Source organism: Myodes glareolus, chromosome 4 (assembly GCF_982192425.1).
Source record: "Myodes glareolus chromosome 4, mMyoGla1.1, whole genome shotgun sequence".
NCBI classification, from domain to species: Eukaryota; Metazoa; Chordata; class Mammalia; order Rodentia; family Cricetidae; genus Myodes; species Myodes glareolus.
In genome coordinates, this window is record NC_142029.1 from 101,025,558 (window position 1) to 101,081,136 (window position 55,579).

A 55,579-nucleotide genomic window follows, 5' to 3' on the forward strand; every position below is an offset into this window, starting at 1 on the left:
GAAGATCAAGCTCTTATGTTAAATCCCATATTAAATAAATGTTAAATTAAAATAAATTTGCTTTTAGCCTTCTACTTCTCTCATTGAACCTTGAGTGGCTCCTTATACCTTTAAAATGGGAAGACTTTTCTGTAACTTTAAGGGGGTCATTTTTCCAAATCATTAGCTTCCCATCTACTTTTTACTAGAACCTACCTGTGAGCCTGCGTTGGCCTTCACAATACCAGCTCTGTTCTCTGGGAGAAAGACACTGAGAGCTAGCAATGCAAACATTGTACTGGGGAGCGATAAGCACGGAATGAGAGACAGTGGGAATCAGATCACAGTGCAGACCCTACGAGTGTTCCTCAGCCCGTGAAGAAGCTCCAGAGTCAGGGCTCCCCTTAGAAGTTCCCACGTTGGGTGGAAATGACCCAGCGGAGTCAGCCTAACCACACAGAGAAAGCAAAGGAATGCACAAACTGAGGGCGGGGACTTAGTTCACCAGTGTCATGAGAGAGACTTCTGTTCTTTCATTCTTCCACTGTTTACTCCCCACTGTTTATTTATGCATGTGTGTGTGTGGGGAGGGAGTCATTTTCAGACATTTTCCTCCAACCATTCCCCTCTTGTGAAAACACTATGGGACTCCTGCACAGATGTTTACACACTATATGTATATCTGTGCTGTACACAAGCAGGAATAATTGCTTTCATTCTCCAAGAATCAGTTTCTGTTCCCTTGGGGACAACATAACTTCCATTAAAAATGCATGTTCGAGCCAGGTGGTGGTGGCGGCACACGCCTTTAATCCCAGCACTTGGGAGGCAGAGGATGGAGGATCTCTGGGAGTTTGAGGCCAGCCTGGTCTACAAAACAAGTTCCAGGATAGCCAGGGCTGGAAACCCTGTCTTGAAAAACAAACAAACAAACAAACAAACAAACAAAAAGAATTCCTGTTCTAGATGAAAAGAAATTAACAGCTAGGTACAGTGTATAACCTTGAGTTGGCACCTGGATTATTAAAACTGGTCATAAAGGGCATTTGCAGCCTTGTGAGACATTTTAATGTGGACTGAATATTTTGATAGGTGTGGCTGTGTTATTTCAACTAAATTTTAACAGAAATTCAAGGAATTTCTTGCAGTTTTGTAAGTGCATATAGATGTAAAGAACAAAGAAACACTGGGTTGATGTCTCTGTTACTTTCTGTTGCTGTGAAGAGACACCATGATGAAGTCAACTTATGAAAAAAAGTGTTTATTAGGGGCTCATGGCTCCAGAGGCTAGTAGAGGCCACGACCATCATGTCAGGGGACGTGGCAGCAGGCAGGCAGGCATGGCTCTGGAGCAAAAAGTTGAAAGCTTACATCTGACCCACAAGCAACAGGCAGAGAGAGAGAGAGAGAGAGAGAGACAGAGACAGAGACAGAGACAGAGACAGAGACAGACTGGGCCCCGGCATGGGCTTTTGAAACCTCCAAGTCCACGCCCAGTGATACACATCCTTCAATCCCTCCCTAACCCTCCCAAATAGTTCCACCAGCTAGGGACCAAGCATTTAAATATGTGAATCTATGGAGGTCATTCTCATTAAAACCACTATAGTTAGTGAAGACATATCTCTTAATTAACGATGATTGGGTCACACCCATTTGGAGGGGGTGAGTGGTGGCCTTTGTGGGAGGAGGGCTGGATTTGGCTCACCTGGAAAGCAGACACAAGGCTGATTCTCTTCAGATGAATGGGAATGTTCTTGAGAACAAATACAGATGTTGAGAGACTTTGAGCAGAGAAGGCTCAGGAAGCGTTTCTCTGAAGCCTTTCAGATTTGGGGTGCTTCATTACCTGAGGAGCGAAGACCTGTTTGTCACCTAGCATCATGAAATACTTATTCTAGTTAAGATCAATTATCTTATTTTACCTTACGACAGAAATTTTCATATGGTAACTGAAAATATGCGGGGTTACATAACTGAGAATTTCCTTTGGGGAATTATATAAGCAAAATATTTCAAGATCTCTGGACTAGGATGATGCATTTCAAGCGAAATAAACCAACCCTTTGCGAGCTGCTCTAGACGCGCTCCTCCCGAGGAGCCTGGAGCTAACTATAGGCACATAGCACACCTGGAAGATCTCAGGCTAAATGACAACCATTAACTTTAGTCAGGAAGAACCAAGTTTATTTCAGCAATTTTTTTCCCCCTTTCTTAGCGGTAGATTCCCACTGTCAAACAGCACGACAGCAGGATGAGATTCTTACGTAAAGATGCAGCTGCTTCCGGGCCTCCTCTCCTGCGATGTATAAACCCCACTCCTTGCTTCGGCAGCCCTCCCACACCTCTCTTCCTGCTTGCTGAAGGTTGAAGGAGAAATCATTCCAAATGTAAAGCATTAGGCTTCGTTTTGTTTCTTTTCTTTTTTTAAAATTTTTAAAAATGTTTCCAGTCTGTGTTAGATTGAGAAGTCAAATGTGAGAGGGTTATGTTATGGGTTTTTTTTTTTTAGATATGACTAATTATAGGCCTGCAGTTTTATGAAAAATGTCTAGATAATTTCACCTAGCACACTTTTAACCCAAATCCCTTCACATCTGGTATGATATAGTTCTTGCAGATTCCTGGTAAAGTTGAGCTTTCGAAGGTCCTTTGTTCTCTCCTCTTCGTGGTCCTAACTAGCTGGCATGTCGACTTGTCAGGTCCTGCAGACCATTCTTACTACTGATGACTCTGATTATCTAGTGTTGGCCTAAGCGTAGGACATTCCAGAGAGAGATGCGCTTGAGTCAGAAGTGAGACCGTAACAAGGTCTACTTGCTGTGACCTTGGGAGGTCATTGGAACCTACTGTCAGGGTTTGCTTGGGCTGTACCCCAAATCCTAGGCTTTTCTCTCTTAACCTCAGGACTATGTTTCCTGCTGTTTGCCAAGCAGACTCTTCTTGGGTGTCCATTGTGATGCGAGGCTTTTAAATGAAACCACTGTCCTTTTTAGCACACCCAGGAAAGGCTGTTTTATCAGGTCGCTTCCAGCAACACCCCCTTGCTTAAAAGCCTTCAGTGATTCAGTATTGTACCTAAAGGTAAAATGTAAATTCTTGTCCTATATTCTAAGGGCTGACACTCTATTAGATGGTCCATTTGCTATTGTCTACCCAAGCACTCTGCTTAATTTGCTCTGGGTCAAATGTTCCCACCTTCTGGAATATTCTAGCTACTTGCTTTCATTTTCCCCTATAAATATTTAAATTTCTCTTTAAATGTTCCTAAATTACCAGAGTTTCATTATTTCTTTGTATTTCTCCTCAACTATCACTACATTTAAATTAATATTGCAACAAATCACCCCTACCCATCCCCGATGTATCCTACCCCATTTGTTTTACTATTTTATTTATTATTATTATTTAATTAATTCATTATTCCATAGCCCTTACCACTGTACATACTTACCTGTGTCTTGTCCACCTGCCTACCTTCCCACCATATAAACAAGGATTTATTTTTCTTACAGTGCTGAGGATCAAATCTAGGGCCTTGTACGTGCTAGGCAGTTTCTTTGCCAGTGAGCTGTATCCTCAGCCCAGGTGTAGCGAGTTTTTCAAGTTCTGTTAATAAGAATCATGGCACACCCTGTGGTTAGAATGGACTGTAGTATATAGCAGGCACACAGTAGGTATCTATGCATGAAATAATGAATGATTAACTCTGAGAAATATCTCAGGACACTGAAAAATGTGTTAAGCACTCTCTTGAGTTTTGGAGAACTGGTTATAAATCAAATTCACAATATCTTAGGGAACAAGGTAAACTAAACTGAAGTGTTATCAAGCTGAAGTGGAGTAGGGTGAAGGGAAGAGAAACATTGCCCAGCCTCTGCAGCGAGCTGGGTTCCTTCCCTATAGCTGGTATCCATTTAAGACGCACAGTTACATCTAAAGGTTCTATTAGTCCTAATTTTGCAAAACAAAGATTGAGACTAAGAAAACTTATTCCCTCCCAAAAGTTTTATGCGGCAGATGGTTAAAATCAGAAAGGATATAAATCTAGTTCAGCTGATGTAGAAACCAGTATGCTTTGCAATATGGTGGGGACCAGATGCATTTGGCTTGACCCAAAGAAGGCTTTGTGGGGTAGATGGTTTGAGTGATTTATGAGACATTATAAACATAGAAAGAGGGCAAGATAGCCACCCTCTGTATAAAGCTCCCAACCCACACAGCCCACAGGGTTCTCTCTCTGTCTCTGTCTCTCTCTTTCTCTCTCTGACCTCTCATTCAACGAACACATTTATTCAATAAATATTTGTTAAATATCTACTCTTGGCCAAGAAATACTTTATACTCTGGTGCTTTAGAAGTGAATAAGACCAAGTCCTTGTTTCCATGGAGCTTTTACTCTATAAATATTTTGTGTGATATTGTGGGAAAACAATATTCTTGGAATAGGGTGATGACCCCATCATATTCCAGCGGAGGACATGGGGGAGATCTGTTGAGCATGCCACATCTCAGAAACTGCCCAACTCACCAAAACGTGATGTCGTTGAGTTCAAATAAGAAAACGCTGCATCATGAAGCACCAGATACTGTAATTTAGTAACTCTAAGACCAGAATGACTTTAGGAAACAACTATTTCCATGCCATTAACATTTTAATTATTACATGCCATTCATTGTAAGAACTATCTCATCTCAGAGAAGCGAAAATGTGCAAAAAATCATTATGCATCTTAGAATTGTGAAAATATGGTATAAAAAAGCTATTCTTATCTTTCCCTATGGTGTCTAACATATGGTACATGCTCGGAGAGAAACAACTTTAGCAAGATACATTGAGGTAGATGACGTAAGTGAGAATCTATTTCTTAGAGAACTTTTAATGTTCTTTCTAGCTCTGGATTCCATCTTTCTGTTTTTCCTGGCTAAGTTATTGAGCAGCCATTTTGTCTGCTGTAGAATCTGGGAACTACAGCTCCATTTTGCCAGGCTGTATGGTGAATGGAACCAACATGCTATCTCGGAGCACTATCTCCGGTCTATCCTGTGTGAGGGATGCGAACTCACCTCCTGTTTAACAACGCAGTGTGTTCAAAGAGCCTGGGTCTCCTCTTTAAGAAGCCCCTTCCTGTTGGTGATTTACTAAAACCTAGACACTAAAACCTAGGGCTGCAGTTCACCCTTACCAGCTACTTAGGAAACGGAGTCAAGAGGCTTGTATTTGAGGTCAGCCTGGGCAACCCAGACAGACCTCTCTCAGGAGACAAGCTGATATTTAACACCGCTGCACATTTTGGTGAGCTGGGCAGTTACTGACCTTTGGCATGGCCATCAGATCTCCCCGTGTCCTCAACTAGAATACAACGAGGCCATCGCTCTAAAAATAATGTTTTCTCACAATAACATACAAAATATTTATAAAAACTCCATGGAAACAAGAACTTAAAGTCACATGAATATTGCCCACCATGAACCAGATCTCCCGCCTTCCCTTTCCTTCTCTCTTTTTGTTCCCCTCCCCAACTCAGATCTGTATCTGTGGTTTTCTTACATCAGCTTCCTTCTTTTTGTCTGCTCTTCGTCATTCCTTTCTCCCAAATAGTAGATTGCTCCCCATCCCCTCAGCATTTTATCCCAAGGATTTGTAGATATCCAGAGAAGACGGAAACTTCAACAGACTTCTACTTGCGGTCTTCCCTCCTTTTACTTTCTGTCCATTTAGCCTACATCTATGCACATAGCCACACCTAGATTCAGTCAGCACTTCGTATTTTTTGCATATATTTCAAAGGAAATGCTGACCATTTATCCTTAATATCCATAGAGATTTTAGTAAGTATATTGTCAACTAGAGTTTGGTATTCGGTTAGACACATTTTACCTTCCTGAGTTAAATTTAAACTTGCACATGCAACTTTAGTATAGTCATTGGCTCTGGACAAATGGAAACTTCTATATAACACAAATGCTCAGCAAAATAAAGCTTATTACTATATATTATATATATAATAGTACATATTCCAGGAAGTTTTCTTGTATCCATTCTCTTGTCCCAACAACTTCAATGGCAACTACTATCCATTCTTTTCCATCACAGGTTAGTCTTTTTAGTATTTCATACTGATGCAGTCAGACACTATTCTTTATCCTGCAATTCTTTCCTCCAACATCATGCTTAAAAGATTGGTCCATGCTACTATGTCTATCAGCTTTTGCTTTTTCATGATGCTGAGTAGGGGTCCACTCGACTGTGTGTGTGACTACTGCTGAGTTTATTTGCCAATCAAAGTTGCTGTGAACACTTCTGCACAAGTCTCTAGAAATACTTTCACAGCTCTTGGCTATGTATTTAGGAATAGAATTGTTGGGTCATATAGTAAGTATTTCCTTGGTTTCAAACAAACTTTCAGACATGTGCTCAAAAGTTGTTGCACCACCAATAGCATGGAGAAGTCGGAATAACACATGTTCTCTCCACTTTGGTTGTTGTCAAGACTGGTTTGTGTTTTCCTTTTCTTTTTAAAAGGCCTTCTATTTTAGCCATTTGTAAAATATTATGGCTTTAATTTGGTTTTTCCTGATGACTAATGACAGTAAGTATCTTAATTTTTAATTGGTGTGTGTATTTTAAGTTCTAGTTTGGTTTCTATTGCTGTGATAAAACATTGACCAAAACCAACTTGGTGATGAACAGGTTTGTTAGGCTTATAGATAGAGTCCATCATCAAGAGAAGTCAAATGTAAGACCTCAAGGAAGTAACTTGGAGGCAAGGACAGAAACAGAGACCATGGAGGAGTGCTGCTTACTGGCTTGCTCAGACAGCTTTGCTATACATTTCAGGACTGTAGTATGGCATGGCCAGCAGTGAACTGGGCTCTCCCATATCAACATTTAATCCAAACTATGCCTCACAGACATACCTACAGGCCAGTTTGATGGAGGCAATTACTCAGTTAAGATTCCCTCTTCCCATGTGAATGTAGTTTGTGTTGAGTGGACAAAACTGGCAGAGTTACATGTGGGCTTTGTGTGTAGGCTGGAGGCTGATGTCAGCTGTTCTGTTATCACTTCCCTTATCATCTAAGACAGGGTTTCCCAATGAACCTGAGGCTGTCACTTGATTAAACTGACCAGTGAGCTGTGGGAATTCGTATGTCTCTGCCTTTCCCAGTGCTAGCTCCACATCCCATGAGTGTCTGATGAGCCTAACTTCGTCATAAATTGTGGGTCATGACCCCACATGAAGTTACACATTTGAAGATGGGAGCAAAAATAAATTGGCGACAGTAAAAAACTCTCTGAATACTTAACAATCAAAAATTAATTCAAAATCAAACATGTACTAAATTGTAGGGTTTTCTGGCAGTGCCTACCTGTGTTGTATTACAGGCATTTGTTCAGCCATGCTTTGGAATTCATAACCTCAGCACTTTACATCATGCCTCCTGTCACATAACACAACGCCAGTGAACATCCCCTAACACACCTCCACTCACATCCAAACTGTTTGTTAGGAATTGCAGTGTTTTACTGTATATATGAACTTTTCTTCTCTTTGAGTAACAGAAGTGTATTTGCTAAAGACAAAATTTTTAATATTTTCTTAACCTCATTTCTCAGCATGTAAATATCAAATTCTTGTTTCACTGGGTCATACTGTATTAGAATGTTAGAATTTTAAAAATTTATTTTTATTTCATGTTTGAGTATTTACCTGCATGTAAGTATGTGTACTATATGCATGCTTGGTGCCCTCAGAGGCTAGAAGAGGGCGTCTGATGCCTGAAACTGGAGTTACAGGCAGGTGTGAGCCTCCATGTAGGTGCTGGGAGTGGAATCAGAATCTTCTGCAAGAGCAACAGGTGCTCTTAACTGCTGAACGATCTCTCCAGCCCCAGGATGATTAATCTTTTAAATTGTAGTTTGTGGGCTGAGGAAAGGTCTCAGCTGGTAGAGAACCTTCCAGGCAAGTATGAAGATGAGAGTTCAGATCCCCAGCAAGAGGTGGGCATGGGGTCATACCCATAATTCTAGTACCAGGAGTCCAGGAACAGGCGGTCCGATAGCAAGATGGCTGCTTGTTCTAGCCATGTGGTTGAACTCTGGGTTCAATTGAGAGACCTTGCCTCAATGAGTAAAGAAGAAAGTATTTGAAGAGGACTCCCAATGTCAGTTTCAGCGTCCACAAGCATATATGCCCACAAACTTATGAACATATAGACACATTCACACACCATGCACACACATTGCTATTAAAGTATTTGTCCAATAATAAATCTAAAATTAATGTAAGTTCATTCAATGATGCCAATAAACAGCATGGAAAGCGAACGGGTGTTGAGGGGCAGGCGCTAAAGAATCTCAGTGAAGCTGGGCTGTGGTGGTGCGCACAGCCTGCTCTACAGAGTGAGCTGCACAAAGAGGAACCCTGTCTCAACCCCCGCCCCCCCCCCCCCCACACACAAAGGAGCCTCAGTCGTCACTTTGTACACAGTTTAAACAGTTTGTAAACAGCTTTGTTGTTTCTTTCATCAGCACCTTGCCAAATTTTGGTGGTGGTGCCGGGGATTGAACTCAGGGACTTGCCCATGCTAGCACTCTCTACCAATGAGCTGCACCCTGCTCCCTAAGCAAACCTAGAGGAACAGAAAGCAAATCAGGGTTAAGGGTACGCATGACGTGTGGTTCCAAAGAAATAGGAGGAAATGCTGAGATAATTAAATGCTTCTATATTATAGCTAAGATGGTAACAACATAGCTACGTGTCCTGATCACAACTCAGACAGCTGTGTACCACCAGGGTAAGTTTGATTATAAGTAAATTATATATCAATAAGCCTCACTTAAAAAAAAATACCCCTTTCAAAGTCCCGAATTTCCTCATTGACTTAGAATCAGTCCGTTCAGCTCCTCTCAGTTTCCTCGCTCCATCTGATCTCTTTCAGATTCTTGGGGCATTTCACCTTTTTGATGCTATTTTGAGTGTTTCTTTAGTTCTCCTGTAAATTGTTAGACTGGGCGCTTTGTTCCCAGTTTCTCTACTTTGCTGCATATTTTATTTCCCGTTGAATTGACACTCTGTTGAGCCAGCCTCAGCTGTGCCTCACAAACAAAATCTCGGGCTGTTTGGCTGGCTCTTCTGCTGCCAGCAGAGGTCTGCTCAAGGCAGCTAATTATAGCGAGTGAGATAAGAGACAAGCCAATCCAGGGGCCGTGTCTGGGTTAGACAGAAGCGCAGTAAGATCTAGGTTCTTTCATCTCTGTCAGCAAGGAACTTGGAACAATTCTTATGCTCAAAAATAAACATAACACATGCCCACAGTGGAACTTGTTATAGCTGCTTTCGGTAGTTCTTTTTAAAGTCGGTTCAGCTATTTGAGAACGTATGCTGTTCATACATCCCGAAATTTCTGGGGCAGTCTGGATTTCAAATATTCCATTCTCTGATAGCCTCCCAAAATATAGTTAAAATAGCCAGGCGGTGGTGGCACACACCTTTAATTCCAGCACTGGGGAGGCAGAAGCAGGTAGAACTCTTTGAGTTTGAGGCCAGCCTGGTCTACAGAGCGAGTTCTTGGACAGTCAAGACTACACAGAGAAACTATGTCTTGATAAACCAAATGTCTGTATGTAAGTATATGTCTATATATGAGCACACACATATAAGCTAAATGTATTCATACATTGTTTACTTATTTTTCCATTCTGCAGTTATTTACTGACCACCCACTAGGGTGTATCAGACTCCCTAGTGGGCTGTGAAAAAAAATGTTGAGAAAATTACACCTGAGAAGTTAATGTCATTTAGGCTGGAGGATGGACAGGCTAACAGATGCATTCAGCTGCTTCAGGGAATAATCGTGCATGAATAAAGTCCCAAACATGAGCAATTTGTATGTAGAACAACAGACTGAGAGAAAGTTTAAAATGTTATTGTCTGTGTGTTCTTATTTTAATACCGTAGGCAATCCAATTTTTTTCTAGCTCTAGTGTTCGGTAGATGTCAACGGACAGCTCTCTATAAGATGCAGAGTACTGACACGCACCCATTATGCGTTAGAAATAGTCTCATGAGTGGCATGGCAATACTGCAGTGGTTGCTGATAACAGCTGGCGTATCAGCTCTGCCAAACGCCAGGTGGTTTGCTAACTCCCTTGCTAGTGCTCTGGTGACTCACCAGAGTGGGCATTGTCCTTCCCACTTCGTAGACTGGAAGGGAAGAGGATTCTAGAAGAGATAAGTGAAGAGACGTCGGCACAGAGCAGGTCAGCCCCAGATGGTACCCTCTTCTTCAGGCCACACAGTCCTGCATTGTTGACCCGCTTTCAGCTGTATCAGGTGTGCATTTATTTAACTCTCTGAAGCCACAGGAAAGCAAAGTGAGAAAGGCAGAAGCGATTAGGATGCAGAGCAACCATTGTAAGCCAACATCTCGGCTGCAGCCAGAGCAATCAGTTTCGGTTTCCGTGGGGCCCTGTCTCTCAATGCTTACGGCCATTCCGGGGTCCCCGTCTATTTTAGACACAGTAGCCCCTTCCTAACTCTTTGTGAATGTCCTGACTCTGCAGTTACTCGGCCATACAGGAGTCTTTTTATCCTCTTCTCTTTCCTATTGCACACTCTCACATTGGAATTTTTGTCAGGGCAGTTAGTTTTGCTTGCAAGTCTCTAAACAGACTTCCTGCTTTCTCCTCTATTCCATTAACTTTATCTCTGACTCTCCATACACAGTGGCCTCTTCAGAATGTCTGTCCTTGCTGGCGAACCCTGTTTAGACATGTGTACACCTATACCTACATTGTCTCTTCAAGGAAGTCATCCCTAGGTTACACTCTATAGATAGCTAGGTACGCACTGATTCTGCCACAGCATCTGCTCCAGCAATCAGTTCTAGGAGGGCCGGGCTTCTGCAGCTTTGCTCACTATTTTCCTAGTCTTTAGCTATCCAGGCAAAGAATAGGCACTGAAAAATAATTATTGAGGGCTGGCAAAGCTGGGAACACAGCCATGATGTGGAACCATTTACTCATTGCAAACAGTGATGATAATGACACATATATTCTCCAGCAGCTGAGCAGCCTTTCTAAGGCCCCGCAAAAAGTAGCTATAACAAGTTCAGCCATGGCTCGGTGACAGAACACCTGCTTAGCAGGCCCAAGTCCAGAGGGTCCATCCCTAGCAGTCAAATGCAAAAGTCGTGTGAAAAACAAACCTCTTTGATTTGTCATTTCTAACTTCCTCACAAGCTCAGGGCACCCCATTCTACGTTCTCCAGGACTCTGAGCCTCTTCTCCCCTCTACTTCTGTGCTTGCAGGCTTGGCCGTCTGATGTTGAGTCTTTTCCTGGGGATTCTGGGAAGGCAGGGTTTGCATTTATTTTCTTCACTGTGCGAGCTGAGCACAGTGTCCACAAAGCATATGCCTTCAATACCGTGTGTGCCTTCAATACCGTGTGTGCCTTCAATACCGTGTGTGCCTTCAATGCCTTCAAAAACAAGTGCGGAATCTGCTGATTTAACATAGAGCGATTCAAAAGTCACGGGGTAAAAACAATCAAAAGGCTCATCACCTACAAAGTCAATTTTATATAATTTAACAAACCATCCAATACTGTATTGACAAGTCTATGCTGAGCAAGTCATTACTGCTGTGAACAACACCTAGAGAAGCCCTCTTGTTTGCCTAGATCCCCTTCCTGTAACACAGTCCTCTGGCCACCCGGGTATATTCAGTTCTAGCAAGGGCTGATTTTTTTGCAGGGTTAAGTTACCAGAGGCCTCTCTGACAGAATCTTTCAATGTCATTACAGGAGTCTTTTGAATGAGTCCAAATATTTTCATAAGATAGTCACAAGGAAGAGATTTTAGAGGTTTGTCCTAACTTAAGGCTACTATCTGGCTCTGCTTGGATTTCTCTCTGTCTCTTGGTTGGGACTATTAAAGTAGCCCTGAACTTCTTGGGGCTCTGATGAAGGGGAAGATACACTGGGGGACACATTCAGTTTGGCTCAGTGTTTTGAACACATGTCTATGTGTCAGGTCATTGTAGTTCTGATATCAGAACAGCTCCCTGGGACTACCTCTGTGGTTTACATGAGAGATCATTTGAACTGTGACTCCAGATGGTGACCGATATAAAGGATGCTTCTGTATCATATGCTTTGAAGCTATCAGTATGGGATTGTGGATCCTGGCTTCTCTATATCCTGTGTTTTTCATGGAAATGACTTTTGGCTAACCCCTCACCCCTACTACTCCCAGGAGACATCAGGTTCTAGTTACCTGTGCCTTCCAGGTACCCTAAGCAATACTGTCTTGTACTGTATGAAATCATTCCAGTCAACACTGGGCCACATATACAACTATAATCCAACAGGCTTGCAACATAACTGAAAACTCCCAACTGCTCAGTGATATTTAGCTGCTGTTACTTTTATGTGATACAATGTATTACTGGGGGATCTGCGGCAGTACTGGTGCAGACAAACCCACTGTGTTTCCAGTTGTATAAAAGCAAACAGATACAATTACATATAACACATAGTTGTGTGTGTTTGTGTGTGTGTGTGCATGTGCATGTATGTGTGTGTATCTGCACATTCACATATATGTAGAGGCCACAGAATAATTTCAGGTGTCATTTCTCTGATGATGTCTGTCTACCTTTTATTTGAGACAGTCCTGGAGATCAGTGTTGGCCTGGAGACCATCAGTGAAGCTAGGCCAGCTAGCTAGTGAGCTGTAACACCCGATTCTGTGTTACCCTCTTGGTACAGTTCGCGTGCCACTGTACCATACGCGAGTTGGGCAAGGGCCTGGAAATTGAAAGAACACACAAGAGACCTGGGTCATTCGAAAGGGCATCAGCCAAATGGTGTTTATTTAAACTTGGGGAAATCCGTACATCCCCCCAGGCAGGTGGGAAATTACCACACCAAAGATGGAGTAAACAATGCCCTATAACTAATCACCAGATGGGGCAGAGGGAGCACAGGAACAGACAGAATGTTTTAGTTGGCTGACCAGAAACTGTCCTCAAGATGAACCCCAGGAGCAGGGGCAGACCCGGGCCCTACAGTGAGCTAAATGGACATGCCCATTCTGTCTCCTCAGTGTTAGGATTAGTAGCACACTCCATTGCCCTGTCTATTTTACATAGATTTGGGAGGCGGGGTTAACTCAGGTGCTTGTGCTCTAAAAGCAAGCACTTTATCAACTGAACGGTGTCTCCAAATCCAGCTAACAGTCTTTGATAACAAAAATAAACAACCACCCTGTCGGTTTATGGGTTTGTGACACTTTTTCATTTTTCTAGAGTAGATCGTTTCTAGTTGTAAATAAGGAGCTGGAGAGATGACTTGTTGCAGAGGATCTGGATTTGATTCCCGGCACCCACATGGTGGCTAAGAGGCATCTGTAACTCCAGTTCCAAGAGATCCAATGTGCTTTGCTAGCCTCTGCAAGCACTGCATGCACACGCATGCAGATACACGTGAAGACAAAGCACACACACATAAAATTAAAAGAAATAAATAAAATTAATGTGAAACATCCTTGGGTGTGTCTTTCAGAAGGAACTGCAAAGGAAGCCACTATTGCCATAGGAGATGTCATTGTCCCCAGAGACCTTCCAGTGGGGGCAAGATGCAGAGACAACTATTTACCTGATGCCGAGGGAATGATGCTATATGGTATTTGTTTGTTTGGGGGTTTGTTTTTGTTTGTTTGTTTATTGATATAGGGTCTCACTAAGTGGCCCAGGTTGGCTAGACGTTAGTGATCCTTTCGTCTCTGCCTCCTGAATAGATTTCCCAATTGTGCAGAAGTTGGTTTTAACAAAAGTAGCTTAAAAAATAAAAACACGAAAGCTTAAAAAAGAACATGTACACTATATCTTTTAGGTGTGCAGTGGACCATCCTCCATCCTATCCAGTTTTGTGCGTGGTTTGATGTTGGTATGGTGAAGAAAATGTCCTCAGGGTTGCTCTTGCTAACTGATAATGCATTGGTTTCTCCAGTGCTGCTTGACCTCTGATGGAGCCCACAGGCTCCACCTGTGATGTCAATACAATTCCCATGGCAGAGCCGTCAGATGTGTTATTTTTGTGTTATTTATGTGTTGTGGATCACGGCAACATTTCCTAGTCCCACGTCTAGCCTTGTCCTCTACTGTGCCGCAGTTTCCTCCAAACTGAAACTTTCCTACGTTCAGGAAAGGAGGCGGCTTGTCAGTCTCAGGCAGTCGGCGCGGAGGAGCTGGTTCAGCTGGTAAAATAATTGAAGACCAGAGTTCAACCCCCAGAACCCTTGTAAAAGGGATGAATGTGCTGGCTGTGCTTATAATATCAGCTTTGGGAACACAGTTATGGTGGGTGCCCAGGGCTCACTAGTCAGCAAGCCTAGTCTAATTGGTGAGTTTCAAGCCAGTGGGAATCCTTGTCCCTAAAGTAGAGTGGATAGTTCCTGGTGAATGGCACTCAAGGTGGTATTTTGGCCTTCACATGCATGTGCACACACATGCACCTGTCCTGCCCCCACACCTGCACACACAAAGTCTCAGGAAACAAAACTCACAGGGTTTGGTGAGCTTCTGAGCATGACAGGACTTGCAAACTCCCTGCACTGGTGGTATAAGCAGTAACAATTGCTATGGACAGGAGACTCTGACCTGCTGGCCTGGTGGAGTCCATCAGGGAGAAGCCAGTAGGTGGCTTTTACGAGTTCTCACACATTCTGGGGTGGGTATTTTGGTGATGAAGCTGCCTTGAAGTCACCTATGCTTCTCTAAGTAGCCCAGTAAATTTACTAAGCTAGAGTTGGATGGGATCATCCTTACTCTGTCATCTCCGAGTCTAGCTTAGTAAATTCATGGGCACCAGGCATGCATGGCTCACACATGTATACATACAGTCAAACTACTTATACACATAAAATAAATACATGTAAAAATAAACAATATACCTAAAAACCAATGAAGTAGACACTTGTATTTTGCTTGTCGTTGCTGTGCCTAAATACTCAACAGAAGAAACTTATGGAATTAGGTCTTTATTCTGGTGCAAAGATTAAGAATACAGCCCAGCAGGGAAGCTAAGTCATAGCAACACGGTCTTGAGGCATCTGGTGGCATTGTGCCCACAGTCAGGAAACAGGCGGAGAGGAAGCTGGTGCTTGGTTTACTTTCTCTTTTTATTCAGTCTGGGATCCCAGACCACAGGCAGTGCCACCCACATTCAGGGGAGGTCTTCCTTCCTCAGTTCAACCTTTCTGGAAACATCTTCACAGACACACATGGAGGTGGACTTCTGTGGTGATCCACAGTTCAGTCCAGTTGAGAGTGAGGATTGACATCACATAGCTGTCAATTAAATGGTGATGCTCTAACTTACAGGTGTAAAATCCCCTTCCCAACTGCATGGCTAAGGTAGAGGGCATTGTTGAGTGGAACTCATCTGTTACACAGGATTGGACTCATGAGAGCCTCTTTGTAACACGGGCTTTCTGTTGCCACGAGCTTCTGGGCTCAGTGTAAGGAGATCAGTCATTCCCCAACACCTGCTTTTCTTCATGGTTAACCAGACCACTAGACCTTCAAATGGCCTTCCTGAGTTCCTGAGCTCTTGTTGGCTAACAGGGGTAGAGAAGACACTCACGATGCATGTGCCCTATAGGGAAGCAAAAAGAGCCTCAAGGCCATTGGGTGAAATGTAAGAACGTGAACTTGTTGAAGCTAGCCCAGGGCATCTGCTGTAGAGAGAGGCTGCCTGCTCAGCCCACAGTTGCCATCAGTGGGTCAAGCCTGAATGTGAGTCCCAGCAAGGCAGAGCTCCGAAAAATACTGAGAATCTAATTCTAAGGGTAAGAGTAGGCTGTCTGATACTCTCACGGTAGACGTCACGGTAGAATGAGTCAGAAGTTTTAGGACTGATGACATTGTTTAATACTAAATTATATATGGACACACCATTGGTTTTCAAGGCTGAGTCTCTGAAGGCCTTAAACTAGACCTGATAATATTAATCGATAGACTGTGGATTATTTTTCTCCAACAAAAGTTGTGTGTATGTCTCTGTGTGCATGTACCTGTGTATAGGTGTGTCTGTCTGTGTGTATGGGCATGTGTGCCTGTATGAGTTCGTGTGTATACTTGTGTGTGTATGTACATGTCAGTGTCTCTGTGTGTGCCTGTATGTTTGTGTGCACACCTCTCTGTGTATGTCTCTGTGTCTTCCATTAGGTGATGAGAAGTAAATGGGGGAAGAAAGGCTCTGTGTAAACCCTTAAGGAAGGGTAGTGGTGTTTTAAGCAAGGTTGGTCTGGCCTTGAACATTTAACTCTGGAGCTGAAAGCTGAAGGAACAGTTAATCCTGTCTTAATGTCCACTATGATATCACCTTTGAAACTATATCTGTCCTTCCCCTTGTGCTCGGCTGTCATCCTTTAGGAATTATTGATCACCTTTCCTGAGCTACAGATATTCTGTTTATCACATTGCATCAGAATCAATTTGTTCACTATGTTGTGGTACTAGGGATTAAACTGAGGGCCTAGAATGTACTCGGCAAGTGATCTACCACCAAGCATATTCCCAGCCCAAGGCACTCACTCATGATTGCCTTTGAAGTCTAGAGCACCTAGAGGTACCTGGCTTATTCATTACTGTGTCCTGTTTTTCTTTGTGTGCATCAAAGTACTTGAGATCCACTGCAGCCTCCACTACTGCACCAAAGGCATTTTAAATCAGATTCTGAAAGTCACTTGTGTTTTTAAGGAAAAGATGTTCGGTGGCGACTTCTTCATGAAAATGACAAGTGCCTAACCCTGTCCGTAAACCAGGGCATCGAAAGCACTTCCTGTTAGAACTTCTTCATTGTCGCACTGTCTGGGTAAAGCTACTTAGTACTTACAGTGGCAGGAAGAGGAGGCATTGATGCTGAACTTAATTCACTTCCTTCCCCAAGTCCCCAAGAGGCAAAAGAGACAATAACTTACCTTGAGACTGTGTGGGCTACCCAGCCCATCACCTCACTGTGTTTCAGTTCCTAGTTTTGTAGAAGTCATGAGTGATTATGCAAGACCTAATTTTCTTGCAGCTCTTAACTGAGTGTTTGGTCCTCTCAGCCGATACTTCTGCCTTCTCATTCTCTGCAGAGCAGGCATGCCTGATTCCTGAAACAGACCTACACACACCCAGCCCCACGAGCTGCTGTTCTCCAGCATGTCTGCCCTTTTGCTATGACTGCAACTTTTCCACCTACTGCTGCCTTATGGCGTCTGCCTCTGTGTTCTCCTGCTGTGTCCTTTATCCTGTGGCTCCAGCCTGCTCGCATGAGTGTTTTGAAACGGGTTTGTATCTCTATAAAAGTGGTAGGCGCTGAGTTTAGAGCATTGCATATGCCAAGGTGCTATTTATATGTTTTATTTTAAACTGACGATGCTGACCTCTTGTCGGCTTGTTCTCAAATCTATTTCACTCCACCTTCTGTTCTTAGGAACTTTGTTTTCAGAGACCAAAGGGATACAGGGGACACAGTAGATGGGAACATGGAGGAATCAAGATAGGTGGCTTTGTGCTTGTGTGTACATGTGCATGCGTGTGTGTGTCTGTGCATGTATGCACAAGCATGCACATGCGTAACACAGCATATTTGTGGAGGTCAGAGGAAAACAGCTTGCAGGAATTGGTCTTCTCTTGTACAGTATGTGTTCATGGCTTGAGCTCAGGTCATTGGGCTTGGTAGCAGTGCTTTTACCAACTGAGCCATCTTGCTGACCATGAGCTGGGTTTTGTCTTCCTTTCTCCCTGCTTCCTATGGTATCCACAGCATTGTGACCACATCTCCGCCCCCGGCCAGATAGCCTTTCCTCTATGTTCCAGCTGTATGCTGTCAGCGCTGCCGTCACTCTAGATCAGTGGTTCTCAGCATCCCTAAAACTGCGACCTTATGTTGTGGTGACCCCAACCATAAATTATTTTTGTTGCTACTTTATAGCTGTCATTTTCTATCATTTTGAATCATAACGTAAATATCTGATATGTTACCTATGACAGGATTGCTCAGTCCTCAAAGGGGCCGTGGCTACGGGTTGGGAGCTAGCTTAGATGGTTCTAGGCCCCGAGTTTATAGATCCTAGCAGCCTGTTTCTCCCCTCTAGCCCTCCAGTTACAGCAGTTTCTGCCAGTTCGGTTAGCACTTTTATTTTCCATTACCTGTTTTCAATTCCCCCTACAGCAACTAGAATTGTTTCTGTGGCCTCTTAATCTTGGATTAAATTAGTCTGGACTTTATATAATCACACATATGCATGGAAAAACAAATACGTGACTATGTGAGCATATGTCTTTGCAGATACACACATATACACACATATATATGACAATACAAAAAAAGAACCTTCAACATACGTGTACTGGAAACAGTTAAGAGCAGCTAAAATAGCTTCCAGGCTGGGGAGATGGCTCAGTGGTTAAGTGCACGGCCTACTTTTTCATAGGACCCAGGTTTGATTACCAGTACTTACAAGGCAGTTCACAACTATGTGTACCTCCAGTCCTAGGGGATGTGATGCTCTTTTCTGGCCTCCAAGAGCATAGCACACATATGGTGAACTTAGGGTTACAACTGTTGTGATGAAACACCATGATCAAAACCTCTTGGAATGGAAAGGGTTTATTCGACTTACACTTCCACATCACAGTTTATCATTAAAGGAAGTTGGGAACTCAAGCAGGGCAAGAACCTGGAGTGAGGAGCTGAGGGAGAGGCCATGGAAGAATGCTACTTACTGGCTTGCTCCTCATGGCTTGCTCAGTCTGCTTTCTTATAAAATTTAGTATCCCCAGCCCAGGGATGGTACCACCCACAATGGGCTGGGCCCTCTCTCATATATCACTAAGAAAATGCCCTACAGGTCTGCCTACAGTTAGATCTTAGGGAGGCATTTTCTCAATGAGACCGTCTCTGATGACTCTAGCTTGTGTCAAGCTGACCTAAAACTAACCAGTACAACTGACCCCTTGGCAACTTGACACTCCAACACATGGTTTTCCAGTCAGAGCCTCCCCTTTCTCACTTATCTCCAAGATGGCATGTTAATATTAATATCACAATATAAAACACAAATAATTGTAAAAGTCCCACAGTCCTTACAAATTCAAACATACTAAAACCCCAGCCTCTTTAAAAATATCTAATCTCTTTAAACATTATAAAATCTATTTTCAAAGTTCAAAGTCTTTCAGCTGCAAGCTCCTATAAAAATCAAAATTAAATTCAATGCCTTCTAACTTCAAGAACCAGGGTATGGTAACAATCTGAACAAAGCAGAACCAAATTCCTACAGTGTAAATAACTCAATGTCTAGTGTCTGGGATTCGCTCATGATTGTCTGTGCTCCTCAGAGGGCTTGGGCCACTCTTCTGGTTCCCCTCTCTGAAGCACACACAGCTTGCCTTCTAAGGTGTGGCAGGCTCCACTCCACGCTGCTGCTGTTCTTGGTGGTCCCCCCATGGTGCTGGCATCTCCCAAATGCTGAGGTCTTCTGCTGCAATGGGGCTGCACTTTCCCCAATGCCTTTCCTAGGCTCTCTTCATGGTGCCAGGCCTCAGCTGCTATGCATGATTCTCTCAATCCCAGGCCTTCAACTGCTGCTGAGGCTGCACCTTCACCGATGGCCTCTCACAGTACAGGCTCAGCTGCTCTCCATGACCTTCGTGGCCCTCAAGACCATACCCCATGGGGGACTCTTAAATTATCAAGTTCAGCGGCCAGCACAAGGTACAATCTAGGCTGTGTCTGGAGCACAGCTTCCGTGTGCTGACTCTCAGGAAACACTTTCCAGGAGAGTTCACCTCGACGATGTTGGTCTCCTCTTAATCACTTCTAATGTCTCAGTTCCAGCCGACCGGCATCGAGTGTCTCAGCAAAGCCAAGGTTTCACTGCAGTGGTTGTGGTATCTTGTGACTCACACCTGATTCTTCAGCCCCGGCAAACCAGAACCACAGACTCTTAATTCAAAATAACAAATGGCCCCAATAGTGTCTTTAAATGTCCCTCCCTCTTCCGCATTGCCCTCAACATTCTCATCTTCCAAGCGCACCAAACACTGATCATTTGATGGCATTTATAGCCTGAAGTTTTAAAGTCCTTCAACAGTCTCCCTACAAACAGCACGGCCAGGTCTGTCACAGCAACACCTCACTCTTCTGGTTCCATCTTATCTTAGTTGGGGTTTCTATTGCTGTGTTGAAACACCAGGATCAAATAAACTTGGGAAGGAAAGGGCTTATTTAACTTGTGCTTCTGAATCACATCACACCACCAAAGGAAGTCAGAACAGGAGTTCAAATAGGACAAGAACCTGGATTGGGGAGCTGATGCAGAGGCCACGGAGGGGTGCTACTTACTGGTTTGCTCCTCATGGCATGCTCAGCCTGCTTTCTTATAGAACTCAGAACCATCAGATCAGGGTTGGCACCACCCATAATGGGCTGGCTCTTCATCAATCACAAATTAAGAAATTGTCCCTCAGGCTTGCCTACAGTTGGAACTTAGGAAGGCATTTTCTCAACCTGAAAGTCCCTTCTCTCTGATGATGCTAGCTTGTGTAAAGTTGACATAAAAGTAGCCAGTGTATATACATGCAGGCCACATACAACACACACACTTAAATAAAAAATTAACATAGCTTTATTGAACATGCTTAACATTTCTACAATCATAACTTTTATGTGTGCATGTGTGTGACTTGAATTTTTACAGTGAGCGTTTATTCACATATTGCTTATATTATTCATATACTGCTTTATTAAAAATAAAGTTAATGATATTAAGAGCAGAAGCGGAGAATACATTAAGTGTATTAGCCTAAACTGTAAGCCTTGTAGGGAAAGATAATAACATTCATTCAGTCATTCAGCAAATTTTACTATTTATTGTGTACCAGAAACTGTGGCAGTACTCACCCTGACTGTCCATTAGTGACCACCACAGGCATGATCTGTGCCATATTACTTGCAATGATTAAACATCTGCGGATGCTGATGTTTGTAAGTGAATAGTCCCTATTGCCCATAGTATTGAGAAATTTGGGCAATGAGAGAGCTAGCCTAGTAAAGTAAGGCTTCCCTGATGGACTAATTTATTAACTGAATCCTGTTTCCCTTTCTTATTACCTCATGGAAATGGAGAGACAGAAGGGGATTGTCCAGATCAGGGATTGCTTTCCTGGTTCTTCCTCTCACCTCTTCTTTAGCTACTCGAAAGGAAATAGGTTGCTACAATCTTTCAGTGGAAGCCTATGATAGGATGCAGCTTACTAGAAACATATAAAGATTCTGCAAGAATCTTCTAGTGCCTTGTGTGTTCTAACCACACAATCTACCACTGGGCTGCATCTCTAGCCCCAGTGTTGTGGATCTTACAGTAGCTGACAAAACTGGTTATGGGAAGACCCAGAAGTAAGGCTCTCAATGGGTCAACAGAGACTATGGACTTCAGGCCTAACTCAGTGGTAGAACATTTCCCTAGCAAGCTTGAGGCCCTGGGTTTAATCCTTAGGACAACAATATAGGGTCAACATTTAAGCCAGAACCAAACAAAAGCAAGACCCGTTGGTACAAGGGTGCCAATGTCAATCAATCCCTCATCCTTTGATAAAGACGACTGATACCCCTATGTATATCCCACTGCAGAGCCATCTGCACTCTAGGCAAGTATTCTAACCCTGAGATACACCCCAAGCTTTGTTTCCCATTCTGAAGCAGAAAACATAAAAATGTGAGAATATCCTCCATCATCTGTCCATCTGCTCGGATGCATTCCTTGGGGAAAAAAGTTGGAATTTGTTCTACAAAAGCTACCCATGGGCAAGTTCCTGTCTTCCTAAGCTTTGTAGTTTTCTTCTTTTGTATAACCTGATTTGTTCATTTTCCTCTCAAAATTTCTAATTCATAGGCATTTTGGTGATGTAACTTACCAATCTCTTTTATTGTCAGCCACAATTTCCCATACAATTAGGTTACTTGCAAAGCAGCTCATTAATTGCAATTATAGTTTAGATACAGCATGTCTGACCAGTCTCTCCAGACTATATGAAAGAAGGTTGCATTTGCCTTTGATGTCCAAGTTGCGACAGGTTTTTTGCTTGACCTCGGCGGCCTCTAGCTTTTTCTGTGCATTGTCAATAAGGTGTGTCATCCACACTTAAAACCAGCTGCTGTGAGTGTACCAACGTACCCAGTCCTTCCTCTGCAGCTCTGGCTCCTCCGTGTCTGCATCCCGCAGGGACACTGAAAATCCCTCAGTGTTGCTGCTGCCCTCTGTGAAAGGAGCATAGCTAGAGCCAAGGGCTCAGCCTTTGTAGGGCCAAGCCTGCCAAGCAGGCCAGCCCTGGGGTTGGAAGAACAGAATAGGGTTTTATGTGTGGTCAGTGGAAATAGATCCGAAGCAGTGATGCTTGGGACTGGGTATCTACAAGGTTTCTTGCCAGTCGGTCCCCCACCTTCTAGTCTTACTCAGGAAATAGTCGGAAGGATACAGAACTCAGTGGGAGGATTATCCACGCCCTCCGTCAAGCCTTCTTCTTTTTGGCTCCTAGCCATCTAGCAACTATGCTTGGCTCTGCTCTTTAACTCGCAAGATTTCCCAGCCACGTCAACAGATTCACAGAGATAGGCTTGCATCTGTAGCAGTGGTAAGGTCGTGGTACAGGTGTCTATGTGAAGGGGCTAAGATTATGTTCAGTTGGCCAAAATAGATCTTTGTGTAGTACTTAATCACTCAAATTCACGGGGGATGCTTAGTTTTACAGGGATTGTAAGGAGAAATGTCCCACCTCACAGTGCCTTCCTCTGAGGCTACAGACATTATAGTTCACAGGAAGCGTGCGGTGAGAATCTGTTGCTGTTGGAACCCATCACGAGTTCTTCCTAGCTCCGGTAGCCAGCAGGGGTGTGTGTAACTGAGGTTTAAGGGCACAGCTTTGTGGTCTAGCAGTCTTGTTGCTGGTGTGAGGTTTTGCCTCAGAACAGCTTCTGCTGTTTCCCCGGGGCCAGGTGTGATGTGGGGCTCACGACATCGCCATTTCATCTTCTCACACTTGCTGCTTCCTTCCTGCCCGAGATTTGGACGACTTTCTTTTTTAAAAATTTAACAAAACATTCTCTTCAGAAGTTGGAATAAAATTGATTTTTAGTGAGCGCTTAGGTGGGTACCATTTAACCCACACTTACTGTGGACTCACTCAGTGTCACACAGAGCAGAAACTCCTACTGATGAGGAAACAGAGTCAGGCTGGATGTTTGCTCAGAGACACGGCAGGCAGCCCACAGTCTCTCCAGACTCCAGGGTCTTTGCTCTGACCCACAATGCACTGCTACTCTCACCTCCATGCATTAAAAACCCCGGGCTGCTTCCACTTGACCAATCAGATTGTCCTCGGTGCACATTTGCTTCCATTATAGCAAAGCTGGTAAGTTGATACAGAAGTGGCTTCATTAACTAGCAAGAATTCTAAAGGCAGCCTTACTGAGTTAGAACGTTCAAGTTCTCTGAATGGAAAACTGGGTTAAAAATGCTCTAAATCCTTCAAAAAGCAATACAATCTTTTTCTTTTTTTTAATTACCACTGACTACATTTATAACCACTAAGGTTAAAAATAGAAATACGTTTTGTAGGAAACTGCCAAACTGTCTTTCAAAGCGTCTACGCCGGTTTCCTCTCCCAGCAGCCACCAGCCGCGAATGAGCTGAGCGGTCCTGCTATTTGGTCCTGCTACTCGGTAGCTCTTGCTGTCACTAGGGTTCTGAGTTTCGGCCCTCCTAATAGACACACAGTGGCATCTCATTGTTTTTCATTTGCATTTCCCAGATGAGTATGATGTGGAACATCTTTTGTGTACTTATTTGCATCTGAATGTCTCTTCTCTGGTGAGTTCCTCCAGTCTTAGGCCTATTTTTCGAGCAGTTCTTTGCTTTCAGACTTCCTATTTATTTCTCTCTTTTTTTCTTTCCCTTGTGGGTGTGAGATTGACCTCAGGGCCTCCTGCATATCAAGTAAGTACTCTACCACTGAGCTATGTCCCCGACCCTTGCTTTTTTTCTTGTTTTATTTTAAGAATTTAAGTACAGAAACTTAGAAATAGAGGAGGAAGTTTTTAACTACATTAAGATAGACAAGCACTTTTAAGAGCTATATTGTAGAAATTAAAATTTAGTTTTCCAATTTGTCATTGACTAATAATAGTAAGGAATTGTTCATTGTAGGGAAAAAATAGGACATGACAAATTTTTGATAATTCTACAGCAGGTTTAAGATCTGACTAGGGCTGGGGTGTCGGCCTGATGCTGCTTATGTGTCTGAAACTCACCCTAGGTGATGGGGAGCCAGCAGGGCAGGGTGGTTGAGAATCCAGGTGTTGGGGTTCAGCCCCAGTGCTGTGGTTTATCAGCTGAATGACCTTGGGCAGATTGTTCAGCCTTTGTGGCTTTCAATGTTCCAAATGGAAGGAGTGGAAGGATTCCTTACTGTGATGAACTGAATGTGGACTCCCCACTCCCCTCCACATGCACACGTTTATCTCCTGGAGCCCTAACCCCCAGAGTGGCTGTATTTGGATGTAGAACTTAGAAGTAATGGCCTGATCCCTAGGATTGCTCAGAGAAGGGGACAGTGACCTCTCCCTGAGGAGCACAAAGCATGGACCCCATGAGCCCACAGTGAAAATGTGGGCATCTGATGCCCAACCCTTTGACTACCTTAGTTTTGAACTTCCTGTATCCAGAATTGTGAGAAAGCAGACTGTTGTTGAAGTCACCCATTGTGTGGCATTTTGGTACCAACCTAGTAGGACTGCTCAATCTATACTGCTGTGGGTATGTTTTAAATGTCCCCTAAAGGGCTCATGTGTGGGAAAGTTCCCATTATGGGGTGAAACTCTGGGAGGAGCACTTCAGTGGTGGGAGATCACTGATGTCATGACCATGGAGAGAACACTGAGCCCCTCCCTCCCTCCCTCCCCTCTTCCTCTTCTTTCTCTTCTTCCTCCTCTTTCTTTTTCTCCCTCACTCTCCCCCCTTCCCCTTCTCTCCCCCTTCTCCTGGACACCATGAGTGAATGAGCAGCTTTGCTGTACTAGGCTCTTGCCACAGTGACATTCTGCTTTAGTCCAAGACAAGGGTTCTCAACCTGTGGGTCGTGACCCCTCTGAAGGTTGCATGTCAGATATCCTGCACATCAGATATTTACATTACAACTCATAACAGTAGCAAAATTGCAGTTATGAAGAAGCAATGGAATAATTTTATGGTTGGGGGTCACCACAACATGAGGAACTGTATTAAAGGGTCATAGCATTAGGAAGGTTGAGAAACACTATTCTTAGACCAAAAGCAATAGAGCCAGCCAACCACAGACTAGTATACCTTGGAAAACTGGGCCAAAATAAATCCTCTCATTTTAAATAGATTTTTCTCTGATATTTTGTCACAGTGACTGAACTCTCTCTCTCTCTCTTGTTTTCTCTCTCTCTCTCTCTCTCTCTTTCACACACACACACACGCACATATGCACACACGCACACATGAATAGTTCTAGTCATGTGGTACCAGCACTGAGAAGCTCTATTGAGGTTTTATCTGGCATTTTCAACATCAGACCTATGGACCCATGATTACACAGTATACACACATTAACTGAACACAAGAGAACTGGGTTTTGACAAATTTTTGAGAAACTAATTTTAAATTAGTTAAGTGGGGAGACATTTTTGTAGCACGAATAATAAAAATCCAGAGACAGATATTGGTGTTCAACCTGAAGATCGGAAAAGCAAAGTAGCCAAGCCATTAGAGAGGTCATACCTCTATGGAATCTTCAGACTAAAAGACAGCGAACTCCTGTCTTATCCCACCCTACATTCCTCTCCGGTGCTGAGATTAAAGGCGTGCACCACTGCCTGGCCTGTATGGCTGACTGGTGTGGCTGTTTTGCGTTCTGATCTTCAGGCAAGCTTTATTTATTAAAATACAAATGAAACATCACTCCACATTTTCATTTAAAGTCAAGTCAGTCAGACAGATAAGCACAAACTTGCCAGTCTAATTTAGGGCCAATAGCGCATGACTTACTTCTTTCTTCCATCACTTGTCAAATGTTTGGATTTATGTAAGTTTTTTTTTTAAAAAAGGCATTCTTCTTTCTCACTAATAAAACCCCAAACCAATAACACATACGTTGTAATTTGTCTTGAGGGAAGGAGAAAACAGAACAGGAAATGTCTATACAGATAAAGGAAGCCCATAAAACAGATGGTTCTTGTAACTGTAGGAATTCCCAGCAAAGATGGCATCAAGTTAAATGCCGTTTTCAAAAGAGTAGATGCCAGATAGCATGAATGTTAGTCTTAAACAACTTTAATATGGTCAACATTCAATTTCTCTTAACACATTCAACTTACAGGTATCTGGATCCTCTAATCTTCGGATAATTATTATGAAAATTAATTCAAGGTGAGAAAATAATTTTCTGTAAAGGCCAGGGAACTATGAAAAAACCAAATTCTTTCAATAAAAGTTGAAATCTGTTTTTCATTTCAAAGAATTGCCATACCAGGGGATGCGAAAGAGATTAAGTGCTTGGAGAGAGAGCAGAGGAAACCTAAAGACATAGAGCAAAAGGCAAGGGAAAAAAGCAGGAAAGGAGGAAAAGAGGGATGGAAACAAGGGATCATAAGAAAATTCTAAAAATAAAACAATTCTATAGGTCTTTTCACATTCATGAATAAAATTCCTCTGAGGAGAGAGGTGTGAAGATGTAATTTTATCGCAGGATTTTCACTGCTGAATAATAGTCCAGCTTCCTCCTTCCCTTAGTCTGTAGGTGAGGAAGGCCATGCCAGAACTGGGGGATTCAAGCCCATATGCCATTTGTTGGTCTGAAAGTGACTTATGTGGTGGACATTACCTGTGGCATTCAGAACACACATGTGGGGCATATGGCAGTCTCCTCTTTTCTTCTTCAGGGTCTCCTGAAGAAGAATTCTGTGCTGCAGTATTAAACAAGCAATGTTTAAACTCAGTCAGGGACTGAGGAGATAGTTCAGTCCGAAAGTTCTTGCCCCAGAGCACAAGGACCCGAGTCTGGTCCTCAAACACAAGCAAAAGTCAGGCGCCACACATTCCCCTTCACATGTGGGTCCCAGCTGGGAATCGCTAATTTTGTGTGTTCAATTTGTAATACCTGTAGAAGCAGGAATACAGAAAGAGGTCATGATAGCGATAACTTAGTGGAGGGGGCTAGGAGAATGTAGATAATATGAAAACAGAGAGAGGAGGCTGGGGTGAATTTAAGCAGGGAGGGAATTAGAGGATGGGGGAGTTAAGGGAGCAAGAGGGGATAATAAATAGAGCAGAAAGATGTATGTAGTCATTTGGAAGTATACTTTCTTATAACCCAGTTAAAATATGTAATATAAAAAGAACTTGTAGGAAGATAACTTGCAAGGGTATATATATATATATATATATATATATATATATATATATATATATATATATATATATATATGGGTGTGTGTGTGTGTGTGTGTACTGCATCTAGAAGCTATGGATTATTAAACAAAAATCTTTATTACAGGTTTGGGCATCTCCTTATAAGTTGTTGGTCAGGAAGGCCCCTAAGGCCCTCAAATAATATAGGCCCCTGCGAATCCTCTTGGTTGCCCCAAGAGCTAGATGATAAAACCTTATTACTGAAAATAACACATGCCTTAGCCCTAAGACACAAAGAAGTCAAATTGTAACTGAGCTGGAAGTTCCCTTCTTGCTGGCTAGCTTTCATAGTATTGGTGGTGTTATGTGAGCTCACTGAGGAGGAAAGGTAGCTATGGTCTTACTGAGCTGTGGATCCTTTGAACTACAATACCGACCCGCCAAGGGAGAGATGTGCACCCTTGTGTAATAGCAGCAGGGTTGTTACGGGAGTAACCAATCACTCTCTCTGTTCAGTCCACTCCACATGGAAATTCATGCCTCATACTGCAAACTCAGTTAAGTACCCATTATTGGGAATGTCATAGGCCCTAAGTAAAAACTTACTACCATTATTTACCTAAGCTGTCATAGCATCAAATTACTTGGTAAACAGTTACATTTGTACCCACAGAAAAATGCTACCCTCAGCCTATTAGTCTGGCTCCTATTGCTGTGATAAAGACCATGAACAAAAGCAAGTTGGGAAGGACACAGTTTACTTCATCAACTCCAAGGTTACAGTTCATTATTAAAGAAAGTCAGGGCAGGAACTCAATCAGAAACCTGGAAGCAGGAACTGAAGCAGAGACTATGGAAGAATGGACTTTACTAGCTTGTTCTCCATGGCTCACTTAGCTTGGTTTTCTATACAACTCAGAACCACCTGCCCAGGGCTGGCACTATCCACAATGGTCCCTCTCACATCAATAATTAATCAAGAAAATGCCCTACAGGCCAATCTAATGGAGATATTTCCTAAACTCAGGTTCCTTCTTCCAGATGACTCTATCAGAGATGCCTCCTTTTCTATTGCTCAGAGGTAAATTCAGAAGTTCATGGCGGCTCTGGGTGCTGAGAATAAGTTATGGTTGAATGCTTAGCTACAAAGAAGACATTTACACCATTCCCTCTAAGGCTCGAGGATGATTGCAGAAGAGGGGATGGGAAGAAGTTAAGAGCCTGAAAACAGGAGAAAGGCTGTAAGATGCCACCTTTTAGGCAGGATACAGGCACGGCAATCATGTTCCCACAACACCTACAGTTACCCACACTGTACAAGAATGGGTCTGTCAACACTCAAGCTTGGATGGGGAAAGGGCTCCGGCGTGGGGGGGGGGATGCTGATAGATTCTGGAAGAGGAGAAATCATTGCCGTTACTTATAGACCCATTGTTATCCAATCAAGCTTAAGTGGATAGTTCCAAGCTCTGGTTAAACATGGTGGGTCACAAAACAAAACAAAAAGACATTAATCAGGGGAAGGGATTGATCGGGAAGAGGGGATGCTGATAGGGATGGAAGGGAGGTAAGAGCAGCTGGGGGTGAGAGTGGTCCGAATATCTTAGATGCACATTGTCAAAGAACAGACTTAAATATGTGTGTGTGTGTGTGTGTGTGTGTGTGTGTGTGGTGTGTATACATACATATACATACATACATATACACACAACACACATACACACACACACACACACACACACACGTGTGTGTGAAGTTGTATGTGATAATAATCCCAGCACTGGGTGCCAGAGACAGGAGATTCCATGACTCACTGGCCAGGCAGCCTACCTTATTTTCTGAGCCCCAGGTTCTTGTGAAAATTCTGTCTGCCCAAATCAAGATGGATGACACTTGAGGAAGAGCAACCAAGGTTGGTCTCTGGGTTCCTCATATGCATGTATACATGTGTAAACACACTTACACACACATCTACAAGCCCAGCAACACATATATGTGAAAAGTAATTCAATTAGTACTTATTTGTCACGTACTGTATGATAGGCAAGGAGGCAGCAGAGAAAGTGCCAGCCAGTCTGCCTCAGTTAGCACACAGCAACACCCCTTACGTTACTACTTACGGATTACTGTGTACTTCCGAATGTTGTCATATCTTCTGATACATCTTGTTCCCCCAGATCTTTCCACTGGGCGTTATGCTTATGCCAGAAAAGTGGAGTAAATTAAAACAAACAAACAAACAAACAAGATTCTTAGATAATTAGGGAAAAAATAATTTGAAAGGCAGACAATACATGTGCTTATTTAAAAGAGATTTTTCGTCTTACTGACGGTGTCCTTTGCTTTACAGAAGCTTCTCAGTTTCAGGAGGTCCCATTTATTCATTGATTCTCTTATTGTCTGTGCTACTGGGGTTCTACCTAGGAAGTGGTCTCCTGTGCCTGTGTTTTGTAGACTACTTCCCACTTTCTCTTCTATCTGGTTCAAAGTGGTCAGATTAATGTTGAGGTCTTTAATCCATTTGGACTTGATTTTTGTGCATGGTGATAGATATGGATCTACTTTCATTCTTCTACAGGTTGACATCCAGTTATGCCAGCACCATTTGCTAAAGATGCTTTCCTTCGGGGCTGGAGAGATGGCTCAGTGGTTAAGAGCATTGCCGGCTCTTCCAAAGGTCCTGAGTTCAATTCCCAGCAACCACATGGTGGCTCACAACCATCTGTAATAAGGTCTGGTGCCCTCTTCTGCAGGCATACATGCAGACAGAATATTGTATACATAATAAATAAATAAATAAATATTAAAAAAGATGTTTTCCTTCTTCCATTGCATACCTTTAGCCCCCTTGTCGAAAATCAAGTGTTCATAGGTTTGTGGGTTAATATCCGGGTCTTCTATTCGATTCCAGAGGTCGACTTCTCTGTTCTTATGCCAGTACCAAGCTGTTTTCAATACTGTAGCTGTGTAATAGAGTTTGAAGTCAGGGATGGTTATACTTCCAGAAGTTCCTTTATTATATAAGATTATTTTAGCTATCCTGGGTTTTTTGTTTTTCCATATAAAATTAATTATTATTCTCTCAAGGTCTGTGAAGAAGTTTAATGGGATTTTGATGGGGATTACATTGAATCTATAGATTGCTCCTGGTAGAATTGCCATTTTTACTATGTTGATCCTCCCAATCCAAGAGCAAGGGAGATCTTTCCATTTTCTGGTATCCTCTTCAATTTCTTTCTTCAAAGACTTAAAGTTCTTGTCAAATAGGTCTTTCACTTCCTTGGTCAGAGTTATCCCAAGATATTTTATGCTATTTGTGGCTATCGTGAAAGGTGATGTTTCTCTGATTTCCCTCCCTGCTTCTTTATCCTTTGTGTATAGGAGGGCAACTGATTTTTTGGAGTTGATCTTGTATCCTGCCACATTACTAAAGGTGTTTATCAGCTGTAGGAGTTCTTTGGTAGAGTTTTTGGGGTCTTCTGACTGGGAGAAGATCTTCACCAACCCCTCATCAGATAAAGGCCTAATCTCCAAAATATACAAAGAACTCAAGAAACTAGACACTAAAACTCTAATTAACCCAATTAAAAAATGGGGTTCTGATCTGAACAGAGAATTCTCAACAGAAGAACTTCGAATGGCCACAAGACACTTAAGGTCATGCTCAATATCCTTAGCGATCAGGGAACTGCAAATCAAAACAACTATGAGATACCATTTTACACCGGTCAGATTAGCTAAAGTCAAAAACACCAATGATAGCCTATGCTGGAGAGGATGTGGAGAGTGGGGAACTCTCATCCATTGTTGGTGGGAATGCAAACTTGTACAGCCACTGTGGAAATCAGTGTGGCAGTTTCTCAGGAAACTGGGAGTCAACCTCCCTCAAGACCCAGCAATTCCACTCTTGGGAATATACCCAAGAGAGGCCCTATCATACCACAAAAGCATTTGTTCAACTATGTTCATAGCAGCACTATTTGTAATAGCCAGAACCTGGAAACAACCTAGATGCCCCTCAATAGAAGAATGGTTAAAGAAGGCGTGGAACATATACACATTAGAGTTTTACTCAGCGGTAAAAACAATGACATCTTGAATTTTGCATGCAAATGGATGGAAATAGAAAATGCTTTACTGAATGAGGTAAGCCAGACCCAAAAAGAGGAATATGGTATGTATTCACTCATAAGTGGATTCTAGCCATAATTAAAGGTCTTTGAGTCTATTATTCGTGATCCTAGAGAAGCCAAATAAGAAGGTGAACCTGAAGAAAATCATGTAGTTATCCTCCTGGAGATTGGAAATAGACAAGAGTGCCAGAACCTTCATCTGGCGATGGATGGAGATAGAGACAGAGACCCACATTGGAACACTGGACTTAACTCCCTAGGTCCAAACGAGAAGCAGAAGGAAAGAGAACGTGAGCAAAGAAGGCAAGACCAGAGGGAACCTTCATCCGACGATGGATGGCGATACAGACGGAGACCCACATTGGAGCACTGGACTGAGCCCCCCAAGGTCCAAATGAGGAGCAGAAGGAGGAAGAACATGAAAAAGGAAATCAGGACCGCGAGGGGTGCGATCATCCACTGATACAAGGGTACTGATCTAATGAGAGTTCACCATTAGAACCAGGCCAGTTGGACTGGGACTGAACGAGCACGTGATCCAACCAGATTCTCTGAATGTGGCCGGATTCTCTGAATGTGGCTGGCCCGGAGTCTTTCTGAAAAGCCATTGACAATGACACTGGGACTTGTTTCCTCTGCATATACTGGATTTTTGGGATCCAGTCTGTTTGGATACTCACCTTCCTGGACCTGGAGGGAGCGGGGAGGAACTTGAACTTCCCACAGGGCAGGAAACCCTGACTGCTCTTAGGGATGGAGAGGGAGTGGGGGGAGTGGGAGGGTGTTGGGAGGAGGGGTGGAAATGGAAACTTTTATAATTTAATAAACTTTGAAAAAAAAGAAAAAAAAGAGATTTTTCTTAGCCTAACATGGTGAGTGGCTGTGTCAGTTATTGATTTTTGTTTTTATTTATGTATTTATGCACTGGACGGTGGTGGCACATTCCTTTAATCCCAGCACTCGGGAGGCAGAGGCAGGCAGATCTCTGTGAGTTCAAGGCCAACCTGGTCTACAAGAGCTAGTTTCAAGACAGGATTCAAAGCTACCAAGAAACCCTGTCTCGACAAAACCAAAACAAAATAACAAAAAAATGTATTTATGCATGTGACTCATGCGAATGTTTTGCCTGCCTGAATGTAAGTGTACCACATGCACACAGTGCCCATGGTAGCCAGAAGAGGGCATTGTCCTTCCTGGAAATGGAGTTAGAGATGGTTGTGTGTCCCCATGTGGGTACTGGGATCTGAACCTGGGTCTTCTGCAAGAGCAGCAAGCAAGTGCTCTTAGCCATTGAGCCATCTCTCCAGCCCTGTATTAGGTATTTTGGTGTGATAAAAGACCTTGACCGAAAACAACTTACAGAAGGAAAAAGGCTTTTTGGCTTACAGATGCCATAATGGTGGAGGAGACCAGGCAGCAGGAGCTGGAACAGGAAACCGAGACAATGGCACACAGGAAGAGGAGAGGGCGAGCAGGAAGTGGGCAAGGCTATAAACTCTCAAAGCCTGCTCCAGGGCTGCACTCCTGCCAGCAAAGTTCCACCATGTCCCCTAACAGTGCCACCACCTGGGGACCTTTTGCTTAAATACCTGAGCCTGTGGGGATATTTCTCCTGCAAACCACCACAGTAACTTATGCCCGCCACCTTGGGGCTTGATAGGCTGAGGCAAGATGCTCAGGAATTCAAGGTCATCCTTGGATATATATTTGCTTTGAGCTAGCCTAGGTTATATGATAAGACCCTATCTTAAAAGTCTTTTTCTACATATCATTGTCTTACTTACTTTCCTATTGCTGTGGCAAGACGCTGTAACCAAGGCAATATCCCAAAGAAAGCATTCAATTCAGGACTTGCTTTCAGCTTCAGGGTGTGAATCCATAACCATCAAGGCAGTAAATCTGGCAGCAGGCAGGCAGACATGGTCCAGAGCAGTAGCTGAGAGCTTACAAGGTTGAAAGGAGCGGGCGGGGCAGAGACAGAGTGACAGAGACAGAGACTGGGCCTGACATGGACTTTTTAAACCTCAAAGCCCACCCCCAGTGACATACCTCCTCCCACAAGGCCATGCCTCCTAATTCCCCCAAAACAGTTCCACCAAGGACCAAGCATTTAAACAAATGAGTCTATGGTGACATTCTCATTTAAACTACCACAAACAATAAACATTATTTCATTTTACCATAGCCTCGTGTAAGTCAAAATGAAACAACTTTCCAGAACAGAATAGCTTATAACACATATAACCTCTGCGGCTTTTGAGCTAGGCCTGTACTACTGCTGGGTGTGCTAATTCTCTGGGTTTCAGCAATGACAGCCTCTCACTCTTGCACTTCAGAGGGGAATATACCCAGGCCTAATTGACAGGCTGGACCATCATGTTCCATCCTGTAGGTTCAGGAGCAGGCTACAAATGTGTGTGCTTGCCAGATATCTGGTTACCCAAGTGTCTGCTCCATTCCTGAACCTTTACCATGATTCCTGGGTAATGGCTCACACACCTAAGTCCGGTTGCTGCTCTTACCAGCAGGGCGCTACCTATTTGTCCCCAAACCAGTTATAATCATTTCCTCCTCACTACACCCCCATTTGGGACTCCATTTACAATCGGTGGCAATCCTTGGCTAGAGATTTATGAGGAGATTCTTGTGACTTGATCTTGGTCAATAAAAAACAATTTCCTTAGGTGGGGGGTTGGGAAGCTAGTTCCATTGGTGGAGTGCTTTCTGCAGGAGTGTGGAAACCTGAGTTGGACCCCTGGCCCCTGTAACAAGGCTGAGTCACACCAGACCGACTGACCAAATCAGTCAACTCCATGTTTAGTGAGAGAATGTCTCAAAAACTCAGCAGGATCTCTGTAAGTTTCAGGCCAGCGAGGGCTGCACAGTGTGACCCCGTCTCAAAAAACGAACAGCAAGCAAAACATCGCAGCATGGGAAGGAGAGTGACGGGAAGACTTGCAAGTGTTTCCTGCTGCTAAAATGAGACTCATGATACTGCTCACCACTACACAGGGAACACGATGCGAGAGCTGCTGCATTGCTGAGCTCTCTTGCTGAAAAATTGGTGTTCTGAGGAAGGCAAGGAGTCTGTCCTCAGTCATGAGTGCTGAGCCATGAGCCTGTCTATCATCCTCACACCTTCTTTTATCTATATAGCATGTTTTCCTACTGCTTACCCTTAAACCAGCAAAATTGTCATACTGGAAGGCCCGATAGACCTGCCTCTGTCTGTGTAATGGAAGCCAAAGAATCTGAGTTGGTGGTCCTGTGTGGGCTTTGACCGACTGCTCTAATTACAGAAGGAAGAAAGCGGCATAGTAATAAAAGCACAGGATGGACACATTTGCCTGCTTTTATTTAGGATTTTTATTTTGAGATAATCACGGCTTTACATGCAGGTGTAGAAGGGAAGACAGAGAGATCCCATGTAGCGTCACCCACTTTCCCACAGTGCTGACATCCGGCAGCTGAGGCACAGCACCCTTGGAGCTTACCGTCCGTCCTAAAACAAGACGTATGGTTTGAGGACGAATTCCACAAAGTCTCATGGGCTTTACTGGGAGAAATTTACAAAGCCAAAATAAACAACGAAAGTGGAGAAGGGGCCAAGACTGTTTGCTGGACAGACGGTGGCTGGGCATTCCAGGGAAAGGACTGTTTCCTTCGCTGGTTTTTCTTACAGGATATGAATGACAACAGCCTAGAGGACGGCAGGGTAATCAGACTTTTTGAGTAACATCATTCAGGAGTTAAGTAGATAGCAATTGTTTGTGGAAGTCAGCTGCCTAGCACCTAAAGAACTTGGGGGTCTGTGGAAGAAAGAAACTGGTCAAGGAAGCAGTTTGGGTGTAACCCTGGTGACTTGCTGTCCAGGAAAAGTAGAAGAGACCTAAAGTGCTGGCAGTCTTATATGTCACCATGTGTCTTATATTCATTTTATGCTCCTAGGATGTGGCATGAAAGGTGTCAGATAATTTAATGAATGCACTTTTATGCCAGTTGTTATTGCATATCGGCGAATCAATCCCACACCAGTTATGTTTTAAGGGGTTATTTATTTTGGGGGGTAAAACTTACATGCACTATAAACCGTCAGGTAGGGAGCCTAGTCGCTGGAGCAGGAGCCGGGAGCAGCTGGAACCAAGAGGCCTGATCCGGGATCTGTGTCTCTTTTTAAAAGAGATATACCACGCCCCAGTGGGCTGGTATTTCAGCGGCTATTGGTTGACGGAGCGGAAGGCGCTCCCTGCCGCACTGTGGGCTTGTGCTTCAGTGACTATTGGCTGAGGCAGTGGGAGATACTCCCGCAGCAATTGCGGCTGAAACATGAGCAGCCAAGTTCTTCCTTGCCCACCTTTCTTGGGTCTGAGGAGGTTCGTGTCCATTGTCTTTACGTTGGATAAACCTCTCTGAAGAATCCACAGCTCTAAGAGAAGGCTCCCTAGATCCAGCAAGGTCTCCTGCTCTTGCGTTCTAGTCACTTTCTCTGGCAACTCAAGCCAATGGAGTCTGTGACAGAAGCACCAAGGCACTCAGCAACAGCAGGCCCTCTGTGCAGCATAGCCCTTCCCAGAACACCCTTTTAAAGCTTGCAGGATGTAGGATTAGATAGGAAGCATGACCAAATCCTGCCCCCTGTATGTAAACTTTCACAAAAATTCCATCTCTTACCCAATTTTCTCCTAATTCATCACCAAAACCTTTTAAGATGGTCCCACAGAAGAGCCTTGTTTCTGAGCAAACATCTTCCTTGAATACTAATGTGTTTCATCTTTCCAACAAAGAATTAAGAGTTTGAGATTTCTTTTGTGTAATTAATTCGGGCCCAGCATGGTGACGTATGCAAATAATCACAACATTCTGGATGTAGAGGCTCAGAGATCAGGAGTTCCTAGTCATCAGTCATCTCTTCCTACAAAGCTAGTTTAAGTTCAGCCTGGGCTAGGTGAACCCCTGTCTCAGATAAACACACACACACACACACACACACACACACACACACACACACACACAGACTGTGTTTTGAGTAAACTATTTTAAGCTTCCTGAGAAACTGAAAATAACCAGAGGAATCCTTGGCCTCTGTCTGCCCCACCCCCTCAGGCACTTGTCACTGCCCTTTCCAACTGCTAGGATTCTGAGCAGAGGAGATTTGGAACTAGAAGCTGGGTGTGGTGGCACATGGTAGCACATGCCTATAGCTCCAGCACTTGAGAAGCTGAGGCAAAAAGATAGCCAAGACTTTGACACATGCCTTGGCTACAGGATGAGAATCTGCCACAAATCCACTGAGCTAATAATAATTAAAAAATTGATTACTCAGTTTAAAAAAAAAAGAAGAAAGAAACGGTAAGTCCAAAAGGCACCAGGCAGTGAACATAGGGTTATGAAGAGCCTATGACGTCTAGATCTCTGCTGTCAACTTACCTTCCTCATGGGTACTGAGCCCTCAGCCTTGGCAATTGTCTGACCCCAAGCTCTCTTCTCCAAGGGACAACTAGTCCCAACTCTGTTAAGAGACATCAAAGGATGCAACAAGCAAGCTGGCCTCGTGTCACCTGCTCTGTCCCTGGGAGGTGGAACACATCTCTTGTCTCCCCTAGCGACTCCTGCTACCACGACTCTGCTTAATCTGTGGTGTAGCTTATCATTCCAGGATGGAAAAAGTACCTCCAGCAGAAGCCCGACAAGACAGTAACATTCAATGTCTTCTGAAAGGAGAGGAAGTGCTTTGATTACCTTCATCCATTGCCACAGTACTTTGAAGGGAAAACTTCAAATGAACGGGAGTTTGGAAATCTGACCTTGGCTGGTATATGAATAGCGAGAATGTGGTGCTTCTCAGTTTCTCATTCAGGACCTCAGTGTTCCAGGAAGTGGTTTGCTTGAGTTTCTTTTCTCTATTTAGCTCTCCCGAATGCCAGCTTCAGAGCCTAGGCATCACTGCCAAGGATCCTGCTGCTGCATTCAGCTGCCATTCACAGAAACAACCCTCCACACGGCCTCGCATTCGGGAGTCTGTCTTACAGCGCGAAACAGGTGGAAGGACATTCTGCCTGCAGTCTTCTGGCAGCCTCTGCTGCTTCTACTGCCCAGGGCCAAGAATGACAAAAATCCTTTGTGTATATTTCGGGGTGGGAAAGACCAGATATTACTGTGAACAGCAGTTAACTTGCTGTTCAGACAAGACTCCCAGGGCAGCTGTTGTAACTCAGACAGCAATAACTTTAACATGCGGTTCTGCTGCCAGGATAGATTGATAGAAACTTTGAACAAATCATTTAAGAAATTATGCTTTCATGATAATGTTGAATCATCTTAAGATCAACTTCAGATAACTGGATATTTGTTAGTATCATATCAAAGAAGTGCAACAAGATATTAATCAACTAGGGCTTTGCTTAGACTTCCATTCCATTCTAAACATCTGCTTTCAGTAAAGTCTGTAAGTTTTCTGTCGGCAAAAATTGGAAACGACACCAGACTTGCAATCCACAGCTACGGTTGAAGCAGACTTAACTTCTTATGTGCCGGCGCTCGCAGTCTTACTTAAACTAGCGTATGAGACGGCTTCACAACGGAATTTTAAATTCTAACTTGTGAACTAGACAGCTGTTTGTTAGCCAAAGTTTATTTACTCATGCTTAGCTTTTAGTCTTAACACGTAGAAGTGCACACACGAGCTTTTAAATTTTTCAATGAAGAAAATATTATTAATATTTAAATAGTTATTTATGAAATATTTGATAATATTTAGTTATTACTATTAGATAGTTATTTACACTGAAGTAAAATTACTTCAGAAGATAATAAAAACATGATTAACTGAAATAAGTTATTCCTAGCAAGTATTTAACACAAAGTTATATGAATTTCAATATCCCCAATTAAATATCCTTGAGACCTAGATCTTATTAATGTTTTTGTTTTTCAAAAGTTTGATGATTTTGCCTTGAACAGGCCTGGGCCAAAATTAAGGAATCTATTATCTTTTCCCGGAGAGAGCAAATGGCACTGATCAGACCACTGCGGATCTTCGGATGTGCTTCAGGGAAGCCCAGAATTAGACTGACATTGCTGCTCAGGGTAGCACATTCCTACAACCCAGCACTCTGGAAGCAGAGGCAGGAAGATCACTGCTAGGGATGCACAGTGAGTTCCAGGCCAGTTAAGGCTACATAGTGGGGTCATATCTTCAGAACAAAACAAAATAAAGATCCACTTTGGCTCATATTGATTTTCGCTTTGTTTTGCTTATTTGGGGCTTGGGAGATTGGCCAACCATTGAAGAGATTGCTATGCCAGCAAGAGAACCAGTGTTTGGATCCTCAGAATGCATGCAGATGTCAGGTGGAAGTGATAGCCCACGCCTAACCCAGCCCTGGAAGTTAGAGGCAGGGGTCTCCAGTATAAATTGGCTAGAGAAACTTGCAGCATGGGTAAGTCTGGGCTTGATTGAAAGACCCTGCATCAAAAGAATAAGGTAGAGTGCAGTGGAGGAAGATCCCCAGCATCAGCCTCAGGCCTCTACATGTGTGTACATGTTCACGTGTGCTCGAACACACATGTTCATCTTACATGCAAACGCATGCAAAGCAAAAGATAAAAAGTTTGAATGCTGCTGGACTCTTGGACAGACTGACACTACTATCATTTGACTTGCCCTGTCCTTGTCAAAGTCTCTTCTCCAAGTCTCTTTTTTTTTTCTCATTATTGCCTCTTTGCTTCTACTTCTTCAGTCAAAGTACAACATGCTGTACTAGTCTGCCGGGTCTGTCCTGCCCAGCAACTACTACTAATCTGTGCCAGCCTTCTCTGTCATTCATGATGCCCAAACGGGCACAACAGCCTCTGCCAGTTCTGCCACCTACGTGCTGATCCCTCATGCCCCGTGGTGTCTTCTTCTGTCGTCTCTTCTTACCTCTACTGGAGTCCAGAACTCTCTCTTTGTGCTTCTCTTGACAGTTGTGAGCTCCTGCTTCATCCTCCGGCCCTCACCACACACTGCTAATGCCAAACCACAAGGTAAACTGGGCTCTCTCACACTGAGGCTGGCCCTTTCTCTGACCCTTTGGAACATGTCACTGATACTTGATCTTCCTGGAAATCCAGTCTTGGCTTTCTTCTCTGTACCCTTTCTGTTTCTAGACTCAGGGACTCAGGGAGCCCTCTCCCGCTTCCTGTTTCTAGATCAGGGATTCAGGGAGCAAGATGTATTAGGATAAATGCATGTGACAACCAAGTTCTACCTATCCAGAGCCTGAACACTTGACTGGTAACATGTCCTGTATTATCAAAAGACATGGTCTAAGTACTACAGTTGATGAGTAAGTACTCTAGAGGTGTTAATGAGAACAAACAAAGTTCTCCGATTCCTATAAACTGTGAAGGCCGTGGGTGTAAGGTGATACACAGAAAAGTAAAGGAAACTCCTAATTTTAACATGTTTTAAACCAACTTTATCATACACCTCAGTAGATAATGACCCTGGTCTTAATGAATTTAGACATTTTGAGAAGCCAAGTGCTGAAGGGTCACATGGTGAAGACAGAGCGTGTGAAAGTACTATGTTTGCTTTGTAAATGAGGCAATGCAGAACAATTCCTCCTAGCAGTAAATTAGGGTTTTCAGCCTTGTCAAAGGTGGGTGTTGGGGGGAGGGAGAGGCTGCTCAAAAGCAAACCATCACAATAATCAGTTTTCATGAAAATCTATATTTTTTTTCAAACACAGCATTGGTCAAAAGAGGTAATTTTCATATAAATTAACACCTGTCTACATCCCTGATCATACTTTGAAATTGAAGAAAAATAATGGTTTATAGATTTTCTACTGAAATTATGGACTCCAGTTGGTATTTCAGTAAGAAGAGGAGAGAGGGGCTCCAAACTGCTCTAAAGCTTCTGATGCTTAGAAATACCTCCTCTCTCATGCCTTTTCTCCCTGTCTTCTGCCTTCCTTATTTTTTGAGATGTTTGAAATTGATCAAAGGGCCTAATGAGTACTAGACAAGTGCTCTCCCACTGAGCTATATCCAGTTTGTGTACTGCCCCCTTTAGACAGGGTTTATGTATTGCAGGCTAACCTTAAACTCACTATATATTTAAGGATGACCTTGAGTTTCTGATCACCTTACCTCCACCCTAAGAGCCAAGACTCTAAATGTACACCACAGTGCCGGGATGCAATACTATATGTTTTTTTTATTATGCTCAACTGTTTTCTAAACTGATAGTAGTGTATATCTATAATTATAAATTTAAAATTTCTCTAAGTTGACTGGTATTTTAGTTTTAGAGAAAGGATTGAGGGGGGGATTCTGTGGGCTGTAACTTTAAAAATAGAGCCCTGCCCTTCCTTGTAAGGAAAGGGTTAAGAAACAGTAAGGGAAATGCTCAAATCAGCTGTGGGTAATTTTCTTTACTTTTTTTTGAGACAAGGTCTTGATATGTAGCCTTGGCTTGCATGGCACTCCCTAGGTAGGCCAGGCTGGCCTTGAATTCATCAAGATCAGTCTGCCTCTGCCTTCTGAGTGCTGGGATTAAAGGCATGCATCACCACACCTGGTTTTGTGCTGTGGGAGTTCCTTCAGCTCCTTCAGCCAATCGCCGCTGAGTTACCAGCCCATTGGGGCGTGGTCTCTCCCTTTAAAAAAAGCAGCGGCTGTCCTCCACTCTCCTTTTGTCTTCCGGCTCCGTTTCCGGCCCCTGGACTCCTTTCCTGTTCGCGCGGAGGGGCTGTTGTCTGGGACGGTAATCTGTAAGTTTTTTCCCCTTTGAATAAATAACCATTCTATTAATCATAATTCCAAACTGGTGTGGGATTGTCTGTGACTTACGCCTTCATCTGGCGCCCCACGTTTGGTTGTAGAACCCCCCCTTCCCCCCCACTCAACTGCTTGCTACCAGCTCGGCTAGTCACGAGACCTCCCTCAGCTGCGGCCTGTGCCCTGTGTGTGGAGCCAGCAGTTCAGTTAAACCCCACGCCTCCCAAGCTCCACAGGCTCGGGACAGTCTCTGCCTGCCTGGTTTGCTCTTTTCTGAGTTGTTTTTAAATTTCCCTTGTAAGTGCGGTGCTTTAGTGGCGTGAATCAGAACGACTCGGTCACGTGGAGGCATACGCGGCTTCCGGGTTGCTCTTTTCTACCCCTGGATTCTGGGTTTCTGGTTCCGTGTATGGAATTGATTTAATTAAACTTTCTTTCTTGAGCAACTTATATTTCCTAGTTTTTAACAAATACTAAGGCAGACACTGAAACAGGACCTGTTTAAGTCACCTTTGCAGTGGTTCTAGTCGCAACTTGGCAACAGCGCCGCCAACTAGACAAGAGGTAATATGGCAGTTTTTGTTTCCAACGCCAATTTTACTGTTTTCTTTATTAATACAATGGATTATGTCATGCAAGGTTTATATGACTATGGGAATATATTAATTTACTTGTTGCTAGGTTTCAGTTTTCTTTTCAATATTTTATCATTAAGAAAGATACGATTTTTACGGACTAATATTGAACAACTAGTTGAAAGGATTAAAATTATTGAAAATCAGGGGTTATCTGAACAAGTGGATACTATGATAGACAAAATTGACTCCATGTCCAAGGGTACTAGGAAGTTACCTGAAAGGGTACAGGCTGTTGAATTTGACGTTCAGATGTTACCACAAAGTTTTGATAAGGTAACAGATAGAATGAACCTCCAGAATGGGAACCAAAAAACTGATACCTTAGTGAAATTACTAGAAACACGGGTAGGTCAGGAGATTCAGGATTTAAGGGATACAATGATAAAAAGATTAGAAATGATTGAAGAAACTATTGGAGCTGGTGAACAGAGTAAGAAGGCACAAGGACAGGATACAATGCCACCACCAGCTGTTAGAACTGGCTTACCCAGGGTCCTAACAACATACCCTGTAATTTATTCTGACAAAGGGTTAACTTCCAAAGGCTCAAAGGGAGTTAAAGAAGCTAGATGGACACCAATAGCAATGAATGATTTAAAAGAAATTAAGCAAGCTGTCGTTAACTTTGGCTTGCACTCTGCATTTGTTAAGGAAATGATAAGGACTTGGGCTTCTAATGTCAGAGCTACCCCCCATGATTTCTCTCAGCTAGTGTCTGCAGTTTTAGATGATGGGCCTTCCTTGATGTTTGGAATTTATTTCAGAGAAGAATCCAAACATATGGAACAGCAAGGAAGAGCAAAAGGTGTGGAGGTTTCCCAAGATCAAATTCTTGGTGTAGGAGCATATGCTGATCCACAGGTCCAAGCTCTTTATGATGAAGAAGTGCTGTCCTTATGTCACAAAGCAGCCTTGAATGCTTTGAATAGAATACAAGATCCAGCAAAAAGGGTCGAATCATATACCAGGGTTAGGCAGGGACAGAGAGAACCCTTTACTGACTTTGTGCAAAGATTAATTAAGGCTCTGGACATAGGGGTAACAGACCCAGAAGCTAGACGAATACTTCTTGAATCTCTAGCTTTTGAAAATGCAAATACTGAATGTAAAAAGATAATTGGGCCTTTAAGATCTAGATCAGCACCAATGGAAGAATGGATACAGCATACAATGAATGTTGAGATGTTTAGCTATAACGATGAATCCTGGGTAGGAGAAGCGATTTCCAAAGCTATGAGGAGACATCAAACTACCAGGTGTTTTAATTGTGGTAAATTAGGACATCTGAAAAGGGATTGCAGGCAAAGAAATCCTAGGAATAATATCTCCTCTGGGAATGACAAAAGTAGGAGATCTCAGCCTTCAGGTATATGCAGAAGATGCGGTAAAGGCCGACATTGGTCCAACGAATGCAGGTCAACAACAGACAGACAAGGCAACCCGATACCATCGGGAAACTCCTTGAGGGGCCTCTCGCAGGCCCCCAAGCCAAAAGTGTCCCAGTCATTCCCAGTTACAGTCGAAAATGTGTCTCACCAAGAAAATTAAAAACTCCAATGTCTGCCGTAAAAAGTAATACTGGTCTAAATGATGAATTACATGTGGAGAATGAGTCAAAAAATTCAGGAGGACAGAGTAAACGTATATTTTGGCAAACGTATATTAACGATCAAAGACCAAAGCTAAGAGTCTGTATAAATGGCATTTTTATTGAAGGCTTATTAGACACAGGTGCGGATGTAAGTATAATTACTCCAGAATCCTGGCATCCGAATTGGCCTCTTCATGAGGTAGATGTTCAGTTCCTGGGAATTGGAACCCTATCTCGTGTAAAACAAAGCACAAGATGGGTGGAATGCATAGGGCCTGAAGGGCAAATAGGAAGATTAAGGCCATATATAGCAAATATTGCAATAAATTTATGGGGCCGTGACCTGCTACAGCAATGGAATACCCAGATTAACATTCCTGTAGTTCCAGGAACTCACAATTCTGGGAAGGATATAATGAGGTATTATGGAAAAAGGTCACCAGCCATTCAGGCTGTACAAGAACACACAGCCAATAGCAAACCTTTAGAGGTACCAACAGCCCTACCTTTAAAATGGCTAACTGAGAAGCCAATATGGATCAAGCAGTGGCCTCTAGCTGAAGATAAGTTACAGGCTTTGGAACAGCTGGTACAAGAGCAACTAGATGCTAACCATATTGAAGAATCAACCAGCCCTTGGAATTCTCCTGTGTTTGTTGTAAAAAAGAAATCTGGTAAATGGAGAATGGTGACAGATCTAAGAGCTGTCAACAAGGTAATTCAGCCTATGGGTCCGCTACAATCTGGAATTCCTTTGCCTTCTCTATTACCAAGAGGATGGCCTCTTATAGTTATTGATTTGAAAGATTGTTTTTTCACTATACCTTTGCAAAAAAAGGATAGAGAAAAATTTGCCTTCACAGTGCCTACTTATAATAATTCTCAGCCTACTAGGAGATATCAATGGACTGTCCTCCCACAGGGGATGCTCAATAGTCCCACATTGTGTCAATATTTTGTTAATAAGCCACTGGAAATAATTCGTAAGCAATTTCCCAAGTCCATAATTTATCATTACATGGATGACATTTTATTATCTGATTCAAATAAAGATATTTTGGAAAGTATGTTTGAAGAAGTAAAGAAAGTTTTGCCTAGGTGGGGATTACAAATTGCCCCTGAAAAGATTCAAAGAGGAGATTCTATTAATTACCTAGGCTACAGAATAGGGTTAGAGAAAATTCGAACACAAAAGGCACAAATTAGGAGAGACCGGTTACGGACTCTTAATGACTTCCAAAGATTGTTAGGAGATATTTCCAGTCTACGACCAGCTGTTGGGATAACACCTGATCTAATAGTTCATTTAAACAAAACCTTAGATGGTGATAAGGATTTGAATAGTCCCAGAAAATTGACAGTTGAAGCAGAAAAGGAACTGACAATGATTGAGGAAAAATTACAGGAGGCACATGTGGATAGGGTCAACCCGAATCTTAGTTCCATCCTAGTCATACTGCCTTCCAGAATTTCTCCTACAGGGATTTTAATGCAGAGGGAAGATATTATTTTAGAGTGGATATTTATACCTCATAAACCAAGTAAAAAATTAAAAACTTATGTAGAAAAGGTTTCAGAATTAATTATAAAAGGTAAACTGAGACTTCGTCAACTAGCAGGTATAGACCCAGCAGAAATTATAGTGCCTTTTACTACTGAGGAAATAAGAAAGTTATGGGAAGATAATGAACCATGGCAAAGAGCTTGTGCTAATTTTTTGGGAGAAATTAGCAGCAACTATCCCAAAAGTGATAGACTTAACCTCATAAAGAGAACTTCTTGGATTCTTCCTAGAATTGTACGTGATGCTCCAATAACTGGAGCTCGGACATTTTATACCGATGCAAATAAATCAGGGAAAGCAGGTTATAAATCAGAAGAATTGAGTAAGGTGGAACAAAGCCCTTATAATTCTGTCCAGAAGGCAGAATTATATGCCATTCTTATGGTGCTAAGGGATTTTAAAGAACCTCTTAATATAGTTACAGATTCACAATATGCAGAAAGAGTTATCTTGCATATTGAAACCGCTGAATTCATACCAGATGACACAGAGTTGACTTCATTGTTTATCGAGGTACAGGACATAATTAGGAATAGGCTTTGTCCAATGTACATAACACACATCCGGTCCCATACCGGTCTGCCTGGGCCTCTAGCACAAGGTAACGCTGAAATTGACCAATTATTGATTGGAAGCGTTCTGCAGGCCTCAGAATTTCATAAAAAACATCATGTCAATAGTAAAGGCTTAAAGAAAGAGTTTTTCATTACATGGCAACAAGCTAAGGACATTATAAAGAGTTGTCCTACTTGTTCTTTCTATAATCAAACACCATTGCCTGCAGGGAGTAACCCAAAGGGTACTCAAAGGAATGAAATCTGGCAGATGGATGTGTTCCACTTTATGGAATTTGGTAAATTAAAATATGTACACCACACCATAGACACGTATTCAGGTTTTCAATGGGCAACTGCCCTGAGCTCAGAAAAGGCTGATTCGGTAATCACACATTTATTGGAAGTTATGGCCATCATGGGTATACCTGCACAAATAAAGACAGACAATGGTCCAGCATATGTATCTAAGAAAATGAAATGCTTCTTTGCTTATTATAATATAAAACACGTTACAGGTATACCAAATAATCCTACAGGTCAGGCAGTTATAGAAAGATCAAATCGTACTATAAAGGATATGCTAAACAAACAGAAAGGGATGAAAGATACCCCCAGAAATAGATTGCATAATGCTTTATTAACCTTGAATTTTCTTAATGCTAATGAGAAAGGAACAACAGCAGCAGAGAGGCATTGGATAATGGAAAAAACTTCTGAACTAAACCAACCTGTTTATTTCAAAGACGTGCTGACCTCTCAATGGAAGCCAGGAGATGTGCTACGTTGGGGAAGGGGTTTTGCTCTTGTTTCCACAGGAGAAGAAAAATTGTGGATACCATCAAAATTAATAAAGGTTCGATTTGAAGAGGAGAAACCTCTTGGAAAGGAGAAATGACAGCATCTACAATGATGATAACCATACAGGTGGTAAGAAAAGCATATAGAATGGGGGCAGGGTTCTGTTCTTATCTCCACAGGAAAACACTGATCTTTGAAAAGTTCAAGGGACCCTGGATATTTGAATACTGACAGATGGAAAATAACGGCCCAATAGGGACTATCAAGAAAACTGAATAGGTTCTGTAAGTACCATATACTAAATCATATTTCTAAATTTATAGAGCTGGTTTTAGAGTTGGACTCTGGCTCAGTCCCTCTCTAATTCCAAGCCTGTTGTTTAAAGAAAAACCCAGAGTTTCTGGAGTTTCTGTCTCATGTCAAGAGCCATGATATGGGACAGAAAGAAATATGAGTTTAGAAAACATCTTTACTTTTCTTCATATCTATCATACCTTCATTAAATATATCTATCATGTCTCTCATTGAATATAGGTATTCATGTATATGTCTATATAATTAATGTTTAAGTTTTTCACAATGAACAATGAGTTTTTCCTACAGTGACATTTGAAGTTTCCAGGAAGAAGATGGGGCCCCATAACAACAACTCCACCTGGTTGATATGACGTCATGATACTGATAGCGCTACTACAAGACCTGTTTTGGGTACCAGCTGCACAAGACGGTTCCAACGTGCTGAAATGGTGCACATCTTGTACAACATTCTGGCCAGACCTCCACAAAATACTCAGAGACTATTTGCAATTTTAAAAGACATTGATCTTGAAATTTAACCATCATTTTACTTTCACAGGATCCCCCAGAAAGAACGTCGCCCCCATGACAGCTGGAAGTAATTCTAGAGAACGACGTCCCCTCTCCCAATAAAGTTTGTCCTTGGGTTTAGGGACATCATTTAGGGGTTGGTTATAATTAGTATACGGTTGAGGGTTGGGGGAGGAATTTTATAAGCACAGGAATCTTAAAAAAAAAAAAAAAAAAAGGAGGGATAATTGGATTATGGGATAAATAGATTTGTACTTGTGAGTTATTGCTTTTAGACAAACATATTGGTATCAATTCTTATATATTGATACAAAGTTAAATTATGTTGACTATTTTATGCATGCATGCTTCATGCTTCTACTTCTGTTTAAAACATTTTTATGTATTTGTATATATATATTGTATTGATATATGTATATTTACCATATTGCATTGTACACTTCTACCTCTGATTAAGATACTTATATATTGTTTATGTATTGATATATATTTACCATATTGCAATGTATACTTGCACATTGTTTATATTTGGAGGTCTCATTGTCCTCATTTATTGCACACTTGTTTATTATCTCAGTCTTTAAGTTAGATAGATATTGAGAATTATATAGATCAACAGTCATCTAAGTTTGTCATTTATAATTAGACTAATCAGGTTCTTTAGATATATAGAGATTATATTCAGTATAGATAGATAATCTTCAACCTCTTCAAAGAGCTGTAGAAAATGGCCTTTAATCTAATTCAGAGTTCTATGGTAGGGAGACACAATCACTCCTGGCAACACTGATCTATGCCCGAGAGAATGTTGAGCACCAAAGACACTCCACCTGGAGCCTTTCTTCTTGGCAGAACTGGCCTTTGGGTAAAGAAATGCTCATACCTCAACTACTGACAGAGTTACAGAATATCCGTAAATGGATAAAACAAGACTGTCATATCCTGCCAAGACAGGGTAAGATAGTTTTGAAGTTTCTTGCCTTTGAAAATGGTATGTCAGTTACATCAGGCCTTAGCCAAAGTTGGTTGCTTCAACGCTGCAAATGTGACTTTGGGTGTTTGTCCAGGTAGCCAGTTGTCTCTGCGATTTGGTACATGTTCTGGAAGTTGTTTGATTGCACTTCCTAATTACTCAGATAACATTATTTCCCTTCTCAGATCTTCGATGGGATTGAAGATTATATAAATGTAGTTACTTTCCTTTCATGACTTGGCCAAGTTATTTGTTGTACAAGACTTAAGCTAGTTAGAATAGGATATTTGTATTTATTGTATATAATTTCGTAGGTTTGTACTTATTGTATATAATTGCGTAGTAGGCTTAGAACTCTCTTACTTAAACAAAAGGGGGAGATGCTGTGGGAGTTCCTTCAGCTCCTTCAGCCAATCGCCGCTGAGTTACCAGCCCATTGGGGCGTGGTCTCTCCCTTTAAAAAAAGCAGCGGCTGTCCTCCACTCTCCTTTTGTCTTCCGGCTCCGTTTCCGGCCCCTGGACTCCTTTCCTGTTCGCGCGGAGGGGCTGTTGTCTGGGACGGTAATCTGTAAGTTTTTTCCCCTTTGAATAAATAACCATTCTATTAATCATAATTCCAAACTGGTGTGGGATTGTCTGTGACTTACGCCTTCAGTTTTGCAAGGTGATTTTTAAATTTATACAGTGGTACTTATAATCTGTCCACATGAAGCTCCTACAAATGTGAAAATGAACCTGTGCAACTAAGTAGATCATGGACCTGTGCTCCATTCCACAGCAGTGATGTTACAGTTAGAGGAGAAATTAATTCTAAGGACTCGGGAGTAAACAGATCAGGGCTGTGAACGATGTGCTGATAACAAAAATCAGAAATATACACCCACGTAATAGTTTAAAGTCATGTTTACTCTGTGCTAGAAAAGGGACCATCCCATTATACACTTTCCTTATAAAATATTCCAATAAAAATCAACTTTACACAGGAAACAAAACTCTAAAGTACATGACCTAAATATATATTTTGGGCTTTTATAATTTATATTCATTTCATAGATCAACACTAATTGTCATACAGACATCTGGTTCAACTGATTAATTTTAGAGCTGAGGAGAGAGGGAGAGCAACTGAATTAAATAAACTGCCGTAGGTAGCACTGCCAGGACTCAAATATGGGATTCCCAATCCTAGTGTGAGATCTCTTAACCCTCCTCAGAGTATGAAGATTAGAAATATACTTACTGACCTCTGTGTATCTGTGTTCACATGCAAGTACACACACAGGGCATATACGGGTAGGTGTGTGTGTGTGTGTGTGTGTGTGTGTGTGTGTGTGTGTCTATGGATGTTAATGAAAGTCAAGAATCAACACTGTCTTTTAAGCAAACATCCCTCACTGGTAGCTGGGGCTTGTTCATTAGGCTAGTCTGTCCAGCCATTGTTTCCCAGGGCCTTAGGGGATACTGGAAATAGAATCGGGTCCACGTATCTGTAAGGCAGGCACTATAGTGACTATATCATCCTCCCAGCTTTGTTATGCCCTAAATGACTTGGTCTTGGAAATCTGATTGGGGAGACCCAGGAGTCAAGAAATGATAGACACATGTGAAAAACAAAATCTGGAATTGGGTAGAATTGCTGGTTCTGATGGAGGATACCTGTTAGTCAACTGGCAACCAGCAACTCAACAGCGGGATAGCTAAGTCGTCTTGGTGGGCGGTCTCTGCAGGGGAGCAGTTTCAGGCTGTCCAGCTCAGAAAGGAAGAAACTGCAGCTGAGGTCTTGTGCACATTGACCTTAACTAAGGATCATTTGTTCATCCGCACCCCTCGCTGAGCCAGAGGAAGGTTTTTGTCATTTTTCTGAGCCTTACTTGAGGAAGGTTTTGCCATATTCATTGGATCTGAGGCCCTGGCGTCCTTGACATGGCTGTGCTCATGTAAACCATACACATTAACTCAGGAAGTAATCTGTTCCCCACACAACTTCCATTCACTGATCTTCATAATACATAAAAGAAATTTTGGGGGCTGGAGAAATGGCTCAGTGGTTAAGAGCACTGACTGCTCTTCCAGAGGACCTGGGTTCAATTCCCAGCACCCACATGGCAGCTCACAGCTGTCTGAAAATCCAGTTCCAGGGGACCTGACACCTTCACACCAATGCACATAAAATAAAAGATAAATAAATCATAAAAAAAAGAAATTTGGGAAAAATGCTTAGATAGCCCAGATACTTTTAAAATCTGGTGATAAAGTCTGAATATATACTTTTTTTTCTTAATCAGTTTCATCACAGCAAACAAACGAGATTAAAACCATGGCTGATTCTAAAAATTATATGCAATTTTCATTCTCTCCTTTAGACACTTTTTGTATCTCTCAAATAGTGTTTCAGAACCTTCTTAATGCTGAGACCCTTTAATACAGTTCCTTATGTTGTTGTGACCCCCAGCCATAAAATTGTTTTCATTGCCACTTCATAACTATTATAATTTTGCCTCTGTATGAATCATAATGTAAATTCCTGTGTTTTCTAATGGTCTTAGGCAGCACCTGTAGTGCTGTTAGACCCCCAAAGGGGTCTTGACCCACATGTTGAGAACCACTGATCTAAACTGTTCAGTAGATAAGCAAATGCAAGGGAAATTGAACATTGGAGCCTGTGGTAGTTTGAGAGAAAATGGCCCCCAAAGGGAGTGGCACTATTAGGAGGTGTGGCCTTGTTGGAGTAGGTGTGGCCTTGTTGGAGGAAGTGTACCACTGTGGAGGCGGGCTTTGGGGTCTCATATATGCTCAAGCCTGTCTAGTGAGACAGACCACTTCCTGTTGCCTGTGAGTCAAGATGTAAAAACTTTCAGCTACCTCTCCAGCACCATGTCTGCCTGCACGCTGCTTTACTCCCAGCCACGGCAATAATGAGCTAAACCTCTGAACTGTAAATGAGCCACCACAATTAAATATTTTCCTTTAAAAGTGTTGTCGTGGTCATGATGTCTCCTCACAGCAATAAAAACCCTAATTAAGACACAAGTTGGTAGCAGGGGCTGGGGTACTACTGTGATAGACCTGACCATGCTTTTGTTTGAAGGAATATGAACCTTGGGACTGTGGATTAGAAAAGTATTTGAATGCTTTAAGTGCTATGGGAGACAGCGGTACTGACGATGATTTGAACTGTGGAGGGCTGGCTCAGAAGCTTCAGAGAAAAGGAATTTTAGTATGTTGCCTAGAGACCGTTCTTACGATATTTTGGTGAAGAATGTGGCTGTCTTTTGGCCTTCTCTGAAAAGTCTACCTGAGGCTAAATTGAAGAGTTTTGGACCAACTCCTTAGGCAAAGGAAATCTCAAAACAGCCTAGTATAGACTACACCATGTGGCTATTAATGGTAACTCTAATGAAGATTTATAATGAAAAGGAGCAAGCTAAGCAAGGAAAAATACAAAATGTGGAGCAGATTGAGGAGAAAAGGAACACCAGAAAGTGGAATGGAGCTAAATCCTGTGTTCAAGGAGATAAATATATTAAGAAATGAAATAAAGAGAGTGGTGACCTCAAGGCAAGATCCCATGCAGCTAAATTTGCAACTTGCGAAAAGGAATTAAAGAAAAACTTAGAGCCAAATGTGGTGGTGCATGCGTTTATTCCCAGAACTGGTAAGGCAAAGGTTGGCAAATTTCTAAATGCTAGCCTGGTCTACAGAGCAAGTTCCAGAATAGCCAAGCTTAGGAAGTGAAGGAAACCATGGAAAACAGAAAACTAGTGAAGGTGTGATTGAACAAGAGGCCCATGTTTCAGCCCCAATAAGCAACAGAACTTGGCAACTTCAGCCATGTGGCTCTAGAGTTAAGGATAAAAAAGGGGGTATGAAATTTACCTCCATGACTAAGGAAAGTTGTTGAGGCCAGACACATATCAGGGTGCCCATGAATGGCAGCCTAGGGAGACAATTGTGTGAAGCTGTGAAGTTGATGCCTGGATTATCTTGGAGACCCCGGGGTGTTGGAGATGCCAGAGTTGTGGGATACCAGCCAAGGAGAGCTGCTAACAGGGAGTAGAACCAGCTCTAGAGAAAGAACTGTGTTTCAGTCAACAACGGTGAAAGGAGTTGGATATTTGAAAAGTGCTTTGACATCAGACATGCATGTTGGAGGAAGGTCGCTTGTTGGTTCCCAGCTGCCCTGCTAGCTTAGACCCAAAATAATCACACAGAAACTGTATTAATTACATCACTGCTTAGCCCACTAGCTCTAGCCTCTTATTGGCTAACTCATATTTTAATTTAACCCATTTCTATTAATCTGTACATCGCCATGTGGCTGTGGCTTACCTGGTAAAGTTCCCAGCATCTGTCTCTGACAGCTCCATGGCTTCTCTTTGACTCCGCCCTTCTATTTTCCAGCATTCAGCCTAGTTTTCCCTGCCTGCCTAAGTTCTGCCTTCCAAAGCAGTTTCTTTATTCATTATTGGTAATCACAACATACAGAGGGGATTCCCACAACAGATGCAGAATTTGGAGTTTACCCAGCTGTTTTTCAGTGTTGTTTTGGTCCAGTATTTCCTCACTATGCTCCTTTTGTTAGTATTCAAGCATCTGTATTGGCCTGCCCTTGGGGTCCTGACAGGTTCCTCAGTTGTAGCTACTATGAGCACCTCCTGAGCACATGCACTACATTCCTTTTCAAGAGGTGGGCCTTTTCTACCTCCCATCTCTCCCCTCTCTTCTCCTCTCCCCTCCCCTTCCCCTCCTCCTGTCCTATCCTGTTCTCTACCCTCCCCTCACTGTCCCTCCCTTCTCCTCCTCTCCTCTCCTCTCCTAGAATAGAATTTTGCCAGATCTAAGTGGCACCTGGTGGTTCCACAGAGCCTGGATAGTGAGTGAAGTGAAATAGCCAGATACTCCAGGACATGGTCAGCACCCCAGCTTTCCCAGGTCCCCCAAAGATGAGCAATGCCCCCCTGAAAGTGAATATTCACAAAAATATATTAGACATTTAGGAACATGTAAACATATTTGGATCCAAGTTTTATTAATATAATTCTGTTTATGGTAAAAAAAAATTGTAAAATTTAGCTCCATTCAAGACTTAAATAACCTAAATGCAAATGATATTCTAAGGGATTTAGTCATATCAAAGAATCTGATTCACAAAGACATTCAAAAAGACAGATTCCAGAAGCCACTTAAGATAATGAAGCTAATGGGTGGATGTGGCTGTTGCCACTTGGCTCTCACACCCTGGCCACATTGATTTATTTTTTGGCAGTAATTGCAATACTATTGACATATGTAGTATCCAGAAAAGTAATTTAATCCACCCTAAGGCTAGCCTATATGGCCAAAGCTTCAAGGTTACATGTGGATTTCTCTTTTGGTAAGATGATGGTTGTGAATCACCTTCTATCTATGGCCAACCTATCAGATTTCTTATTCTACTCTTTTGCAGATAATTCTTTGAGTTGCACAGTATTAAACTATTTCCAATCCTAGTGCTTAGGATCCTATATAACTTCATCTGCTTGAGTTTATCTAAAGCTACATATTATCCAACTTGGAACTCTATCTTTTGCTTTGAAGGTAAACTTGGTATTTAAATTCCAGTTTCTCACTTGGAGTTCTGTCATCACCAAATTCTGTTTTAGTTCCTCTATTTATAGTTTGTAGAATGAAAAATGAATTTTGCTTCCATTGCTGTTTGAATTCAAATTCTTTTCATCTGACTTCATCACCCATTAGTTTCCCCAAGCAGACAGGTGAGTCAGCTTGTAGCCAACACTAAATTACAGGGAATACTAATGCAAGTGTTCATACTTCAGGCTACTTCAAACGGTTACCATTTCCATAATTTCTAGAATGTCCCTTTTCTAATGCAATGATCCAGGGCTAAAGTACAATCATATTAGACAATGACTTTCTTCAAAAATTATCTGCCCAATCTAGCTTGGACAGAGCATCAAAGAAAAGATAAAAAACAGGGAAGGGAGCTTTTTCAGGCAGTTGCTGGTTGCCAGGCTCTTCCTGTTACTTTGAAGACATAAGGTCTTGAAGATCCCTCACCAGAGGCCGTCTCTGTCGGGGATGGTGCTTTCTTCTGGATGGCACCTACTGTGACAGGCATTGTAGAACTCCACTTATATGGAAGAACTGCATGTGGTCTCATGTTTTTATTTTATTTTTAGACTCTCAAAGTGATAGCTATTAAAATAAGTTGACAAAATGGATGCAATCAAGGTTTCCTCTCTTTGGAAAACAAAATGTTCAGTTATGAAAAAATGAAAGAACATATGACACATATAGGAAGAGTTATTTCCCAGTAGGCTATCTGACAGGGAAATGCTGAGTCTTCTTAAGAATTCTATGAAGCAACTGGAGATAACTCAGCAGTTAACAGCATTTGTTCTTGCAGGGGACCTGGGTTTGAATTTCAGTACCTTTATGGAGGCTCACCATGTCCCTAACTTGAGCTCCAAGGGCTCTGATGTTTTCTTCTGACCTCCCTGGACACCAGGCATGCACATGGTGCAAATATATGTGAGGAAAACATTCATACATATGAAAAATATTTTTTTACCTATAAAGAAGAAATATTTTGAATAAAGCTTTGCTCTCCATCTCTTAGACTGAAACTCCCGTCAGAGCTACTGAGTGGGGTGATACAATGGAGACACCCAGCGGCTGGTGTGGTTAATGCAGCCACAGCACACTTCGCCATGTTGGCTTCCTGTTTGCTGGGTGTACATTTCCTCTTGAAAATAGATATTAGATATACCTACGTAGAAAGTCAAGGACATAAAAATAGATAATAAAGCTGTGACTTTAGTGTTACTAAAAGACTAGGCCTTCACCTGAGAGACGGAAAAAATGTATTTTAAACATGAATGTGGAATCCTTTTACATCATTAATTGTGATTTAGGGAAGAAGTCTTTAAAGAGATTAATATTTGAAACTTGAAATTAAAGGCGGCTCAGTTGGTAAAGTGCTTGCTGCACAAGAATGAAGAGCTGAGTTTCATCCATAGGACCTACATAACAAGCCAGCAGGGTGGTAGCTCTCGTAATCCCAGCGCTGGAAGAGAGAGGTAGCCATGGGGCCTCCTGGCCAGTTGACCAAGTCTGATTGACAAGCCTTATGTCCCAGTCTCTGTTTCAATAAATTAGGTATGGCCAGCTAATTAGAGGTAATTAGAGATGGCTCAGGGGGTTAATGCACTTGTTGCTCTTGAAGAAGACCTGGACCTGAGTTCAGTTCCCAGATCCCAC

The 55,579-nt window shown here is 42.5% G+C and overlaps 1 long non-coding RNA gene across 1 annotated transcript; it reads left to right on the forward strand.

The window, feature by feature from the left end:
• The first annotated feature begins 23,765 nt into the window (after positions 1-23,765).
• On the forward strand, positions 23,766-30,283 carry LOC125408372 (uncharacterized). The gene is made up of 3 exons (XR_007234445.3): positions 23,766-24,037; positions 26,442-26,491; positions 30,051-30,283. It is a non-coding gene; the product is annotated as an uncharacterized LOC125408372 (long non-coding RNA).
• Positions 30,284-55,579: the final 25,296 nt, after the last annotated feature.